Genomic DNA, 72089 nt, shown 5'->3' with positions numbered 1-72089 from the left:
TTGTAAATAGTGAATGAATAAGATAAAGAGGTGTCTTTGACAGACAAAATTAATGTTGTGATGCATGGCCTGGAATACTCAACTGTTCTGAACATCAAAAAGTATTTTCTTCAAACATTGCTCAAATTGAGTTAACTAACAGAAGCAGGACAGCTAAATATTTTGTACACTAGCTAAATAATTTTTTCTACATGAACCTTTTCCTATAGTTTGGTGAAAATGTATTGCCCCTTTTAAAGAAGGTTAAGTGTGTACATAGGTGTGTGCCTAGCCCTCATCCAGCAGATTGCTGCAGCCCAAGCACTGCCAGTTGGGAGGAAGTGTACTTTACAACCTGGGCTGTAAATAATCTCCTTTTGCCATGAGATTTGTGTTGAAAACTGTAGATTATCTTAAAATATCTTAAAGGTATAATGATGTCAAAGTCACCACAAAAAAAAAAAAAAAAAAAAAAAAAAAAAAAAAAAGAAAGAAAGAAATTATCAGTTTGCCAAAGTTCTTACGTATGAGTACGCTAACATTGACAAAGAGATATCAGGCTATGTGAAAGTTAGTTTCAAGCTCAGCTTAACTGAAAAAAAATCTTTCTTTTGATTTTTTTTATAATGGATGCCACCCCTGTGCAATTTGTTTCAACTTTGCTGGAGTATTTGATGTTGGCCACCATCAGCTTCTTTAAACTAATAGATACATAGGATTTGGCATACCAATTCCTGTGACAGACTAGCCTATTTACTTCTGTAACTTGCTGTTCTAAGATTAGTGCAGATGTGTTGATAAGCCTCTCAGTAGATGCTCATTAGGAAGTCTGTCTTTTCTATGTACAGAATCAAGAAAAGGAAGTACATGTAATGGCGCATCTACTTTTAGGCTAAAAGAGTAAAAGACAAAGTTACTTTTCTAATTTTAAAAGTAACTAGGTCTAAACAGAACTAGATGTGTCTCTCATAAATTACATATAGGTTATTTTCATACTCAGTGATTTCTATTTGCACAGAAATTGAAATATTCAATATAGGTCTATGCAGATGAAAAGCACTATTTGTTTTATGCAATATATTGTAACAACTTTTAACAAAAAGCTGGAAATAAAACTGTCTCATACTAGTTTACAGTGAGAAGACACCAGTAGTACAAAACATATTATGCCATTTTATAGACAGAACTATAATGAAAACATTGCCAAAGTAACGAGACTTGCCAGCTACTGATGAGACTCCGGAGAAATTCTTTACCAGATGTTTCTCACATCAAACAGATACTTATCCCTCTCTGATAACCATGATCTTGAAAATTCATTACTTGATTCAATGATCAACACCTCTTCATCCATTGAAAAAAAAAAAATTATTGCAATAGGTTTTTCCTTCTACACAGCAGCTGACAAAATGCATTATGGCCTTAAGTCCCTTATGGTGAAGTTGTATTACAGCATTGCTATGTTCATGGCATAATTAGGATCCTGTCAGCACATCAGTCATACACTGATGAATACACATCTCCTTTCCTTTGCCATTTTAAAACCCACTATCTTCACAGTGACTAGTGACTACTGTACTACAAGCTGATATGCCCACATGTGTACTTTAAAATTTCAACTGCTGTCCTCCAGGATAATTTATGTTTATTTACTGCAAACTTAGTTCATAGAGCTTCCTTTGACAGCTATTATTTATTATTTTTAAATATCCCTAACATATAATGCACTGAATAATATTACATCTGGATAGCCTTTTCCTTTAGCTGGAAGTCTTATCATTAGACATTATTTACACATCTATCAAGTAGAGATATCAAACCCTTTCTAGAGTAGGTAGTCATCACCTAAAGAAAAACTTTAGCAGCTTATACCCTGACTGCAATTAGCAAGAAAATAAGTTTGCGATACTAAACAAGCCTGGAAATTTGGAGGGTCAAATGAGCACTGTTTAAACACAATACCCAGTTCTATTAGTTTCATCTTCTTTAATTTATAGAAATCTTCAAACCTAGGTCACACTAATAATATTTTTATATCTATAAAATATATACTTCATTTCTAAAATAACTCGCTCAACTCACAAAACATACATTGCACAAATGACACCAATGTACAGTGAAGTGCACTCATTTTTACACACAAAATACCTTGAAATAAGCTGTAGCAAACAGACACTGAAAAGAAATTCTTGACAAGGAATTGTGAGAGGTCCCTTAATTTTTAACATTATTAGAAATGTTTAGAATTATGTTTTTGCTTTTTGTCAAGTTTTATACCTCTTCAGTTTTCACTGATTTTCATAAAGAAAATAAAACAGCTCAATTTAGGCTTTCTACTTCTTTTAATTTCCTTTAATATTTGTCCTGTTAGTATGAATAACAACTCAAGTACCTCACATGGCATGACTTATTTTTGCTATACAGCCCATGCTAGATTTTTTTATGAGTGGGATGAAAGTAACAGGCATCTTGGACCAAGAAAAATGCCTTCTTAAACAGAAATAAAATCTTTATAATAAATATTTTTAATTCAATTAAAGTTTTTTGCTACTTTTCATAGGTGAGTCAAGAGTAATAATTCAAAATAAAATTTTTCAGCACAGATGTGGCAAAAAAACCCAAACCCCTTGATTATCAATAAATATTTCTTTATAGTAAGTAATCTAATTTAGTCTAGAACACAAGAGAGACCAAATCACTGAATAACCAAATAATTCCAGCAAAACTTTTTTTAAAATTATATCCTGGGCAACAATGAAATCAAACATGTGAACTTAGCCTAGCAGGTTAAAACCTACACTTCAAAAAATATCACCTTGCCTACCTCTTGCACATAAATCATGGAGTGCCACCTTGCCTGTGCAGCCCTTACTTTCTCAACTGCTAAAAATTGCTGGCATCATTAACTCACTTCATATTATGCTATTTCTCTTTCTGCCGAACCTGTCATCACCTCATTTTCTCCTGCATCCCCTGGTTTGACAGATGCACTTGCAGTAATGCTTTTTTAGTTTTTGACTTATTCAGATTCTGCTATATTGCCAGCTTCCTCCTGAGAGCGCTGCTGGATCAGGAGCCTGCTTCCTTCCCTTGCACGTAGAACTAAAGCAGAGCTGCAAGCACCACAAGAACTGCAGCATTGTGTCCTACAGTTTGGCTGCTTATTTCCAACTTAACACATGCCGTGCAGATTTATCCATGATTTACAGAAACAAGGGACTTTTCCAAGGGAAATGCATACAGCTCACATTACTGTGGTCTAGACATCTCTGTCTCATTGACAGGGAGAGGGAACATGTCTTACTTATACACATTCCACACAGATCATTACACATGAAGTACATTCACAGCTTCTGAAAAATCAAGCAGATTTTCTATGTTGTTTGTATGTGCCTGATTTTTAGAGCTGGTGATTAGGGCTATTCTTCTGCAAACTTTACAAGACCTTGCAAAAAAACTGGCGTGTAACAAATAGTGAGTTTCATTCTTCTTTTAAAAATATTTTTAAACAGGAAACTATAGTGATTGCAGCATGGATAGATTGATATGGTACCCTATCAAAATCATGAAACTGCTGATACAACATTATTTCAGTAAGGACTTTAGGGAGATTTAATGAAAAAAATACACCACTGTTTCTAGAAAATCTTACAATCAAATAGGTTTTGTGACATTGTTAGACTATATGCAATTTTATCTAAAAGCTACTCAAAAATATGAAGTAAATTAATACACCTGAAAAATATAAAAAAGTAGTTACCATTACCAGTATGAAGTTGGGGTGCTTGTAAAGGAATCTGTCAAATTCTAGTCATCTCCTTTCACTTCAATATTTTAGAAGTGGTCCAAAATTACTATACTGATAAAAGGTATACTGATATTGACAGATAAATGTATAAGGTTGACTTTGACTCTGAAGAGTACTGTATTTTACTCTTTTGCTCAATAAGAACCTAACCACACCGTTTCTACTACCTTGCCTCCTCATCCCTGCTAAAGAGGAAACACTGTATCTTATATAGCTGTTACTTCTCTCAAGCTGCTGAGTGTTTCACTGCATCTAAACAGGGTTTCAATGTGGGGCGCCTAAAAAGTATATGCCATCACAATCTGTAAAATAACCCAAAGGTGATGCAGACAAAGAGAAACTGTTTTCATAAATCACTCTTATCTTAATACTTGTCTTTGTTTTTAGTCTGCATTTATTTCTAGTCTAGCTAGTTTTAGTTTTGTTTTTTTTTTTAGTCTGCATTTATTTCTAGTCTAGCTAGGATCCTAGAATTATTTCTGTGCAATATCTGCCAATTCAATAATGGTCTGTTTACTCCCTCTTCCAGATCATTAATGAAGATGTTAAACAAAACCAGTTCTAACACTAATCCCAGGGTGCCTTGGCAGACATTTCTCCTCACAACATAATTCATCATACCCTTTGTTTGGAGATTACTTGGATGATATAGCTGATGTAAAAGAATGCTGCCCACTTGCTTGGATATGTTATCCACAGGGAACATATTACACCAATAACAGAAGAAATTCACTGACTTTCTTTGCTTCTTGCTGCAAGCCAGAAAATGAAGTGTTGACAGGGCTCTAGAGAAGAGCTCTAAACTTTTTGGTTCCTGATACCTGAGAGACAGTTCATCAGCCAGACCACTGGAAATGCTCTTTATAGAAGCACATTTCTACTTTTTGAAAAGAAGACTTATTAATTAATGGAGGTAGAGAGATGCAAGTTCCCAGCTTAAAGAAAAAAAAATACTCAAACACATCAACTTCTAAAAGAAAGCAACTTATTTTATGAAACTGCTCCCAAACCAAACCATATTAAGCTGAAAATCAGCTTCCTTTGAATCTTTGATAGCAAATTTTATTTAGCTGAAGTTGAACTGTATTTAAATTACTTTGAAAAGAGATTTCTACAGACACAGAATTCTCTGAATAATTTTCCACCCCAGGTAATGATCTATGTAACATTGTTACTTACGTGGTATCACCAGCTGCTTTTCAGTGGTTGCATCTCTGGTCAATTTCCTTGCCGGCAAGTCAGCATACAGATGGTTAAAGCATGGTCTTTCCTCCTCTGAAAAAAGAAATAAAAAAATAAGACCTTTAGTGGCCATTGCGAGTTTCAACAGCTTTTGTTCTATTTGTATAAATAATCTCTATAGTTAGTGTTATATAATCTCTATAGTGGAAACCATAGTGGAAGTTTCCCACTATTACAAAAAGACTCCAGGGGCTCTACATTTTAAAACAGCTGTCTGCTTAAACCCAAGATTACTGCAGCTGGTATTCTTACTGTGTAATTTCATGATTCAGGTATTATTTATGTTATTTGTGGATATAAATCCTATAAATGTGTTTGTGTAGTCGAGTAAAAGGCTTTGTTTTATTTTATGAAGTTCTTTCAGTTTTCTTAATCAGATTCTATTTAGTATTAGCCAACACTATTTTTTCCCTAGTTACTCCAGTGTCTGAAACCTTTTACAGTGATGGCACTTTTATTCACTAATTTATAAAGCCTCTTTTTTATTTTTCATTAGATCTGACTTTAAAATGGGCAATAGAACAGCTACAATCCACAACTACTTATCAACAACCCTCTTATCTGTGATGGGTCACATTAAATAAAAATCTCACTATTATCACCATAAATCTGCATGAGGGAACTAAAGCCAAAGGCTTGAAATACAGAGAGAGTTCAAAATACCAGAAAGCAAAAGGAATAAATCATTCATACTATTGCAATGTTGCCAACCCTCACACTGAAAAAGTGCATCCTAAAGAAAGGTTTTGTCCTTTTTGAACTTTCTGGTACTCCTGTCAAACCTCTCCCTCCTCACGTTCTGTCAGGTTATACTCAGCCAAATAACCTTGTTGCCAAAGCAACCTTCTCCCCACTTCATGAAACATCAAAAAGTTTTTTGCACAGAAGCCCACCTCTTACTGCTGTAGCAGTTTAATCAGCAATTGTTTTTGACAGTCCTCTGCCAACAGTTCTTAGATACAATATTTTATTATCAGGAAGGGAAAAGAAATAAAGTCTGAGTTGGCAGCAAGTGCACTATATGATTTGCAATTTGTTTGAGTAACAAGAGAATTTCACACAGAATTCAAAACCACAGCAAGAGCAATCTAGCTGATGAAGAATGTAGATCTTAGACCCACAGGAAACAAGCAGATTGGAGGAGACCTCTGCCCGGCTAGTCCCACTCAAAGCAAGGCAATATTCAAAGTGACATCAGCTTCCACTGGGTTTTACCCCAAGAGTACTTTCTTAATGTGGAGATTTCACATGCACTGTGGACATCCCACTCCTGTTCTTAACCTCTTTTCATTAATTTCTCTTCTTTCTCTATACAGAAAAACATTTCTGTTGCATTGCCTCTTGTCCTTTTGCTGTGAGCCTCTGAGATCCTTAACAACTTTACTTTTTCTTAAACAGGTGAAGACAGAGATCAGAGAAGTGCAGAAAGCCTTGTTGCTCTCTTCTGCAAACCAAACATTGCTCTCTCAGCTTCTCACCATCCAGCTCCTAAACATATTGGTGGAGCTCGGCTGGATTTGCTTTAGTTTGTCAAAGTCTTCCTGTGCTGAGAAATCCAAAGCTACACACTGGAGCCCGGGTGTGGCTTCCCGTGATGTAACCTAGCAGAACCCATGGTTCCCCGTGATGTAACCTAGCAGAACCCATGGTTCCCGATGACACGACAAAGCAGCACCGCGGCTCCCGGGGCTCTGCGGGAGCCGTTGTCCCCACGGGCGCACGGCCGCTTCTGCCGGCCCGCGCTCCCCGTCCTGCCGCGCCGCTTCGCCGCCGCTCAAAGCCCCGGCCAGCACTTGTTGCGGGGGTTAGTCCACACCCCAGGAGCTGGACTTTAAAAAAGAGGCATCCTCTCGCTTCTGTACAAGTCCAGGCTTCTTTGTTTCTGACTTTCCTCACGTCCAGAAAACACACTACCTCTATTCACTCTGAAACCCAGCAAGCCAAATTTACCAATTCTCCTCCTTGAGGCCCACATTTGTTTTCTTTTTTTGTTTCCTTCTAACCCCTTGAGGGAAAAAAAAAAAAAAAAATCTTGGCTGGCCCTTCTCTGCTTTCCTGGCTTGAAAGCCAGGAACGAAATGAAAACCTCAGCTGCAGTAATGATATGCTGCCTCCTTCCAGCTAGGAGGAAAAACCTTTTTCGAATCTCCACAAGGACAGGCAGAAATTCATAAAGAGCTAAAGCTTTTTATTCTACATCAAACTGTCTCTAGCCTTTACCAAACTCAGCAAGATCTATCCTTTCCTTCCAGATTGTTACCCTTGACTAAGGCTCAAGAATAAAGAAGTGATTTTAAGCTCTTTGGGACAGGCAGGAAGCTGGACATCACTTTTGGGTAAAACGAGTCTTTTGGAAGACAAAAATAGAAATAAAGTTCATAAAATGGGACATTCACATTACTTGCATTAGCCAATTCGAGTTCTGTTTTCTATTCTTTCTTGCTGATAGGGTTGCAAGTAATAAATATATGTATGGAAGGCATCCAGTTTTGTTTAATTCACTGGCATTGTCTGAGGAGCAATGAATCATGTCAGAGATTTAAAGGGATTACTGATAGAGAAGAGTGTAACCTTTCTTCCAATACAACAGCTGTTCTGAAAAATTTCCATAATAACAGTTGCTTTTAATTACATAAAGAATTGCAAAGCCTTTTTAGCTTCATATCAATAATGCAGCTTTGATTCAAAAGTTGCTAAAGAGATAATCCTCAGCCTTTTTCGTCAGGGCCAGTTTGTGAATAGCAATGATTTAAATCCCAATGTCATCTTTTTTTTTTTTTCAAAAGAAGGAAAGAATGGTCTTTATTTCCTTGGAACTTGGACTGAAAAATTACAAACAATGCTTGGAAAACATTATTCTCATAAGAGTCCTTCAAGAAATGCTACTGATGCCTAAACAGACACATGTAAAATTAGAGGATCAGAAGTATGGACATATATAAGGAGAAAAATAAATATTCTAAAATATCTATTCAAACATTACAGGTAAGAATAAATCATAAATCTCTATATCTAGAATTGGTGTGTTTTACTAAAGAAGGATTATTTTTGGTAATTTTCAGGGCCCTGCCAAATCAGTAAAAATTGCATTTCTTTATCTTCCACTCTTCCTGCTTCTCTCTGTGATTAAGTACTGGCCTCTGACTGCTTAATGCTTATTCATTCCTCATTTTCTGGGCAGATCACTAGTTTGTGAAGATAATGAGAGACCCCTGCTATTCCTTCTAAGCCTTGAATCTTCAGACTAATTAAAATGGAGTGCAGCAGCATATACACATGCAGCTGATAAAGGCTTATAGCAAGGTACTAAGAATGATACTATTTGTGCCACAAAAAAAAAAAAAAGTAAAAACTCATTGCATCTGCTAGGATAGAGCAAATTTTTGCTATGGTCCTCTTTCATGGTTTAAGAACAGTACTCTCACTGAGACACTCTAAACCACGTGCTACTCCCTCGCCTCTCCCTCCCTTCCCACTTTGCAGAGGGCTGGAGAGGAGAACTGGAGGCACAAAAGGCAAATATGCATGGATTGAGATAATTTACTGGAAACGGCAATGAGATAAGGAAAAAAAACCCCACAAAAATAAAAGCAACAATATTAAAAGCAAAAGCTTACAAAAGAGAAAGGGATTTACATGCAAAAATGCTCACCATGGGGCAACCGACCAAAGCCATGTCACCCTGACCACTTCTAAATGAGTCAAGGGGTTAAGTTAGAAATGTAGTTAGTGAAGATCATATGCTGTGATTAGAGCTTAACAAGGAAATCAGTTGATACCAGGTGGGGATAACTGAAACAAGGTTCAGAATGACAGGTGACATATGAAGTATTGTAGAGTACATGAGCTATAAATACCACTGACTTCTAAGAATGAGAGGGGGTTTAGACTGTGACCTGCAAGTCAAGGAGCCCTGCCAACTTGACACGGATGAAGAGTTTACCATGAAGATGACATCTTACTTCCTCCCCAGAAGCCCACCAAAAGAGAACGATTGTACAGCTGTAAAATGCTACCGGAATTATAATACCAGGCAAGAGCTAATTTTATGTAATAAGCATCGTAGAAACCGTCCTGGAAACCATCTGAATATGTAAAACCTTTTTGGATAAATAGAGAGCAGGAGTTTGTGACTTTCTTGCACATGCTTTTGGAAATAATTCTGCATGTGTCTGGCGCTGTAATAAACATACCACTTTTCAACTTTAATTAGTTGAAGAGTCTTCTGTCCGTATTTCACTAATACTACATATGCTTTTGAATGAATATTATCCTAACATTTTCCAGTATGGCATTAAAGTATAACATTTAACATCTAAGAAAATACGGTAAAGTCTTCATCAGGATCATATTCTCATAACTTCTTTTATTTTTCCCTGAGGTGTTAATCTTTAACATAAACATACAGCATAAGTGAATACACCTCAGAGCAGTACACATACAAATGCAATATAGGCAAGAAGGCTACAAAGAATTTTTCTGCCTCTCTCCAGATACCAATTTTCTCCTTTCATCTGTTTTAGCATGTAGATAGCCTAGAGGCACTGCTGGACACTTTATCTTAAAGAGCTTAAAGACTTTACCATCTGAATAACTACTGCAAGCTCTAAATGTTTTCTTTTCTCCTCCAGACAAGTGAAGTAATTTTTATTTAATTTGGGATGAGCCAAAATCCATCAACAAAACAAGGGAAACTACTGGCCTTGAACAGTGTCTCAAGATGCAGTAAAGTTATAAGCAGTGTTCATAAATTGCCAAGAAGGTTGTCTGTACTTATCCCATGAATATCCAGCTTCAGTAAGATCTGCTGTCCCCACCCTGAGGCAGTTGCACATTGCTGTCATATTGTTTCTTCAAATGAAGTTAAACTATGACTGTAAATTAGATTGCGCCGTTCTGAATGGGTAGAGGCATCTATGCTGACAGATTTGAATATCTAAAAGCAACAAGAGTACGTATCTGGGAAGAGAGTAAGAACCTTTATCGAGTTATAGCTTTCAGGACAAACTTATAAAGTAGCTTTTTTCTTTTCAATCTTTTCCCAAATATTTCTGAATATTTGGGAAAAAAATTGAAATAGGGTCTAAGTCAATTCTACTCCAATACTAATCTATAGAAGAAACATTCAGGAAAGAAATTTTAAATGCATCATTTGTGTACCGCAGTCAGCATCTCTGAACAAATAAATGTATTTTTGGATCTTTCTCCAGTTTTGCTTACTAACACAAAAACCCTTCACTTAACTAAACTTGCGGCTTCATATCATCAGTGAACTTGCTGAGGAGACATTCTAATTCTTCTGCCAAGTCTTTTCCTAGGAAGCTAACTTTGTGCTGTAGCAAATTATCTCCCCCTAGAATGTGCTCACAAATCAAGACTTGATACCATTTTGTCTATACCTCATACATAGGTGGAATTGTTTAACTATCTCTACATATCTTGTTTTTGGAACGCACTGATAGTTTCTTGTAGTAGTTTCAAGATGTAATTTCTCGTAATTGTCACATGGGCAGCATTGGTCAGCAAATGGTGAGGAGTGTAGTCTCACTTGGAGAGGTCTCTGCAAGTGTCTCTCCTGCTGGCTTAAAACAGTCACACAACAAGGACTATATCTAGGTTCAAAGTACTCCACATGATTTGAAGCAGCATATGGACTGTTGATCTGGTGTCAACAAAGGAACTGTCATTTTCACTGTATTACTAGGTACACTGATTGAGAAAAGAAGAGGAATCTTTTAGTAAAACATTTCAATAAAATAATAAAAAGCAGATGGATACTGAATACTTAAGAATATAACTTATTAATAACATCATTAAGACACAGATTCACTCCCAACAAGGCAAAATTAAATTCATAATCTCAAAAGTCCCTGTCACAAATAATGGCAAGATCACGGCCTTAGATCAGAATATCCTTCCAGAGGTAATTCTATTACAAAACATAACATTTGAGGTGGCAATGTTCAGAAGTCATATGTTGAAAATTATATTGGGTAACTGCCAGCTAATGTAAATGACTAAATTAAATCTATCACCTCAGTGATAGTCAAAGCTCTAGTGAAAAACAAAGCATGTTACGCAAAGAAAAAGCATTCTGATAAGAGGATCAGCTCAGAACAGTATCTTTTCTAGTCTACTGCATACTACTTTCTCAGGAAAGCTCCAGGATCAATTATCTCCACTTCCCAGGGGAAGGAGGCACCATTGATTGGATTGCTCCAGCAGCTTATAGAAGCTGCCACATTCTATTTTTTGAAAAAAAAAAAAAATTGCTTTGCTAGGATTTCTAACCAAAGGAGCTGTTTCACTGCTATGAATACAGAGTGCAGAGGCATCTAGGAAACTCCACTGGCATTTCCTGGCTCAGCATACAACTGAGTCATATTCTCTGACATAACTCTCCCCTTACACTGTATAAGGGAAATAGGTGACTGCATGAAGCTTCACAGCAGGGTATCCAATAGAAGGAACTGCTATTGTTCCCTGTGTGGCTAATGGAGAGCGAGACCTAATGAAGCCCCTGCTCTAAATCACTGTCTGGTGAGGTGCCTACCTATTGCCACTGATTACTTAGAGAGTTCACAGTTTCTATTACCTTAGATATATAGTATAGTTGATGGACCTCGATCCTCAATTATTACTGAATTTTAGGTAGTGTGAATAGCTTGCCTGTCTCTTTTTAATCCTAACTCCCACTAGTGGACTTAACCCTTTGGTCTGAGCAACAGAAAAATCAAAATTATAGAGAGATTATTTCTGCTGCCCCACCCCCCAAGCAAAGTCCAAGAAATTAACACAGTATGAAGATCTCTTTGAAAAAAAAAGTATGATCTTTGTTACTTGAAAGCAATCCATATCTAATTCCTGACTGAAAATGGCAAAATCACTCTGCTGAAAACTAGTATGTCCAACTAGCCCAGATTTTCAAAGGTGCTGCATTTTTTATCTCTAGGGAAACCAAGGATTGCTATAGAGATAAAAAGTTATCACTTCTAAGAGCGGTGTCTTGTTTACAGCCAACCAGTCATTGACAGGTGAACCTGTCATACTCTTAATTACTGCCCAGGGAAATTCTGGTAATATTATGACAATATTGAAAAGTAGTTGTTTTAAAAAATATAATTGCACACATAATTAAGCAGTTTAGGTTTTTTGCATCCTCAATCTGTCTAATTCGAAAGCATGTCCTCTCTGGCAATTTCAAGTACAATATATACCTCTATAAGTATTTTTCTTTCTTCTTTAGTATATGAATTGGAACCCTAAGAATATGCTTATCTATGACCAGTTTTCAATAGGTAGAAATGAGGACAGAATTAATAAGTCTCAACTATCCCTTTTACTTCCAAACCATTAATCCATTAATTACTCCATTTTGAACACATATTCCCATGTTCAGTGAGAATGGTATGTATGCTGTAGCATTTGTATGGCTGCAAAAATAAAATAAATGCAAGAAACTCGCAAACTAAAGCTGTTAGTCACAATTTGGTTAATAATTTTATATTGATACTTCACTGCAGTTCCCAAAGAACCTCCTTGATCTCTTCCTTTACAATAATTGCAGCTGTAAAAACAAAGCTACAATAGTATAGGGTTTTTTTTGTAAAGGAAAGTAAGACCTACTAATAAAAGAATCCAAACACTCATAGCATTATTTATTTTCAGATAACTGACAAAAATAATTTGACTATGTGTCTGTATCAACTATGCATGACCCTCAGAATTACTGGCAGACCAGGAATTTATAACCAGAACACATTCTCTGGACAGTGCAACTATTTGGATTAATTGCATTAAGAGACTTAATTTTGAAGGCTTTGGGAATGTTTTTACAAGGTTTAGGAAGGATTTCATTGGGATTACACGATGAGCAATTTTGAGTGTGCTTAACTGTTCATATTAACTCTCTAAGCAACCATGAAATAGATCAGTCATCACTGATTATTAATTCTTATCCAAGATTTTGTCACCATAAAGGGAATATCTTTGTAGTTCAGTGTATACTTCAACCAGCCAGTAGAAAAAAAACCCTATGCTTTAGCAAGGATCTCAGTGCTGATGTTCTTCATACTGCTGGATTTGAACAGAGTGTGCTTGTACTCGGCATATTTCTGTTCTCTTGTGTTGCCTTCAGAAAAATGTAATTTTACTATTTGATCTAAAATTATATTAAAGTTGATCTTTATTTAAATTGATCTATATTTGCCATATGATAATATTACTTGCCAATACCACTTTCAAAGCTCTATTAATTGCAAATTTGACTTAGGTATTGAAACTGAGCACCAATGTCCTAAGATTAAATTATTCATTCAAGGGAGAAAACATGCATAAATTAAAAAGTTTTAGCAGTTGCTCTACTTGCACCAATTAGCCACATGAATTTTATGCCAAACGTTCTGTTACATGTACTGGGACAACAAGGTAGAGAATTAGGACTGCCATATAAATTCTGGAAACCCGAATTAAAAAAGAATTGTATCCTTTTTATATTTCTGGGAAACCTGAAGTTTTAGAAAGAAATGCACTTCTCTGTTTTGTTTTTTTTTTTTTCTAATGAGATCACAACTGCAATAATATACCAAAATGTGAGTGTCCAATGCTGAGTACACTGTTCTGTTGTATGCTATTATCTGATGGTAAATATGAAAATGCACAAATAAACCAAGAAATGATGCCTGAAAACACCATTGGGAAAAAATACCAGAGGCAGCTGTGCACAGAGCTCCAAGAACACAGGTCAAATTTATGAGTATATGTAGATTTACTCATTTTTTTTTAAAAACAGATTTTACCTTTCACTGCAGATAATTGGAGTTACTAGCTATATCAAATGGTACAGTAGAACAGACTGATTTTGTTGATGCAAAGGCAGTCAGGAAGTAAAAAAATAGTTAAATGTTAAACTTATACTTGAGTGAGATTTATTTGCTTGTTTGTTTGTAATTTGCACATTTAATTACCTGTGGGAGAGATTCTTGTGGACATTGGATTTTTCAAAATCAAAATAAGATGTGAACAAGTATTGATGGAATTACCTGCCAAGAAATATTAAATTCTAAGACAAAACTCTAGAATAAATTTAATGAAGTTTTTATTTTTTTATATTTAAAACTTGCCTTGTAGCCTGGTAACTTCATTGTTGAAACTGAATGTCAGCAACTGAGATTTCCTGACTCAAGGAAATACTTTCACAAAAACAGCTAAGACTATTCTATTTGGAATGCTGTAAAACACAAACAGCTGTATATTTCTCACTTGGCTATACTATTAGATCACTAAGAAATTATATCAGCAATAATACTGCCCAACAACTGTTCTTCATTCAGCTGTTGTCATTTAGGTACTTTTACCCGTAAACTATCCTGATTTAAAGTTCAGCACTGGTCATTAGCTACAGAATACAGAACAGCCAGACTGATACATTACAGTGCTATTACCTCTCTTCCCTTTGTTTCAAATATATAATTACATGTTTTTATTATAGCAAAGAAATTCCCAAATGTTTGTCACCACCAAACACTTTATTATGAATCTCACCAACAACAGATTGTGCATACCTGCAAGTCAGCTTTTAACAGAATAAAAGTGCATGCAAAAGGTGAGTTAATGCAGAATCTCTGGTTAAAATTCATGTACATAAGTGAAAAATGGCTAGAGAACCTAATTAATGGTTACTATTGGAACTTCTGATTAATCTGCAGAATTAGATGTGGAATTGAAAACCCAATCTGCTGTAGCACACTGCAGAAACCATAGACTGAAAAATATCCAGCTATGAAATGAAATCCCTTATTATGAAAAACATTATATTTGACTGCCAAGGCACAGGAAATATTGTCTGTGCTTTTAAGGTACTTTAAATATTAATATAGAAACCTGAGTTACATATCAATTTCTAATTGCTTGAAAGAATAGTAAGGCAGAATTCTAGAGCAGCAGAAAAATCACTTTTGCATGACATTTTTTAACATTGTCAATTTCTGACTCATGAGCTTAATTCTCTGACTAAAAATTGCCTTATTGCCTTGATTTTTAAAAAGATCACAGCAAAAACGGCCCTGAAAAAAAAAAAGAAAAAAAAAAAAAGCATTTGCAACAAGGGTATCAGACCCTAACTTCAGCTGAAAATGGAAATTATATTTTATTTCAACAATCATTTATCCACTTCCCTCCATGTTGAAAAAAAAGAAATTATTTTAAGAAAAACACATTTTGGGTGAACCCAGATAGAAGAGTGGATATAGCCTGCGCATGTAAGAAATGACATTGAGAGTTTTTAACCAGGGTGATTATTGCCTCACGAGCTGGGCATTGGGAAATGGTGTCCGGTGTTCTACCTTGCAATGCAAATTCCCCCAATTTTCTTAGAGCTCGTAGAGCTTTTTATGCCTGTTCGTACTTCAAATGTGGCAGGTAAAGGGGCATTTTACTTCTGTAAACCTGGACTGACTGCAGAAACCTATTAAAAACCGACTTTTAAAAAGCTGAAATTAATTTCTGATTGCGGATCAAGTCTTGAAGGAAGATGCACTTGCGCGTGTTTCAGACAACACCAGGGAGCTACCACGAGCCACCGAGGACCACAGGAGCAGCAGAAGTCGCCATTCAGCAGGAAGCAAACAGGAAATAGCGAGGCGGAGCCTGGCGCGGCCGCACCGCCCTCAGGCGAGCGGGACGTTCGAAGCGCGGCCGCGGCGGCCATCGCGGCCATGGTGGAGGGCCCGGGCTGCGCGCTGTGCGCCGAGCGCCTGCGGGCGCGCCTGCGCCGGGGACAGCGCGTGCGGGCCGCGCGGGGCGGCGGCGCGGTGAGGGCGCCGGCACAGGGACAAGGATAGGGACAGGGACAAGGACAGGGAGAGGGCGGGGGAGCGGCGCTGCCGGCCCGGCCGCCGGGACACGGCGGGGCGGCTTCCTCGGGCAGCGGGGCCCAGCGCTTTTGCTCGTGGCTGTCCGCGGTGGTAAATGGCGCCAGGTGTGGGTGAGAGCAGGCGAGCGGGCAGGAGCCAGTGGGGTGCCAGGGGCTGGCGGGCGGAGCTCCGAGCGGGGCCCCTTGCCGCCGCTGCCGTCTCCCCTGGGTGATGGTGGGTGTCATCCGCGAGTACTGTTTTGTACTTCCTTGAAGTTGTGAAATATTCCTGTCGGCGCCGTAATACTCCTGTGGCAGCAGGTCAGATGTGTAAAGACGATGCTGAAGCTGTAGAGACAGGAGATTTGAGGAGTAATGAGGGAAAGCTTTTAGAATCACTCGTGTTCACTTAGGATCAACTTTAAAATACCGTGTTGCTCGAGGAAACGTTAAATGCAAGGGAAATTATTGCTAATCTTCCTTCTTCATAATCTTCCCAGTCTAGGCATGTCCTAGATGCTCTTTAAGGTCCCTTCCAAACCAAACCATGCTATGATTTCAGTCTATGTGTTGACCTGCAGAAAGGGGGCTTTTACTTCTGTAATTATTTTTTAAGCTATTTTAATTAGACCAGTTATGATATTTGGTTTGTATCCTTTCATTGAGAGCATAAAATAGTTCACTAGTATAAAGCTACTGGGACTTGTGAGACCTTGTAGCAGATGGAGAAATCACTTGGCTGATAAGTGTGTAGGAACTGTCCTCTGGTTTTGATTACAGAGCTAGCTAAGGTGTCTTTTTTTCCGTGCCTCATTTTGCTCATCTTTAAAAGACTGTGTGTTGCTTTTGTTGCAAATAAATATATTGGATTCTGCCTGGCAGAAAGTTGGGGAATTTTTACTCACTTCTATTGTGTATAAAGCATTGTAGGAGTATGTGATTAAGGCACAGTAAGATAGTACTTCAGTGAAACAATTTAGGAAAGAGTGTGGTTGAAAATACTGTCTAAGATATGTCTTAAGACTAGTCTTTATAGGTTAATATCTTTCAGGACAGATTATTGAAGTAAGGAGTTATGCTCCTAAGGTTTCAAAAAGAAATCTCACTCCCTCAAATAGATGGGTTATCATCATTTTGTGCAGTAAAAGGCACCTCAGGGCAGCCTCTATTCAGTGGAAAATGACCAACCTAAGGGTCTTGGACTTTTTAGATTTCACAGAGGCTGCTGACCATGGTGAAAGCCTTGGCCACTGCTGAAGATTACACTGTTAGGAGGGTTTGTGCTATGGTGACTGTCAGGGTTTGCCTGATACCAAAGAGGTATGAATTTAACTTCAAATATTTGAAAACGAAAGTTAGTTTTCCATCTCAGTCATTTCTTATGCTGGTTTATTTTAAACAACTCTGAGTGGCTTAAAGACTCCAATACCTCTATTGGAAAGCACAAACTGCTTACATGGGAGCAAAATTTTGCTTTCTTCCTATTTTGATAACAGACAAAGTAAGTGTTACGCAAGAAATGTTTTTATTTTCCTACTTGACAGAATAATAACCATAAAACTCTCTAAATATATATCATTTCAAGGTAATAATACAGTGGGAGATTGCATAGAGAGTAGCTCTGAAATGTCACTAACTAGCAGAAGCCTGGCTGATTTGGCAGAGTTACTTTCATACATATTTGCATTGAAACTGTGTGCTGCAATTGAAGCACTGATATGTGTATCTGCCTTGAAGTCAGGGCTATGAGGACAGTGAATCTGCTGCTCACAGGTTTCAGTAGGCTCTGAAGGGACCTTGGGGTGCTAGTCAGGGGGACCTTCACAGGCTGAGAAAAATGGACTGGTAGAAAGTCAGGTTCAGCATTTGCAGGACTTGCAGAATCCTGCACTTGGAACAGAAGAGTGTCATGGAGCAGCGCAGTCCTGGCTGCTGCTTAGATGGAAGATGGCTCTGCATCAAAGAAGGGCCTTAGGTTCCCATAGAAGCTGAGTCCATGTCACTTCCATGTTCCAAGAAGAGGGACAGCCCCATGCTGGGCTCTGCAGGTTGAGAAGAGTGATGCTTACCTCTGAGCAGCAATTGCAAGGCTGCACCTGTGTTTCCAACTCTCCAGTAATAACAAGATAATAACAAGCTAGCGTAAGTCCTCTGGTATGCAGGGTGAAGCACATGGTGCTCAAGGAGAAGCTGACAGAACTGGGGTTTTATTGCTCTCCTCAGATAGCTGGATAGATATGGAGGAGACAGAGCTAGGCTCCTGTGGGATGTGCACAGTGGGTGAGAAGCAGCAGATGCAAGTGACAAGAGGAGAAGTTCTCATTAGGTATTAGGAAAATTTTTCCACCACAATAGTCAAGCCATGGAACAAGAGCCCAAAGAGGCTGGAGTGTCCATCCCTGGAGCTGCTCTGAATCTGACTGGACAAGGCCCTGGGCTCCCTGGCCTAAGTGTATTCTGCTTTGACCAGGTGTTTGGACCAGATAACCTGTTGACATCCCTTGTAATTTCAATGTATTTTCATGTGCTAAGCAGGAAAATATGACTGCTTCAATCTCACATTTATCTTGTCCTCTAGTAGTGTCCTACCTGCTGCTCACCTGCTTCTGAGATTAGACTTTAAACTAATAGAGAGAGATATCTCTGTGGGCTCGGTGGAGGCTTTTCTGTAACACAATGCACTATGCAAAACACTGAAAGCCTGTTATTAACATTTGAAGAAGGATATAGATCTGCAAATGGCAGAATTGACACTGACATGTTTTTAATATTCAAACTGTACCTGTTCATTTTACACCAGTCTGAAACTCTTATTATAAATTCATGACTCGAAGGAAAAGGCGTAAAATTCCCTGACAAAAAAGATGTATTGTTTCGTTTAGGAAAAAAATTGAGGTAAGTTATGATAGCATTAGCACTGGTGACTGCTTCCTGGGTTAATAGTCCCATTGTTTTTGGTAGAATGCTTAAGGAGAAAATAGTTAATGTTGTCCAAGCTGGAAAATTAGTTTGTACAGCTGCTTGCTGAATGTGTACTGGTGCTAGAATCTAAGCAGTATAAACTCTCTTTAATCTTTGTGTGTATGTACTCATTTTTCAGACTGCTGCAAGTAAAGAGAGAATCTCTGGTCATGATTTCCTTGTTGGACATGTTTACAGGGGTGTGGAGACATTGGGAAAGGAACTTTTTATGTATTTTGATCAGAAAGCTTTGAGGTAAGTGAGAAAAAGGCTTTCTATTAATTCAGACTGAATGTATTTGGGGGGGTCATCTTGATCTTGTTAATGGCACTTTCAGAGATTTGAAACTGTTAGAAACTTCTCATCAGGCTCTTTGCAGTATAGGCATACTGGATATAATCACATGTTCAGATAATTCACTGCTTAACTCCAAGTTTTCTTGTAAAAGGTATCTGAAAAGGACAGCTATTTCTTGACATTCTTTGTTTCAAACAGGAAGTTGCATTTTCTGGATACAAAACAGTTATAATACATGCAGTGCATTCAGATCCCTGCAATATCGTGTAGCACAAAATAATTCTAAAGTCTCACTTTTTTACTTTAAAACAAGAAATCATCAACTCCTTTCTACTGGTTCTCATTGAATAACATTTCCTAGATTTAATTAGCATGCCTTTTCTATTCGTAATTAAAAAGAAGATTTATATTTTTCCCTATTTCAGGACATCAAAGGTAATGAAACACTTTAAATTTTATAAATTTCTTAATGCTTTTGAATGTAAATGTGTAGTGATGATTCAATTTTTTTTCTGCTCATGAACTGAGAAGGCACTAGAATAGCTAATAGTTGTGATTCTTGAAGTTTCTTTCAAACAGTATACTGGAGCTTGGTAAATGAAACCATCAGCTACAAAATTGAATGAAAAATAATTTTCTGGAAGCATTTAATGCATCACCATTTGTTAGCAAGATGCAAGAGTTTGGTTTAAAAATAAATTTGTCTAGGTTTAAAAATAAGTTTGGCTAGTTAAGCCTGTGCAGTACTACTCATGGCCTTGAGAACTGAAAATGGCTTTTGAAGATGAAAGTGATTGAAACAACTGTATCACCTGATCTGACTTGTAAGAAGAGTTTTGGAAAGACACAGGTTTTTAAGTAACTCACAGCATTAATTTTTTCATGTTTTAAAGAGTTAACTTTAAGAATATGCTTAATGGCATGTTGTCTTAGCCCATCTGTAAAGATTTAAAATGCCTGTCCTTCCTGAAATGTAAGAAAGCTGGGCTAACTGGAAATAGAGACCTGATATTTCATTTCTTTGGTCATTTATGTAGTTTAGTCTGTTAAATCTTCTTGTAATTACAAAATAATCTTTTTCTGATAAATGGTGTATAGTAATAGGCATTCCCGCTGTCTTATGGTTTTTGGGACTTGACTGTACCAGGTGAAATTGTAATAAATAAAATGTATGAGATAATAGTCAGACTTGTCCTTTGCTCAAGCATAGCTCCTCGTAGAATATTTTATAAAACTTAGGATTTCTTAAAGCATTACTAATCTGTAAAATGAATGCTTGAAAGGGTCTGTTCTTCTACTTTGCCATCTGTGCATTTTTCAGTTTATTTCTTTTATTAATTTTTAATTGACTTGCAGGTTTTATCGTGGTTGTAGGCAAAGAAAAGCAGAAAACAACATATGGCAAATACTAATTATGTTGTTCATGGTGTTACTGGATTTAGCTGCAATGTGATAACAGTGGTGGGAATATGGGGACTAAATTCTTTCTTTTCATACCCGGTGACTTCTGCCTGATATAACAAAATTTTCTGGTCAAGTGGCCTCATTTGTTTCAGCCTTCCTGAAAGTTTAAGAATCTATGTTGGAAGATCAGCATGTCAAGTGAAAAAAATTCTAAGTGCACCAGAAACGGTGCTTTTTCATGATCAGGTTTGACTTCTGTATAATGAATTATGAAGACTACAAAACCAGCAATGTTTTGGAGGGATTGTAACTTGGAGAGCATTCTTTCTTCTTTGGGAATTGAGAATTCTGTAAGCTAAGTTTGTTGCTGTGTTACTGGTAATGGCTAGAATTAATGTACATACATACTGACTTGCTTAGGTAAGGTTCACAGCTCTAAAAATAGACTGATGTAGTGCTTGGAAATGATAGCAAAGTTAAAATACCTATAAAAACTCTTCTTTCGTTCCGAGGATTCACTTTGGTATGAATGGTTCCATGCGCATTAATCCTGACGGAAGTAAAGACAGAAATGGAGCACAGCCAGTTTTGGAGATACAGCTTATGGAGGAAACTGTTTGTTTTTGGGATGTGACAGTAGAGTATAGGTAAAGCTGAAACTAATGTAACAGTTTATTTGTTTTTATAACTGTATTTTGATGTAAATGGAAAAATAACATACAAATTAAGTGCTTGGGTTCTATCAAGAAAAAACTGTCTAAACATATAATGTTTGTTGGTATGGTAATTTGAGTTTGTTACTTTTGTCTCAGAGCTTACATTCAGTTAAAGTAGTTATATGTCATAGTGTCATTAGGTAGTGTCAAGACTGGGAATGAAAGTTGGATTTAATTTTATCCTTAGATCTGTATGCTGAAACCCATTGCTCTGTTAATTTTTATCCAGTCTCACTTCTTAACAAGTGTAACAAACAACCTGTCGTGATTACTGGTTTCAAGTTTTTATGCTCCCAAGGTTGGGTTTTTATTTTTTTTTTCTTTATGGCAGCAAATTTTTATAATTTTTCTAATTTTCATTAAGCAGATGTTTATGCCCACTAGCACTGTACTTCACACTGCTAAAAAAAACACCAGCAAGCTTGATTTTAGTGATTGAGGCTCTTGAGTGGAAATGGGCATGTAAATTAATGCAACATATATAAGTGTATGTAAAATTACAAAACACAAAATCTCATGTAAATCAAGACTTCTTGTACGGTGTTATTTTCAAATGAGAATGCTTATCCTAATAATACATATCTTAAAATATGAATATATATTTTTCTAAATTTTGTAACTATTGTTAGTAATCTACTACTACATACATCTATTACATAATTATAATTTGCTCAGTTAGTTAGAGCATGGTGCTAATAATGCCAGGGTTGTGGGTTTTGGGCCATTTGGGCCATTCACTTAAAAGCTGGACTTCATGATCCTTGTGGGATTCTTCCAACTCAGAATATTCTGTGATACTTTGAAATACAATATATAAATATATTTTACGTGTATGTATGTATGTGTATATATATATATATATATATATATATATATACACACATAAGTGTCATGTTGTAACTAGTGGACCATGTAACCATACAGTTAGGTATGTTTGAGGGTCCAAACACATGGGCTTTCCATCTTGGAAGTAGTTTTAAAGCAAGGAGCTTTGAAAAATATTTTTCAAGGTACTAGGAACAAAATGAGATTGGACTAAATGCATGTTCCATGCATGTATCATTGACCTGTTTTTTGAAGAGGTGTTTAATGGAATTTCCATGCCACTTCTTGTCACAGGTATTTTCATGGTTTCTGTTATCTGCATATAATGTTTCTAATTTGTTGTGTTGTTTTTAAAGCCACACTGTAATGTTAGAATGTTTTTAAAAATTATTCAGTGTATTTTTATCTTCCAGAAATGCAGCTGAGTGTGAGCAGAAAGTGAAGATGATGGAAAGTTTGGATGTCTGTTCTCCAAAGTTTAGCTTCTCAAGAGCAGAACATGAGATTAAGCAGCAGAACACCCGTATGTTGTGTGATGTGTTACTGGATCAAGCAGTATTACCTGGAGTGGGAAATATCATAAAGAATGAAGCACTGTTTGATAGTGGTCTTCATCCAGCTCTTAAGGTGGGTGAATGTTTCAAGATGGTTTTTAAGGGCACCAAAATATTAAGAATTTAAATACGTATTTATTTAATATTTTTCTATCTTCTTACCTTTGTCATCTGTAATTTCTTAAGTTATTCTTGGACACTAAATTAATGTTTTTTCATTATAACAGGAGGTTTTTGTCATGGTGCTCCTTGGAGCTGATAAACTTTCATATTTTAAGTCTGGCATCCTGTTATGCTGCCATTAAACTGACAGTCCATAAATAAGGGAAAGTGAAAAGTGCTCAGGTTTTTATTGTTCATTTACTACCCAAAATAGTTTATATGGTAGAGTTAATAATTTTTGCAGCTGCTTCTTCCATTTCTTATTCTGCTAGCTGGCATCAGTTGTTTTTTCTACCATTGTCTATCATACTTTTTCTGTTTTAAGATCCTCAAGCATGTGTCCCCACACTTTGGTTGCAAAGAGATTACATAGAGTGTGAATGGAAGCTGGTGAAGATTAGTAACTGAAAAGTTTTTTAAACATCGTATTTAGAAAATTGTTCACAGGATCAATCTGAATTTTAATTTTATCAATGATATGGCAGAGAAAAGGAAAAATGTGATTTTAAATTTTGGGTTCTTAAGAAAAATAAATTCCATTGATACTTCTCTGTAATTGTGATGCCTTTGACTTGTGTATTCTTCCTGAATATTTCTCACAGGAAAGAGCCACAGGTGTATGATCCATGAGGAAATTAGGAGGCACGTGAGACTTGCTAACTCCGTTATCCATGTGATCATGAGCTCTTTGGTCAATATAGGGCAAGACAACTGAATTTTCTAGCACATGTTTTGCATGGTTGATGCAAAGTATGTTGTTTGGTATGCAAGCAGTGAGTTTTTGTAGTATAGAATGTAAACATGTACTGTTTTACTGAGATGATATATATAATACAGAGTCAGGCAATTATCACAACATGGAGAAAAGCAGCTCCGCATCAGTGTTCAAAGTGCGCCTACCTCATAGGTCTTTTTTTGGTCCCTTAGAGTTTTAGAATATTACAATACTTTCTTGTCTTTCTTACAGGTTTGCCAACTGACAGATGAGCATATACGCCGCTTGGTGAAAATGACACGTGATTTTACCCTGCTTTTTTATAAGGTATTGGCACATATTTCTGGAAAACTTCCAAAATGTTACTCTGGCCTGTTAGCTGTGTGTGATCATCTGGTGAAAACAGTATAAAAATGCAACAAAGCAAGTGTTTCCATGAATGGGAATGTTGACTTCTGTGCTCTTTTAATTGTGAATTGTCAGATGATGGAAAGGTAGGGAGAATCAAGACTGTCAAAATATGCACAGTTTGGCCCAAAGACTTTAACAGATGCTGCCTGAGGGCCAGTTCAGTCTTTCTGTGCATGTGCCGTTATGCCAGTCTGAACATGTCGGAATTGTTGGTGTAGGCTAAGCACAGAGGTACATGTAAGGTAACATAAAGATTACTCTTCAAACTAGCGATTGTCCCAGGGAAGTATGAAGGTAGTTGATGTGGCTTCCTTTATAAAACTTGACTATTTGACTAAATAGTTTGCAACTTCTAACAGCTTTTTTTTTTCCTAACTCAAATAATGGTTTTGGTTGATAAACTGAAATAAATTACAATTTCTCCTTACTGCTACTACTTCAGTAGGACTTAATTTCTTCCTGTATAAACTCCATAATTCATGGTGCTCTTTAACTTTACACAATAGAAAAAGAGAAAATTTGACCTAATTCTTCTATGTTTTGTTTCTTTAATCTGGAAAAAAAAAAAAAAAGAACAGCAGTAGTGACATTTTTGTCTTTTTCTCTTGATGTTCATGAAAGGCAAGGAGCTAGCAGAGCTAAAAAGAATTTTTTTGGTAAGTGAGGGTGAGGGCACCTAACATTCCTAAAATCATGAAGGTTAAAACTTTAATTTGTTTAATAGTCTGCTTAAATATCTACTTTCCTTAAACCCACTAAAGAGTACTTTGGTTTGTTGGTAGGGAAATGTTTTAATTTCTCTGAACTTCATAGTGAAGTCTGCCTGTAAAAAGACACCTTCTAGTTCTGCAACAACTCGAATACTCAGAAACTTAAAGGCTTTTGGACTGATAATAAACAAGTTATACTTTCTGTTTAGCCAATTTGAAAACTTCTGTAGTCCACACTTAGCAAGTACTCCCCAGTGAAGTATTTTTAAGAGGGCTAGGCTCTCCTTCCATCTTAGAGACATAATGAAGGTATGTTAATGAGGGAGAATGCTTGAATTTTTTTAATAGACTGTTATAGATTGTTTGCAGTCATCATATGTATCATTACAGATGCAAAGGTGCAGAGTCGTGTTGGTGTAAAAAGCTGTTGCTTTTGTTTTTTTTTTTTTTGCATAACTGAATGGGAAAAAAGCTACTCATAAGAAACTGAAAACCTTGAGAAGGCAGCTGTGAATATTCATGCAAATATATATTAGTAATTCCTTCTGATTGAATTACTAGTTTGCATTGGCACAAGAATTCTCTTTCAGCAAGACTGATGAATAAGAGCACAGTAGAAGCAAATATACTGTACTCAAAGGCACCTGTGTTTTGGGAAAACTCCAAGGGTCTTCATATGTTATGAAGCTACAGCTAGTGAACTCTGCCAGAGCTGTGCTGGTATTACTTGGCCAGCTGTGGTGTCGTTTGAACTGAGCCCAAGGATTTGCAATTGTAGGGCAGAAACTTGGGTGGCTCTGTAGAGTTGGCTGCATCTCTACTGGGCTCTTCTTGTTTGGATTTTTTTTGCCACTTCTAACTGTAATGTGTCTATGCTGACTTCATGGGTGTTTTGGGAATTGTCTCATGAAAAGTGCCTGCCAGCTGTCTGGAGGCTTTTCAGGTCACTGCCCTTGGGCTTGTACTACACTTAATTTAATATGGCTTTCTGCCAGACTCTGGGGAGCTCACCATAGTGCCAAGTGGCTTTTCATGAGCCAGGTTGTCTGGCACGGCCAGGGCCAAGTTGTAGCTGAGCAACTTAACTGGGCACTAGCCAACATTTACAGAATCTTGGGAATATTTCTGCATTGCACAGTTCTTTAGGTTTTGGGAAGGCTTATTAACCCAGATTGTCACATCACATCTGAGCTGTGCTGTGGTTTTGGCTCTTTAGGGGTGAGAGAAGGCGATGTTTGTTTTATGGTTTATGTTTGTTTTGTTTTCTATGCTGAACTGATTGGAGCTCATTAGCTCTTCAAGAAGACTCCTGCAGGTGTCAGGTCAAAGACAACTGGTGCTGAATCAGAGCTAGCTGGTCCAGCTGAATTCAGAGAGTTCCTAGCATGTATTTGCTTGCACCTTGCTAGTATGCTTTTTTCCTGTCTTTTATTTCATTATGTGGAGAATTACAGATATTGTTATAGTTGATTTATAAGTTCTTTACGTAAAATAATGTGAAATATAGGGATAGCTTGTCTCTCTTAAATATCTGCATCTAATCATTGAGTTGACAGTTTATGTAGGTTTTTATTTTCAGACTCATGTAAAATTGATCCTGAGTCTCTAACTTGGATTTTAAACACGTTCTGCTTTAGTGCCGCAAAACGGGATCCCCGCTGTACCATCACTACAGAGTGTACAAGCGCCCAGCCTGCAGGGAATGCAGCGGCAGCATCACCGTGTGTCGTCTGGGAGACCATAGCAGGATGACTTACTTCTGCTCTCGATGTCAAAATGCAGATCCCCAGCTTGTCAATCTGAGGTATGATGGTAGCATGGTGACAGTTTTAAGCATCTCAAAGTGCTGCTACAGTAAAAAGGCACCCCCTTTGAAATGGAATGGATCTGTGTGCATTTTGTAACTAAATTAACTATGCCAGACAAAACCAGAACATGTTGCAAGAAAGAAAAATTGCCTATTGGTATTTTAAAATGGTTAGAAGCTTTGATTCTTTGCTACTATTCTTTTCAAAGGTGTCATCTATTATGAAGCAGCTGTTACTCTAATCCAATATAGGAATTACAAAACAATTCAGAGTACTCAGATGTATTCACTGAAACTAAGTCACTGGAAAAGTTGCCCTTTGTTCTTGATGTTATCAATATAAAGGGCATCGATGTTTCCACACAACTGAGTTGAATATAATTAAGTAGGAATTTGTCTTTCTTTTTGCAGGATAGCCCCATCAGTCCTGGCATATCTAGATAGCTGTGAATCTGTGCAATTTTCTTCTGGATATAGAATTATACTGAGGATAACAAACTAAAGTAAATTCAGAGTGCAACAAATATTTTAGGGGTTTAGTACTTTTTCTTGCTTCTTATTTGATTTTAAAAGCTTTTGCTATAGGTGTGCTACAGAGGCACTTTCGCTTCCACATAAATTGTGCTAGCAGCAGCTTTCCTCCTTTTATTTCAGGAAAGCAGAAAGTGCATTTGATATCACAAAGGGTCAAAAGGTAAAAGTTACAAAAGTATCTTATTCAGACTTAGGCATCTGTTATTCTTGAAAATTTTCATCTGAGGCTTCAGAATTCTGCCTTTATACTCTCTGTCAGTCTAATATAAGATGCTGTTTCACTTTGCAACTTTGCCTCGTTAGTGTGTGTGGGTGTGCGTGTGTGTATATATATATATATTTTTTAGATAAGATTTACAGAATGCACAAATCCCTCTCCTACCTACAAGCTTCTTTCAAGACTCAGATGACTGAAGGGATTTTGCTTAAAGCTTAAAAAATTGCCTTTGAGTACAGATCAAATACTGAAAATTCCAGTGTGGAAGATAAATATTTCACAAACTGATAACCCAAATCTGCTGTATTTTCAGAAAGTAATAATGAGAAATATTTTGCAGAAGTGTAGGAAGACAGCATTCTTCTGTTAAGTCATATAACTAGAAAGCAATGTCAGGAAAAAATCTTTGTATTCTAGAACAAGTAGTGATTTAGCATTTTGTTGTTGTACTTTTAAATAAACAATTAAGGAGTGCTATATTTAAGTGAAAAACATGGTAGTGGTAGCTATAAAATAAAAAGATGGTTTCTTGTCTTGTCCTTATCTTAATGGTCAGTTCTTTGTTTTCTACTGCTCTCTTTTCAATTTTACAGCAACTGTTACTATGTGAAATTATGTATAGCTCAAGTAATTTATTTGCCATTCCAGGCTTTTCACATTTAAAGACTGGAAGGGGGCCATGTAATTAGACTGACTTGCTACAGATCATAAGCTGTAGAATTCAACCCAATGGTTCTTGGGTCAAGTCAAGTAGCCTATGATTTTGCTCAACTGAAAAAAAATTAGAAAATCCCCATTATAAACTTATGCCATCAAATTCAAATGTACCTTGAATTTAAAAAATAGACCTTTCCCCACATATTTCATAAACTGGGAAAGGGTGTGGATGGTATAATGACAGGACAGATGACCCAGGGGAACAACATGGAATTAAATTCGCAAACATGACACACTGAATATATTCTGTCCAGTAATGCATATTTTGATAACTGAGTAGAACAATTGATCTAATAATGTGAAAATACCCTTTTTAACACTTACAGTTCGGCTGTTTTGTTTGCTAGCCATAGTATTTTGGTGAATGCTGCTGTAATGTCTGTTCTGCCTCTTAACAGCACAGAATCTTTGGTATGTGAGCAGTTCTCATTATCCTCCATAGTTTTCCTATGTGGAAAGATGTGGTAGGTAGTGGATATCTCTACCATTATCTCAGAACTCTAGCATCTTACAGAAAGTGATCTTTATGGAAAAAGTGATGAGTCAAAGGAGTGTCGCAACAGTGCCCAACCACAGCATTTGCATTATTAATTGAAGTGCTTAAATTCTTAGGATTAATAAAAGTCTCCAAAAAGTCCACAATTCCACAAAAACTATATTAAAAAAACACTTGACAAATTATCAGCCGTAAGTTGGGTAATATCATAGCACTTAAAAACTTACATACGTAACTTACTAAACAGGTAAATTCAAGTTACATTTAATATGCAGTCAGTGTTTGGATACTATGACAAGAGCAGCCCCTTGTAACAGGAAGCTGTAAAGGAGTAACTATGATTCTAAATCAGTCTATCAACATAGGAGGTTATAATTTACAGGAAAATAAATGCAACTAAATCTTTAGTGGTGTCTGGAGTAGTTTTGTCTCACAAGTCACAACTAGGTTCCTTAATTCTGAAGAGGTTCCTACATTTTTAAAGGCTTTCCAGCAAATGGTGACACACAAGAGACTTTCTAACTTTTAAAGCTTTCAGTGCTTTTGGCTGTTATGATAACAGTGTGGACTTATGTGTAGCATTTAAATGAGAACAAAAAAAATTATTTGCTAGACTGTGTGATTTCTGCAGTTCATCTTCTAAACAGTTCTTCATCCAGTAATGCATTTGTTAGCAAGTGTTATGTACAAGAGATGGGGGTAAAGCCCTGAAACAGTCTCCCTTTCTCACCAAGCTTTTTTCTGCAGTACTTGGAAATGGTAGGGAATCTGAGAGACTGGGGCATTGTCCTGGAGAGTGCACCAGTTAATTATTAACTTCCTGTCAATTTCTTGTGTAAATATTTTTATTACTTCTGCAGCATCTGGAAAGATTTGCCCTTGAGGTAAAGAAAAGAAAAATCAAACTTGAACAGTGACATGCTGTCCAAGCTCTGATAGGAGGCTTAACACTGCATACTGCTTGTTCTCTAGCCCATGCCTCCCTGCGCAGAGTGGTGTAAGGCAATTTGTAGGGGGAACGTCACAAAACACTAACATCATTCTTTTGTTCCACAGCAAACTGCCAGCTAGAAACAGCCTAATTGGCTGGGCATATGGCAGGGGGTCATGTTCTAATGAACATGTAGCTCGGAAATCTGAAGAGGAGTGGACGTGTATGTGCTGCACCCTAATAAACAAGCCTTCTGCTGAAATTTGTGATGCCTGTTTGACTTCAAGACCTGAAGGTAGTGCAGGGTTGTCTGGCATCTGTATTGGGAAAGAGGGGAGGTCTATGATTTCGGTGTAGTTTTTATGTAGAAGTGTCTCATTGTGAATCATATATATGTAACTAGCTAACTTGAAGTCAGATTTTGAGGAAATCTTACACAGACAATATGGAAACTGTCTTGTCATAAACCCTATAAGTGTCATCTTCCAACCTGGTGTGCAGTGGGGATTCTATAGGTAAGTGTCTTCAGTGACCCTTTGTTTTTACTGGAGCAAGGAGTAAGAAAAATCTCCATTCTTTCAACTCTCCTTAAAATCCTTCAAAGTTTGCAGTGTAAGTCTGAATTAGAAATCACCAAAAGTCAGAAAATTACTGGTTGTTCTTTTATGTGAACAAAAGCAATATATTTTAGTACCCTTTTCTAAAAGGATGCCAGGTTTCTCTGGGCTACTTTTTTCCCTTCAAGTTCAGCCTAAAAATGATTCTGAACTTCTTACCTCAATTTGTTGTCTCTTGTTGGAGCTTTTAATGCTGCTATCTACATGAAATATTGCTTCATTGCTTAATCATTTTATGACTGGAGTGATGTGTGGAAAACCCTTATTTGGCACTAGCTATAGTTCATTTTCTCAGGTCAGGAATCAATAAAAGTAGGCCTTTGTGCCTTACGTGACAGTTGTTGGCAACACATAGTCTTGCATAGTTCTTCTGCCAAATCAGCACCAGAAACCTGAAAATTTTAATCTGTTCACAGAACAAGATTTACCAACTAACATTTATCCTGGAATTAATACTGTCAGCTAGCCTTTATAATATATTATGCCATGTGCACAAATGCTTTACTTCCAGTTTTGAAACAAAATCTTGTTCCTTCTCCTGTACTTCTGAGTTTTACTTGTTTAGTTATATGGAATTACTGAAATCAGGTGTGGAATTGAAGCTGTCTTAGACTTGATGGAATACTGTTGGGAAATCTTTTTTTTTCAAATAAGACTTTATTTTTGCATAGGAGTGGTTTTTGAGGGTTTTTTTTCAAGTATAGGTTTGCTTACCTCTCTTTTTTTTAGGAGTCTCCCTTCTCACTTGGTCCAGTGTTTGTTTTTTTATATTGTTTCTAAAATTACCTACCTGTCAGCAGAAAAGTTTGAATTTTTGAGGACAGAATACTTGGTCTGTAAAATTAGCTGCTGGCCCTACAGCCAAAATAATTCAGCCTGTAGACAGATAATTATTTACCATTAAATTGCAATTTCCATTCTCCTTTGCTAAGTACAAGGCCAAGCTACTACTATTCTTTCTTAAAAAGTCTGAATGAAATCAGTATGTTTGACTGTGCACTAGTGGCAAAATGGAAGGAGCCTGGAAACAAGTAATGTTCCAAGTCAAATGTAGAGATTCTTATTTTGTTTCTGAGTGAGAATGCCTTTGGAGAGAGTGTGCCCTTGTGTGTGTCTCATTTACCCATGTTGTGCTTAATTCCCTCTTCTTTGTATGGAATCCAGTGGATATAGTGAAGGACTTTCTCCTGGAACACTATGGTTTCACAGCTACCTAAAGAGATTGCATATAGGATGCAATTAGGTTTTCACCCTTTTCTCAGGAAAGGGATTACCTACAAACTCCTTATGTATTAAATTGGCATTAATAAACTATTGCCATTCTTTTGAAATGATTATTGCTCACTAGGAGGGCCTCTGATTCTGTGAAGATACTGTTTTTATACCACAAAGCAAATGTCTGGATTGCTTTCTTCTGAAAAGCCTCCTACAGTAACTAAGTTTGGATGAACACAAAATTTGGAAAGGATGGGAACTCTGAAAACACTAGAAACCCCAAAATCTGAATATTCATTTTTGTGTCAATAGTAAGGTAATACTTAAAAAACAGGTAATGCATCAATACTCTTGATCTCCCATTATTGGGGTTATTAGAGGTAATTTTGAAAAATTAAAATACTTTAATCCTTGTGTTTGGGCCCAAATGAATTTTTTATGGTTAATTGATAGCTCATTGACCCTACTCAAGCAATAGTGATGCTATCTTAAAACACATTTTACATGACTCTAAGAGTGCAGGAGTTTTTTTGTTGTAAGAAATTTTGTACTCTTATCTAATTTGTGACAGGTTTTCAGATGGTACTGTAAATTTACTCTTTCATTCTCTAATGACAACTTATGAATACAGATCAGAAATGTAATGTAGCATTCTATGCAGATGGATTATAACTAATTTTTTTTTTTCTTTAGTTCCAAAGATGGAGAGTTTTGAAGATTCTGCAGCCTTTAACACAAACCTAATGAAGTACCCTTGTAATGATTTTAGAAAACCAAGCACAGAAATAAAGATCAATAGGAAAACTGCATTTGGAACTACAACTCTTGTCTTAACAGATCTTGGTAACAAAACTGATTTGAGAAATGATATCCAGGTATCTGGTGGGCACTCCCAGTGTGTTGTTTCAAAAACCAGTTGTAAACAGATCCAAAGCAATGCCTGCCAGTCAGGGGGAAGCAAAGACAAGGATTGCTCAACACACATAACTGCCCTGGCTTTGTCCTCCTGTCAGCAATCTGTCTCTTTCAAACACATACAGAAGAAACAGAAAACTGATCATGTACCTATGGTTCGCCCGTATAATACAGCAATCAGGTATGTATTCTAAAACGAAAGCAAGTCTTTATAATCCCATAAACCAACTTTATCCTTAAAGATTAATTGAATACTGTGCTGTTTGGCTCAGACAGTGTTGTTTTTGGATTTCTGCCAGAGGTAACTTATTCTAGGCTAACTGTAATTTAATTCAGATTTCAAAAGCACTGAATTACCTAGGCTGTCACTAGAAAAGTCCTGATTTTGGCATCTAGCCAGTACTGCTGTAAGCTAAACAGCTGTTCATAGTTCAGCTATTCCCATTGAATAGGCCAGTCTAGTTTTAATAGGTCAAGCACATTTCTGCCTAAGGAGTTGTCTGATCTTAATACTGTAGTTGCTATCTGCTTAGAGAAATCTTAAAATCAGTGTGAAATATTACAAAAGAAGCTGTCTGGATGAATGTATTCTAATTGAAGTTATTTGTCAACCACCAGGTTTCAGCATTCTTCCATGAGAGGAAGCTCTGTACAGTTACCTTGATAAGCTTCCCATCACTGCTTTTACTCTTAACTTCCTTCCTCATTCTATACATAACCAGTTCAGTGCTCTACCCGTACTTTTATTTACAGAGCCCTGTTCAGACACATCCATTGCCTAGTTAAGAGAAATGTGAGAATCTATGAGGGTTGTCACAGAAAAGTTGGGCATATAGTAACAACAGTAATGGGAGTGCAAGGTACATGTCACTTACAATGGCAGATTATGCAGGCTGAATGTGAAATATTGATGATATGTTACAAAATTCTTCGTCATGTGTCTGTTCTGAAATACAGAAATTTCTTCTTACATTGTTGAAGCACCAGTTTTGAAATGATCTCGCTGACTAGCCAGCCTAGACAGAATGAATACAAGTCCCCCTCACACTCAGTACAGACTGAGGAACTGGGGCTGTAGGCAGGATAATTGAGAATACAGAGGACTGTAAAGAAAAAATGAGATGGTATCAATCATGACAACAGGTTGTTGTTGCAAGTCATCAACTGAAATGCTTTTTTTATAGTATTTTCTTAAACAACCAAAACCAACAAAAAATCTGTTGGTTATTTTTATCTTCTTGTGTTTTAATGAGGCGTTGGAATAAAACTGCTGGTGTCTGCAGGACTGCAATCTTCCAGACATAGAAGACAACATAAAATTCCTAAGCTGATAACTTGATCAGAATGAATTAATATTTTCTTTTTTCATTAAGGTTCCATTACTGCTTTTCTGCTCTATAAATATATTGAAAAGATACATTTCAGAGCATTAATCTTTTTCATGTCACTATTTTTAAATGAAACCTTGTGTATTGCAGATAGTCAGAAATTGTCTCAATCGTGAGGAAGAAGGAAACTTTATCCCATTCAGAGAATTCTGTTTCATCCCATCATCTGGATTATTTCTTGTCCAAATGTGATTTGGAGCATTACTGTAACTTTTCAGTAAAAAAGCTGGGAGTTTTTTCTGTGAAGCATAAAAATGCCTTCAGATTGGAGTAATTAGTGGTATTGGTCTTTTTCCCACTGAGAGCAGAGTACTCATTTAGACCTTGTCAGAATTTTAGGTGGGCAGTATAACATTGGTAGTAATACTTGTTTTGTTTCCTACATGAATTTGAGTACTTCAGAAGAATTTAAGACCTGGTAGGGAAAACTGGTATAATACCTCAAGGACAGCACACAGTCGTGTCTGTTCACAACTCACAACCATTCAGCTTTAAAGCTGCAATAGGGTGCATTAGAGAAGCAAGTCCTTTGTCTGTCACTGTGTGCAAAAGTACACTGGGTGAGCTATTGTAATGGTAGAAGAAAGTTTTAAATTACGCAGAAGTAATTTTGTAACCTGTCATTACAGCGCACCTCAAACTAATGTGAGAGATGATACCCGTACGTTGAGCGTGGGGCATCCTCGCTGCAGCAAACACAGCCGTCTCTGCAGCCTCAGAGTTGTGAGAAAGGATGGAGAAAACAAGGGAAGGCAGTTTTACTGCTGCCCTCTCTCCAGGGAAACTCGGTGTGAATACTTTCAAGTATGTATAAGACTTCAGGACCTGTTTTTGTTTTTATAATCAGTACTTGTTCCTGCAACCTCCTTGGCCCAGTGACCTGTCAGTCATGGACAGATAGATTCCATTTAAAGTTTGACATAAATACTTTTGCACACTGAATTGAAACTAAGAGTATAATAATAGCTATTGAACTTAACAGTTTTGGTTACTTCTCGTAGTGTTGAGAGGGCACCTGCTTGTGCAAATGCTCTTAACCTACTTCTCAGTGATGTGAAACAGATGCACAAGAGAAATACTGGTTTGAGGGATCCTGTACAAGTTGTTCAGATCAGCTTCTTCCTGAAAGGACTATAACAAACTAGATCTAATTGTCAGCCATATTTCTGGCTAGCCAAAATCCTCACAGCCTCTCAGGATGATGATTCTGTAATCTGCCTGGGCAAACCTTCCCACTGCTGCACTAACATGACCTTCCTAGCTGCAATTAGTGGCGTCTCCTGCTTGTTACGGATGTAGTTGTCTTAAAAGAGTTTGACCTGAAAAGTGACCTGACAGTCATGACTATCAGGTAGTTAATAGATGAACTCAAGACAGTAATGCCTAAATCTGAAAAAATACTATGTGCTAACATAATTTCAATTTACACCAGTCAAAGTGCATGCAGTTGCAGTTGATGTTAAAGAAAAATCTAAAAAGTATTCACAAAAGAGATAAAACTAATCTAAGTACTAGGAAGAATTTCTTCCATGGCATCCCCTACAGATCTTTTGCTATTGTCCATTTTAAAATAAGGAATTCATAGCCATCACATGTGCCTGATATACCTGTTTCTTTGGCAGTGGGCTGACTTGGATTTTCCATTTTGTAACCATGGCAAGCGATGTGTTATGAAGACCGTGTTGAAGATTGGTCCCAATAATGGAAAGAACTTTTTTGTGTGCCCTCTTGGGAAGGAAAAACAGTGTGGCTTCTTCCAATGGGCAGAAAATGGGCCAGGTATGCAGATTCTTCCATGATGCTCATGTTACAGTTACCTGTTCTTCAGGATGTCTTAACTGCCTGTAACATTCGTAGTAATTTCTGTTTTGTTCTTTTTTCCTGTTCACTCATTAACTAGTAAGAGAGCTCCAATGTAAAGAACAGATCCAGAAAGAGTAATTTTACATAGTCCTATAAAAATTAGACAGTGCTTGTATGCAGCCTATATTTTGAAATAAACATTTAGCTTGCATCATAGTGTGACATACTACTGCATTTCTAATAAAAAAATTGCACTGTTTTCTTTTTATATGAATTGTTTTAAATGTTCTTAAATTTTCATGTATTGTTTTAAATTTTCTTAAGTATAAACATGTATTTAACAAAAGCAAATAAAAAGAATATACTTTATTAAATACCACTCTGTGCTTTCTCAGAGCTTAAGATGAAACAGCAATGAAGTGTATAATTGAAGTGTTAAAACAGTTGATTGACATTGCTTAGATTTGGAAAATGACAAAAAACTTGCCTAAAACAAATAATATGACTCTGGTTTTCTAAATTATATATTCTAAGTCCACATCTTAATGTTTTATTCTAAGTCCACATCTTAATGTTTTCTTCTAGTTGCTACTGAACATTTTTTACCCCAATCCATATATAATAGATAATAAAATATTACCTCCAGAATAGCTAAAACTCAGTTTATGTTTGTTGGTTTTACCACGATTTGCTGAAGCAAGGGGTAGCGTAAATGGAATAAGGTAGGCTATCAAATCAGAAACAGAATTCTTCAAATCTTTAGAAAGTGTGCTATAGATACCAGGAAAATGAGACTAATGAAATGGTCATACATCATTCAGCTTCATACATCATTCAATTGCAACCAGTTTTTAATTGAAAATGATGGGAAATAGTGTTGCTTCCCAGCAAAATATGTGGGATGAAGCACATTTAAAAGCACCTTGCAAATGGTTCTTTGGTCTGTGCAAATACTTGTGGTATTTTGTTTTATTTGGGACTACTTGATTTTCTTGAGAACATTGTGTAACTTCATTCCAATTAAATCTTCCGCTCCATGATGCAAGGGAAACTGTTTAATTCTTTTCCTAAGCAGCACAAATTGAGAGGCTTTTTTTCTTCCTCTTTTCAGTAGGGTTTGATACCTTTGAAATCTTTCATGAAACTTTCCTCACATGAAGAAAATCTTTTTTAATCAGATTGTAGAAACTATAATCTTTATGTTGGTCAATGGCCTCTTTCCAAATAATCTATCTCTTTCATGAGGTACAGAACTCCACCTGAGAACAAAACAAGCTACTTCACATGGTGAAGACTTATTTTTCCATTGCCATCTCTTTCTATGATGTTTTTTGTTGCAATGATATATTGCTGCTAGCTTGTGCTTATACATCTAAATCTTTAAAATTGCAGTCTAACCTGTTCCTCACTTGTATTTGTACAATTCATTATGGTGATAAATGTTTGATTATTTTTAAATTGTACATGCTTTTGGATGTCTGGCACAGGGATTAATCTTCAGCAGTTGAAAGCTGAAAAATAAAAAAGAAATTCACAGAAGGCAAGTAATCAGAAATGGTTGTATGTTAAGATTTCTCTAAAGCTGGAAGTTAAATAGAAGTTTCAAACTTAAACACATGAAAAATAACAGTTGGGCTCTTACATATTTTTTTTTAATCTTAATAGCAAGACAAGAAGTGAATATCTGTTTAAATAAAATCCATACAAGTTTTAAAGGATTAAGTGCATTTATTAACTACTGCAATCACTTTACTTTTTCTGTTCTTGTATTTCTTGAATGTGTTGTGTTTGGTGTATTTGTACCAGCCTAATTTTGCTGTATACACTAGTTGTGTAATGTCACAGGGTGAGGAATAGCAGATAGGGGAATCAAAGGGCAAGGACAGCCTGAGCTTATCACAGTGACCTAGCAAATGAAAGAATCTCACATGCTTACACTTAAAGAAAATAGGAAACTAAACAAGAGACAGTGAATTTTAATTCATTAGATGCCTCTGCAAACCTTACTGCTTTTGCCAACACTGCTTTTTAAATTCTTTTTTTTTTTTGGCTTTTTTTTTCCCTTGGAGACAATGTCACTGTAGCTTGTTTAACAAGGTCTGGCTGATAGCTGGTTATAACAAGTTTTGACCAAAAAAAGCTGGCAGTAAAACTTGGAATAGATCCCCACTCAACCTTTCAAAAAGAAACTGCAACCAAGGGTGAAAAACCAGATAAAAGTCCTGATTTTTAGCTTTCATTCTAATAGTTTACAAATGTGTTTTTATTTTTTCACATTGATTCATCTATCACAGTGCAAGTGATGGAACACACTTCTTTCAGATTTGTATCTGGCTTACACATTTTAATGGCTTGTGTAGCACACAATGAACTGTGAAGGCTAAAACGAATAACAAGACCTAAGTTGAAGGAGGGAGCTGTTTTTCACAAAGATTTTCTGTAATTTCTATTCCTAATGAAAGCAAATGTAAATCTTTTAGAAAAGAAATGTACAGCTTTTATAAAAATACAGCCCTTTCTAAAGGCCTTAGGGTTCTGACACAGTTTTGTTACTTTGGCCTTTACCCAAACACAACCAAGAGAAATGGGATTATTACCTAACAGCCTACAGGAGGCTGTTAAGAATGACAGGCTCACATAGACTCCTTTGACTGGATGATTTCTAAAATGAGGTGCTGATGACAGTTCTGTAATAAAAATAAGACTTACAGTAAAGCTGACTTCTAAGTACTCTTGTGTACAACTTTTAGAGAGCTTTTTTAGACATTAACACTGCATGGTGATAGCATGACTCATACTAGAAACCTGTCTTTCACCTTAAGCTGAAAACATACTTTATATACCACTAAACTAACCTCAAAAAGCCCCTGAACTCAGCTGAGATGCTATACAAAACAGGTTTTAGAGGATCAAATCAAGGTCACACAAATTGTGGAGTAAAAATTTTAAACTCGGAAAATACTAATGCCATATGCCATAACCAGTTTCTGCTTTATTAGTAGCACTTTCATTACTGTTACAGTTTAAGTAAGTTTAGGCAGAGTATACCCTTCAGACTGAAATTAATGTTTATTTTCCAATTTGTGCCATTTGGTTTAGAATCAACGGATTTTCTGCCTGGTTTCATGCCTTTAAACCCTTTTTTAAAATAGTTTTTTAACCAGGGACTTGTTAAAGACAGGCATGCCATTTGATGGCAATACCAATTTAGCAAATAAATGAATAGAATACTACTCATTAATTCACTGAGGGACAACTAAATTTACACTGAAAATATGCAGTCAAGTTTTGGGACATGACTATGTCACAACTGAGACTACAGACCTTTACAATTATACAGCTATTCTGCATCCACCTTCCTACATAAAAAGGTGTTAGTTCTCACTTGTTTTTCTGGAATGGAAACTTACGTAAGAGTCGTTTAGCTCGATGATGGAAAGGGATTTTCACAGAAGCAGAGGATACCTTCCTTAATATCTGTATGAATGCTGATCATTAGTGGCTAAGCACCTTTCACATGAAATCAAAAGGTATTGTAAAGTCTCTAACAGACTTCACAGCAACTGCGAACGTTCTAGAAGATTTAAAATTCTTTTCAATGCCTCTACTTGTACCTTTTTGCACTTTCTGCAATTCAGCTTGCTGATGATAGGCAGAGTTCATCATCCAGTGTAACTTAATATTCTGCACATCTGTTTTTATTTCTCTGATGCCTGAAAGGTTGTTTATTATGTCAAATTTTTACTTGAATATTCAAAACATACATTCAAAATTAATTTAGAAGTGTGTGGGAATGCACTATAATTTATATTAGGGGAACAACAAAATAAAACCCAATCTAAGGAGAGAACCTAACAAATTATTTTCCATATGAAAGCTTATTAAAAATGCATTAAGCACATTTACGGGTGAGCAGAATTCAGAGTGTACACAGTATTGTCTAAACACAGTCACTGCTTTAGTTATTTAACTTATTGAATTGCCACTGCTATAGAAAGTGCAGGTTCCTGCAGAGTTTGTATGCTTTATAATTTTTAATTATAAAGTCAACTTCAAACAACATGACTGTCTTTCAGCAATTAGCCATGTGATATGATCATACTATGAAAAGGCGCTAACACTACTAATCTTTTAATACTAAGGTTTTAGGTGAATCTTCTTAACAGAGAGATGGCAGAGTAAAAAGAGACCTCTCGACACTGAGCAGCAGAGCCTGACCTAAAGGTGGGATGAACTGTGTAGTTACGAACACTGAAGGGGAAAGTGAAACAAGAGTTCCTCCGTTTTGGCAGAGGAGAAAGCCCATTTGACTGATTCAACTACTTGTGGAGCTGAAATCTAAGTCAGACACTAAAAGCCTGTGTGGTCTAAATAATCATCTACCCTACACTTCTGTAGAAAACATGTAGATTTAGAATTTTTTTCTGACTATTTTCTTTAAACATCTTTTGTTCTATCACAGTACTTACTCATGGTGACAGTAACCATTTGATGTGCAAAAAATCCTTCATAATTTATTAGAGACAAGGACACTATAGTATGGAAGAGACCACCTAAAATGGGGAAAACTGGGAAACGCATTTTAAGCTTTATTCAAAAAACAATGCAGCACAACACAGGGATCACCAGCTTTGTTACCTGCCCCCAGTTAAGTAGCATTTGCAAGGTGCTTTTGCTCCAGCTAGTTGACTTTTGAAAAGCACAGTATTGGCTTAGGCTGACATTATTTCCAACCTAAGGCAATATCCATTAAGAATAACTAGAGAAAAAAATAATGCACAACCTCTCATAAAAATAATTCAGACTACATTTCTCAACTATAAATAATTTTATACCAGCAAAACCCCAAAGGTTTTAATAAAAAAGTAACAAAATCCAAGCATTTATTAATTTATTAAATATGTTCTAGAACTTCAGGATGACCTAAAGATAAAAAATGAAAATTTTGAAATGTCTTTAGAAAAACACTTAAGTTACAAGAGATCTATAAACAAGCTAAAATTTAAATTTCAATTTTAAATCTAGACTACATTTGAAGAGCAACTTTGCAATATGAAAGTTAAACTCATTACTATAGCAATACTGCTGAACCTATGGAATTGAAAAATACATTTAACCAAAGTTCCACTCAAGGCAAAGATGGTGGGCTGTTGGGAAATTTCTTAAGGATGGTACTTTCACATGAAGTGGTCTTGAATATAATAATGTAACTTGCTTTGATTATGACTGAGAAATAACATTTAAGTCAATATTTAGCCTTGTAGAGGATAAAAGTAAAAAATGCACTCAACACTAGAATGCACAAACAAGCTTAAAATGTATTTGTATGAACAAGAAATTAGAAAAACAAAACACTTGTTTTTTTCTTTATTGTGTGCATAGAATATATAATTTATCCTTGGTTCTCAGGCAGCTCATGTTAGTTGCATTGTATTTGCCACCTCTCAGCTTCTTTCCAAGGTTCAATCATCACCTAGTATTTCAATGCCATATAATTTCACCTAGAAATCCAAGCAATGTCTCATGCTACACTTCACTAGAAAAACAGAATATACTTATTTTTAGTCAGCCTAAATTCATTTAATGGGACACGGCTTTACAATAAAAAAAAAACCCAAAACCAAAAAACCATTCTATAAATATAGGCTTTCAGCAAACACATTTCTTAAAAACATGAACTGACTTCAAGTAGAACAGAACAAATGTATCTAATATTATCATACCCCATTCTTTTATCATAAATTACTCAGGATGACTGCAAGTAATTTAAACCACTGTCAGATGCTAAAAGTAGCAACAATGTTACACAAGAAGTTCACAATAAGGACAGAAGGTTTCAGAAAGTTACCTTTGAAACTTTGATCTCTTTGTGAGACATGGAACCACTGAAAAGGAATTAAAAGTCAAAAAACCCTACCATCACATAAACGCAGCAGAAAATATGTTTTCCTTATGCAGGGGAAATGTACTAAACATGTAATCTTGACATTAGCTGCTAAAGATTCTTGGATTCCCACATAGCCAAACCTGACAAAGGTGATCAAAGCAAGGTTTAACCACACAAAGTATCCCTCAACAGACTGACTTGGCATTTTTGGACACAGCAATGTGGAATGAGACATAAGCATAGAAAAAACTTTTTTTGTCATAACACTATTCAGATATGCAGATGTTACAGCACATACAGAAGATTTAACGGTTTATATTTTGCTGATTATAATTTGTTTTGATAAACCAGATCAGGAATTATTTCGTTATAGACTGAAACAGAAGAAGAAAAGCAATTATGGGACAAAATAGAAGGTGGAATTTAGGCGAGGGGAAGAAAGCCCTGAAACTATAGTGCATACAAGGAGATCCCCTTCTCTCCTTTCCCTCCCCCAAAAAAAAAAACCAAAAAACTGGCATGCTTACTAACCTAAAACTTTATTTAGCAGATCTCAGGTGATGCTAGTTTGAATGTAATACATTAGTCCCTGATAACAATGATTAACAGCTGCAATTGAAACAACGTTTGTTTCCTCCTCATTGCTCTACACAAGCTACACTTGGGTGCTGCCTAGAACACATTACTTTCAAATTCAGTTTAAAACCATATTGATTGCACATGGTAGACAAACTTAATTTAATTTATTGTTTTATCTACACATGAAGCACATGGAAAAATTCAAGCACTTGAACTTTGTTCTCTATCTCTAGAAGCCAGATAAAACCTTTTTTTACATATATCCATTTAGCTGTATCTGTTGTGAAGTCTTAAAATTTTATATGGTATGCAGGACTGACAGCTTTAATGGTAATAAATACTGGAAAAAAACATTCCTGAGATAGCACTATTAATCATGTTACACTTTTCTATTTTGTCAAAAATACTAGTCGTGTTAATTGCAAGGTTTCAGGTGACAATCAGCTAATAGGCTCTGCTGATTGAGAGGAGTCTTTTAATGACAGTTTAGGTGATGATATTCATGCTATATTTAGAGCTTGTTTGGGCTGCTTGATTGAAAAAGTAACAGAATAAAACCCTTGTAATTGAGGTTGGGATTGTTTCCTAGGAGCAAGAATGACTGGGGGACACACAAAATCTGCAGCTCTTGGATTCTACTCCTTTAGTGGCAGAACTGCAGGCTCAGCCACCAGCTGGCAGCAGGCTGCATTTGCTCAGGATGAGTGAGTCAAGAACCAGCCATACTCAGTGTTAAGTGCTAAAACAGCACAACTACATCAACTTTGAAAATGAAAGTACACCCAACTGAAACTATTTCTTTAAAATCAAGGGTATGTGTAATTACCTTGCTTTACTGAAAGCTGCTAAGTTAGAGAATACTGTACATATCCACTGAAAATATTGTTTCCTAGATATTGCAAATAATAAAAGGACTTTGCATTGCAAAAAAACAGCAAGGTCAAAAGAGATGACTTTCAGTTTTTCATTATGTCCATTCACATATAATTTTGTCCCCATGATAAATACATTATTGCAATGGTAATTTATTCAATAATTTCTTTGCCGGCCTGCCAGATGACGTAACTCTCTTCTCTGGTACAAAAACAAGTCCAGCAATTTGTTTGGGTCAGCTAGAACTATAATTTTTCCAGAAGTTTTGGAAGACTTCATAAATGTGTGAGTTTGAGGCAGTCAATGGAAAATATGTACTCAGATTGCAGAAGAAAATAAAACAATTCCCACTCATTCCTTGCAATGAATGAATGAATGAATGTAGCTGTTTCAGTTATAAAATATCCTGAAACATAAATTTCATGTGCTTGGCCATATGATTAAGACAGATGGCAGTCACAATCGCTCACCTAAATCAGTGTGCACTTTTCTCTTCAGGCTTTAACACTGCTTTACCAGATAGCTCACCCTGAAGTGTCATTTCCAAACACATTTCCATAACCCTGTTAAGTAAGGCTGAAGTAAACATTCTTAGATGTAGGAAAGATATACTGATAATTAATTAATTACTGAGAATACAGTGATATCTGATAAATGGTTCTCCTGTGGACAGGATGCTAACATTGCCAGAACATCATTACAAATATTGAAATTTGATAACTGTAAATTCCACACATGGGGACAGCAGACCTGAAACTGGGACTGCATAAAGAACCTAGCCTGGTAGTCTCACATATTTGGTTTGAAAATAAAATTTACCCATTCTGTGAGAAAAGAACACCTAGCTTGTAATTCTGAGGCATGAGATATGTATGCTGTTAGTCGTTCACTATTAAGTCATAACATTACTGGGAACAGACACTTGTTAAAATGAAAATGTCAAAAGTGGGAAGTTAAAGAACCACACTGACAGCAAATTCTTGTAGTCAGAAGTTTTACCAGAAAGCTGCCTTAATGCCTTATTAGTGAACCATTCAGGAATTTGGTCTGTTTTCTCAGCTCTGCTGGTATTCAAGGAATGCTTAACGGATGGTAAGGAATGGGAGGAAAGGGTTAAAACCAGAAGATGTGTAAGGAGGAGGGAATAGTTTTGCTCAAAGTGACCTTGCAGCTGGGATTGCTAAAAATGTCAGTCTGTGAAAAAAAAAGTCCATTTATTATGTCTAGTGTGATTTATCCTCTGCCTGTTTTAAGTGGAATTCCTGTGAACATAACACACACTCACAGAGATGCACAAAGCCTTCTCTAGTAGTAATGCAGGCAGAGACCCTCCTGGTGCCCTCTAGGATGAATTAAGCCCAAAGAGCCTCTGTCCATGTGTATCTCTGCTGCCCTGTGTTGCGAACAAGGTTCACAATTAAATAAATCTACTCTACATTTTAGGTGTGGCTTGGTGGTTGCCTTCATTACTGGTATGTGACCAGCACTGACAGGAACAGACATGGGTCAGGATGTGTACCCTTATGGAATCTTCCATCTTCCTAAAGAAGCAGAACTTCTCATGCTATCTTCCTCATCATCTCATGTTTCTTACTGAAGCTGTTCCACCTAGTATAAATGAATTGCTACTTATTAAAGGAAAATGAGGAGAAAAATATTCTTTGGCCTCAGCATTCTAGGATAATTAGGCAGGTTATTATTTGAACATGGATTTTCATGTTCCACACATAATAGCAGAGTCACTGGAAGAAATGCAACAAGCCGCAGATGCACAAACTCCCTGCCTGCTGAGCAGCACTCAGTGTGGTGGACCTGCAGATCCATCCAACAAGGCTCTGGGGCAGAGCTTGAGGGCCTGTTATCTTACTAGCAGGGGGAGCTACCGGTTTTATGCAACCCCGCTACCAAAATCACAGATTTTGGGATACAGATACATACAGATGTGGGATACTTACAAAGATAGAAAGCAGCAGCTGCTACAAAGTACTGAGGTCTTCATAAAGCTTAAAATGTTGGACTCCAGTGTCTAGGTCTCTTTTGGAATTTCCCAAGAAAAGGCAACTCCTCCCATTTTGGAGCACTCTCAATGAATACTGAGCCTAAAGGCTTCAGTAGTACTGTATTGTCCAGGGATTTTGTTATTTTCTGTGAGAAATACTTTATATGTGTGAGAAATACTTTGGAGGCACTTACATGAAAAAGTCTATTGGATGACCACATTGCCTGAAACTCCAGTATGCATTTGAAGTTCTTCCCAAATGCCAAACCTGGAAAAATTCTAGGTACAAAGCAGAACATAATGGTTAAATTCAACACTGATTGGCATATTATGTAATAGCTGCCTGACCAAAGTGCAAAAATTATAAATTACAGCTGGAATATTTATCTGGCATTAGCACTTATATTTCTCATAGTGAGGCACTACATTATTGTTATAAAAGTACAACTTTATGCAAGATCAAAATTCTATTCCCAAGTCTGAGTCTTGACTTTTCAAATTAAGTTACAGGGTTATGGCTCTATTCTTGAGTGTGCCTGCAGATGTTATCATAGCTCCACTGAGCATATTGGTGATTGTCTCTTCCCTGAAACTCTTTGTGATTCAGTAACCAGACATCCCCGTGACAGAACTCCCCAAGAATCCAATCTCACAGTCTGTCCAAACACAGCGGTGTTAACACAAAGCACATCTCACAGCGACTTTCAATTAAATAGCCAGTCAAGGAGACTGAATTCATAGTGCTCACATTTTCATAAAGCATTGTAGCAGCAGCTGTTCTGAAGCTGTAAAGCCTCCTCAGTCAGCAGAAATTCAAATTCATATTATAACAAAGAGAAGGTGATCCGAAAGTTATATGGGACTCTGTACTTTCCCATCCTGAAAATGGGAAACCTATGGTGGATAATTAAGTATTTACATGAGAGAAGAGAGAATAAGGGAAACATGCCAATAGCCTGTTGATAAAAAAAAAAAAGAATAAAAGAATACTAGATGCCCATCCCAGTTTTTCGTATCTTTTACTGAATTGTACTGGGAGAAAAAGAGTAGGTGGGCCTCTAGCCTGAGGGTTGAATCATGAAACCTGCAGAGAGACAGGCACCTTACCTGAATCTGCAGGAAAATTTAGAAGAATCTTCTTTTGCCAAACTAAGAATGTGCTGTCACCAGCTGGATAGTTTCCCGTGCTACTCAGTGTCCCACTGCGTATTCCTGCATTCTACCTTTTGTTAGTATTAGCAACTGTGTGGCCCTAAAGTAAAACAGAACAGCTTGCTTACATTCTGAAAAAGAAAAAAATTCCTCTTTTTTAGCTAGACAGCAAGCTGATCCATTTTGTGGAGCTGCACAATTACCAGAACCAACTGCATAACTGAACAGAGAACACATACTCCAGGATGTGGGTAGTATCCTGCTCCTTTGAGCAGCAAAATCTTTCTTCAGCTGAAACCCTCCTTGAGAGATGGACAAATATAACCTTGTCTTCACTCCTTCATTATTAATTGTTAACAATTCTTCCTTGTCCAATACAGTTGGTTTTGGTGGATTTTATTAGCACTGCTGTAACTATGATTCCTGGAGCTCAAAACAGGAATGATGATGGTATGATATACATACTTAATGCACGCTCCCCCAGCAAGCCCTGCAGCCTTTCCTTGCAGCTCTTAGATGGGAATTTAGAGTCGATGGAATGGGGTGCAGGCAACTGCTATTCTCAGTGCAAAGTGCAGAGGGAGATCAGAGAGGCTAAACTTTTGGATCTGGAATGGAGCACGCACCAGTCTGCCAGTCCTGGTAAAGAACAGTAACCTCAAGTGAAGAGATACAGCAGGCAGGGAGAAGTAGCACTGCAGAAATCAGTTAAAGGCTGGTAACACCCTTAAGCTCGTGCAGCAAAGTGATGTTACTCCTGAAGACCCATTTTTGGGGCTAGCACTTTCACTAAGCACTAACAAGATCTATCATAACTGTAGCTGAGAAGTGAGATCACAGGACTTTTCATGTTGGCAGATTTGTAAGAATGGGTACAGATGGAATGTCAAAAGTTACAGTTCATTAACACTGCAGCTACTCCAATGTAATTTATTTTCTACCCTATAACATACAAATTAGTCTTCAGTAACAACCAGATTAACAAAATACAGACTGCATATGAATTAAACTTGATTATAATACCTTTTACACTCACCCTTTTAAGCCATAATACTTTGCTATATCTATTACATCTGTAAATCCTCCAGGAAAAAATCCACATATCTAAAGAAATGATTACACAAGGAAAGCAGGAAATCATCAGTTCTACATTGCTACCCAATGCTCATGAAAAACACTGCAGATAAAAATATTAATTTATGGGAAGTTTCAGTTCCTTTGTACTTCTCTGTATCAGCCTGCCAACCCAACAACAAATCTCACAGATGATCCATGATAATTTGTCTTGGAATTTTTCTTGTAATAATGTCTATCCAGGAGCAGTTAGCTAGCAGCATTAAGCTAGCAGCATAACTGTTTTTGTTTTCAAAAAGCCTGTCACACAGTATTTATTAAACAACCACATATGCCATCAAGCATCTACTTATGAACAATAAGCATTCATGATCTTGCTAAGTATAATTCTAAACCTGTGTACTGCTGCAATACTGCACTGCTTCAGTAATTATGCCATCTTTAAAAGGTCACATCATATAGAACTGAATCCTCCCTGCCAAATACTGCATGCCAAAATTATACTACAACACAGTCTACATCATGCATGAAGTACACTTCAAAAAGAAAATTGAGCAACAGTTGAACCTGGATGGATAGAGCCAGAATGTGTCAAGAAAGCTGTTATGACCGGTCTGCTGACAGCAAAGAAAGCAAAATTAATATAAAGATAACATTTATAAACTGACAAACTACAGATCTGAAGAAAATGTAAAGTACCATAAATGGCAGAAGAGGAAAAACACCACTGGGTTTCTTCTCATTTCAGGGGAAAAAGCCTTTCTCCTGTTTGGAAGGGTTAGGTCTATAACAATCTTTCTATACTTGTATTGAAAAAATAACAAGTTTGCGTCTTCCCATCTGCACATAAGAATATTCAAAAAAACCAATGCCACAGGATTTCTTGCTAAATTGAATTTCTTACTTCTCCAGATCTTTAAATGATAAATGTTTAGAAATTAGAAATATAAAATGCAACACAACTTTCCAACTTCATTCAAGTGGCAAAGTCCACTGCTTTGTATGTAATTACACAACACTAGCAATCAAAATCATAACATAGCAACTAACAGAATTAGGGTCAAAATGTATTTCAGAGTTTGGATGGCAAGTGTGCAAAGGGTGAAAATATGAAACTTCCTGTTCATCTAACACATGACAGGTTTTTTTCTATGCAGAGAAACAAAATCACCATTTCTAACCAATAAAACTCCCTGACATTTACAATACAATTGCTTTTATAAAGCTCTACTTGGAAAAAGTATAATCAAAACTTCTTTTAAAGCTTTTTCTCTATCTTATTAGAAAAAAGGAAAAAAACCTAAAACTCACTAGTAGAAGGGATTCCCTGAACTGGCACCCTTTGAAGTTGCTATTGCTTTTATTTCACAGTCCACCTCCTGTCACTGTAAAGGTATGAGCTAATCACACTGAGACAGCACTGCACCAGCAGCTGTATTTATTTACATTGATTCCAACTGTCAGGGGAAAAAAAGAAAATGAAAATACAGATAAGGTAGTTAAACGTACAAACACAAATGTTTGCTTCTGACTCAGCAGCTTAAACAATAACAATATTAGTCACAAAATCCTGAGATTCATTCATTTCTGCTCCATGAATATTTCAGTTCTTGCTGTAAATTTAATGAAATCTACACGGGGGAATGAGCAGACCTTCCAGTGAAAACATTTGTACTTCAGTGCTTAATATATAAAATATCTGCTGTATATTAGAGCTGGAGTAAATTTAACTGTGTAACTGATGTTTCTTCATGCACAGACTATAGATAATAGCACAAAAATCCTGCACACATTCTGTGTTTCAAAACAAGAATGAACAGCACTGTTAATGAGTTAAAACAGTCACGCGATAAACTAAACTCAACAAATGCTGATGGATTCACTTCAGTTTATATAGCATTGCAGATTCCATCTAAAACTCAATCTTGAATTCTCTAAAATTCTGAATTATTCCTGACTGAGGCAGCTACAAATGAAAGAACGTGGTAACCTACAAATGGTGAAATCACAGAGAAGCTTTCTTCAGTAAGTGCATGCAATGCCCTTAATAATTAAAGTGACAGGGTACACACAGATTGCTTTATTAAGGAACAATTTGATGCCATGAAAAACAAAGCACAGTTCACTTTTAGTCAGAATGTTGAGAAAAGATTCTTTTTCTGTCTTTAGATACAGATAAAAAATGGCTAAAAAGAAGATAATGAACTTTAAAAAGCCCCACAGCTTTACAGACAGATGCATTCAATTGAACCACTAAATCACAAATCCTCATATTCTGTGTTGTAAAAGTTGCATAGTAAAAACTGAAATCAAAAACAGTAAAATACTTTTTTGCAACCCCAACAGATTGTCATAGTTTTTGCTTACTTTTGACAGGAGTCTGTATTTGATATCTTTTCTAAAAGAATTTGTGTGTCTGCTAAGCATAACAGAATATCATTAACAACTTTAAAGAAATATTTTAAGACAAAATATCAAGCCCATTATTTTTCTCATTCTGAATTTTGTCCATAACATCAGAATGGTACATTCTTAATATTATGATTTAATATATTGTCAAATTAATGATATATCAAAGTAATTTACACAAACTAACCCTTTCATTTATAACTAATGCATCATCACAAAGCAACCCATACTATCAAACCACATGTATTAGTGCCTATGTCTCATGGAGACAAGTAATTTTCATAGAATAATAGAATCAGTAAGGTTGGAAAAGATCTCCAGGATCACCTAGTTCAACCTTTCATCAAACATCACCAGGCAAACAAAACCATATTACAAAGTACCATGTCCAGTCTTTTATGTAACACCTCCAGAGACAGTGACTCCACCATCTCCCTGGGCAGCCTATTCCTATGCTTGACTACCCTTCCAGTAAAGAAACTCCTCCTGATATCCAACCTGAACTTCCCTTGGCACAGCTTGAGGCCATTTCCCCTTGTCCTGTCACTGGCAGTCTGGATAAAAAGGCTGCCTCCCACCTTGCTACAGCCTCCTTTCAGGCAGTTGTAAAGAGCAATAAGGTCCCCCCTAAGCCTCCTTTTCTCCAGGCCAAACAACCCCACTCCCTCAGCTGCTCCTAGGATTTACCCTCTAGACCCTTCAACAGCTCCACTGCCTTTCTCTGGACTCACTTCAGCCCCTCAATGTCCCTTGTGTTATGAAGGGCCCAGAACTGGACACAGGACTCAAAGTCTGGTTTCACCAGTGCCGAGCACAGAAGGATAATCCCTGCCCTGGTCCCTCTGGCCACACTATTGCTGATACAGGCCAGGATGCTATTGCCTTCTTGGCCACCTGGACACAGCTGACTGATGTTCAGCTGCTGTCAGCCAGCACAGAAAAGCTGACTGTGTAGGAACTTAGCACTGTGACAGTGACTTCAAGAAACACTGTTATAGGGCACTCATTATAACCTTTACTGGTATAGACTAGCTAGTACAGAGTGACATAAGCACTCTAGGAAGCAAGCTACAGATGTTCCCAAACCTCTTTCAGAAATGAATCCTGGAGGATTCAGCTGCAGCAATTTGAGACATTGCCACTCTGCTCCCAGTACTGAACCTTCTATGTTCATAACCCACGATGCAATCACTAGGATTTTATTACTCTATTTTATTACTCGACTGCCTGAGTTATCTGAAGACAGAGCAGCCATAGAAGAAGGATTGTAGGTAGCACAGGTAGAAAACTTATCTTAATCCATTACAGATGTATCCAGTAGGAGCTTCTCTGACAAAAGCTTTCTGTGGCCTGCAGTGAATACAGCTACAACATGCTCTAAGGATCCAGTGACAGAAGTGAGTAAATCACTTGGTTGATGAAGTTCAATAGCAAGCCATTAAACATAGCCATTCTAGTTTGAATGGTTTATTTCCAGCTTTTAAAGATACCACCTTGAAACATAAAGCAACAATTCATCTAAGGCACAGTACACAAGCATCTAAACGACTTCATTAATACATTAATGTGTGCTTTTATTACCCAATGATTTCATTTAAATAGACAGAGAATAATTAAAGTGACAAGACACACTCTTTTTACTCACTCTCTTCTTTTGCCATTTCTGAGCTCAAGTTTAGCAAAGATTCCATCAAATCAGCAAGCCACCAATTTAAGAGAATGATCAAACAGATCTTCGAATACCTGTGGAATAATCCTCATGATGCTGAAGTTCTATTACAAATGAATCCTGGTGTCTCTAGACATAGAAAGTGACAAAACCCAAAGCTAAAGGTAACTGTCACACTTTAGGCATTCAACTGTTCCTTTGCAGAGGTTAATGTGCAGTAGGACAGGGGAATGCACAGCATATTACTGACAAGGAAATCACCATGATTATGGTTCCTAACTTAACTTCCACTACAAAAAAAAGGTGACAGGATGGTTTCCAATTGTCTTCACATCCAGTCAGACAACCAATATTCCTTGAAAGTTTGTACTACCAGGGATGCTTGAATGTACTCTCTATTCAAATGTATTCTCAGCTGTTGTGGAACAAGTTAGAGTGGTCCATAAAGACTTCTTGTCTCTTCATTAAAGCTTTGATATAGTCTCCACTACTCCTCAAGCCCCCCTCCTTGCATGTCAGCATTTTCATGAAATTTTCAAGAGAAAAGAAAACCTGGGATAAATCTTAGAAAGACAATTAAATATTCTCAACATAAGTTTTATGTGTAGAGTCATAGTTCCACTTCCAGCCTGTTATTCCAGATGTCTGACAAATATATTTTTAAATGGCAAGGCAAAGGGCCTGTCCAATGGGTACTATTCATCACTTCTGGCTACTCAGTTCTTAGGAAAACAAGCAGACCAAAATAGCCATTAAATGCTAGAAACAACCATTTATAAGAAATAATAACTGGTGGAACTTAGCACTATCCTCTTCTAAGCTGAGATGCTAACAGGACAAAAGGAATTAAATGCAGTCTACTACTTGCTCAGTTGGTCGACTTAGCAAAGGGTTTGAAACCATGAAGTGAAACTGAGTGAATCCTGGAATTTTATTACATGCAGCACCTAGGGAAAAAAAAGAAAACAAGATTCTAATTTATTACATTTGGGATTAGTCTGTCTGTCATTGTATTTTATCATCTAAAGATCCAGCTACTAATTCTACTACAGTGGTATAATTATTCTTTTACAATCTGTTTAACCCAAGACATCTTGAAAGTATTTAAGTTAAAATACAGTACTGATGGCTGTTGTAGTGCAATTAATGCCCTTACAGTACAATTCAAAACAGTAACACAAGTCAGGAAAATCTCTCTTTTTCAACACTGATTAATTTAATGAGTTCCTTCAACACTAATCTCCTTAACACAGAACTATAGGAAGTAGCAGATCAAAGAATAAGCAAAGCAGTCTAACTAAATAATCCACATTGATTAGCAAATTGTACTTCCTACTGATCTAAGAGTTCACTAATGAGATGCCTGGCACAATGACTACTCTTAGATCACTTTGAAGGCATGCTTAACATTCATATTCTCCTTCCCTTATGCCATATCTAGGGAAAGCAAAGCAGTCTTTTTTTAAAACCTTCAAATTAATCATACCCAGTCCAGGAAAACAAATGAAGGTTGTAAATATTTTTGGGTTTTGCTAAGACTTTCAAAAATTTTGTGAAAGTCTAAGACATCAAAACACTAAATTAAATTATCTCCAGTCTGCACTAGACACAGCTGCCCTGCTAACCAGCACTCCATACTGTGAATGGCCAGTACTGCTGCAGTTTTCAAAGAATAATTAAAGACTTTTTTTTAAATCTATGTTCAGTTTTGTACATCAGTGACCTAGTTAAGGTCAAGCACCTTTGTCTGCAAAACAAAATACATACCGTAACTTCCAGTTGTATTGGCGCAAATGATAGCACCAAAGAACTTTGGAGCATACTTCTGGATTCTGGAAATAACTTTCTGACAGGCTACTGTTGGGTCTGTTCCCATCCTCATATATTCCACAGCTTGATAACTAAAAAAAACCCCAACCCCATACCCAGAAAATTAGCCATATTTAGGTTACATAATTTAAAATAACACAGAAGAAACCCTGGTTTCTTTGAATAATGGAAACACATGATAATTTTTTAGGCCAACTTTATATTGGAAATTATTACTCAAATTGTACACAAAAAGCAATTAAAAACAAGACTAAAAGAGACTACAAGATGACATCTGTAACATGTATTATTCTATGGCAGGCCAAACCAAGACAGAGCTCTGATCATTTGCAGTAGAAAAGGCTAAGCAAAAGATCAGTTAAAGAACTACAAGGAGCAATGCCTTAGATGACTTAGTGGCTTCTACTTCTCATCACATGATTTGGTTTAACATTAGAAGTAATTGGTAATTTTCAGGAAGGCTAATGTCAAGATAATTTTTTGAGGAAAACTCAGTATTAGTATTACATTACTGATAAATTATTGGATTCAGTAAGCATTTAAAAAAATCAGAAAAAAGTTAAGTTTCTGAAAACATCAAAATTGACAGATTTTCTTTATTTTATGAACATGAAGGTACCATGTTTTGATCTGGACTTTGAGCCACTTTCAAGCTCCTTGCAAAGTGGTTAAAAAAAAACCCTTATTCTAAGAGTAATAAAAATTAATTTCCTTTATATTGAAAGAAATTGTCTGAGATGAACCAGTTGCATTTCCAAAATGCATTTCCTGAGGTAAAAAATTACTTATGTTGCCATTTTCTTTCGGAACCTGAAGATGAAATGATAACTCATGACATAACATACAAGCAAACATCATTTTATCGCTTTGATGAAAGATGCATATACCAAGACAAACTCGTTACACTAAGACATCTACAGATGGCATTAATTACAGATGTTATCAAAGTACTACAGAAAAGAAAAACTCTTGCATTTTGAGACTCCCTATTATCTTTGATTGATTCTAACAATCAAATAGGTTCAAGTTATCTAAAGATATCTGATATAAAGCTGTATTTCACTCTTGACTAATCAAATCTCAACAAGAAGTTACCACCTCAGTGAAGACATATGGAAAATATTAACAATTTTGCCCTTTATTTGACACTTCCTTCACTTCCGGAGGTTAATTCTTGTCTTTGTTTTCATGTGGGAATATCTAAATATCAAGGAATTAGTAAAAATCTTTATCTATAAGGAACCAGTAATTAACCACCTAGTCTGGTGATTAACCCACTGCTGCCAACATTAAATGTTTTAAGCATTACAAACACTTCAGGCTGCTTAAGTGCAATCTAAGCTTTTACTGACTAACCTTACAGTGGAGATCAACTCACTACTCCTCTTGGTATCTTGTATGACAAGATAGATAATTCATGAAGTTGTCAACTGTCTTGTATTTGAAAGACTGACTCAGAACAGCTTGAAATTCACTGACAACATCTGTAAATATGCAACAGCTAGCAGGCTTTCTGGGTGCCAGAGTTTCAGAAAAGTTGCCTGAGCATTATGAAGGCCACTTCTATATTATCCTTCAAGCATCAGTGCCCATTATGTTCAGCATGGACTTCCATAATTGATTCCTGCTGAGATCAACCCACGAGGATGCTCAGGAAGAGAGCCATTTCTTACACAGTTTATGCAACCACTGTGACAACACTAAAACACCTCTTTCAGTTTCAAATTAGATGCAATTACAAAGGCTTGCTGCAGTGATACCTCCTGAGTGAGCTGAGACCCACAGCTCATCCTTTCTACAATTTATGATACTTTCCCACACAACAAAATGCTTTGGAGAAGAAAGCTAATCGGTTCTGCTAAAAAGCATACAGCTTGGAAATACACTCATTCCCCACTGCCTGTTTGCTCACAGCTTGGCAGTATTAAGGGATCTGTCATCAAGATATTTAAGTCTCTTCTTTTAAAACAGATCATAAGGGTAACTTGGTTCTGCTACTATTCTGTCCCCTTCCACTCCTTCCTTTACTCCCACTTCAGCAGCCTCTAAGTCAGACCATATTTTTAATCAATTTCTTCACTTGCTGAGTCCACATTTTGCTGCAGAAATCTAGCAAAGTCTGCCCTAAGGACAAACCTGGGTAAGAAGCGCATCATGATGTCACCATCCCCAGTGGCTGCAGCTCCTCCGGCTGTACTATCCGCGTAGGATCCCGCTCCAGCTATCGGAGAATCTCCCACACGGCTGTAGTGAACAATGGAAAATAAAAACCAAACTTTGTCAGCCTTATTGCCTCCAGCTGACTTAGCATTAAACCCACAGGAGAACAGAACAGGTAAAGAGGTCAATTCACTGCAGTCAAAAGTCTTGTCTTAAAACTACCTGTAAAAATGATCTGTGATAACCTGACTGACCTGAGGCTTAATCCACCGCCAATGCATAACTGTCTGTTTTTATACTGACTATAGTTAAGCCAGTGAGCTTTAGCCTGTGGGCAACAGTAAGCAGCTGGGGACATTAATATGTTCAATAACTTGTTGCTAAATCCAGAAGTTGTCTGACTTGGTTGACAGACAATAATCCTAACTGTGTAGAAAAAGTATCTCAAAGACAAAACGCAAGCCTGAGGCTCTGACTTTACGTACATTTCTTAGGAGACTGTGTGTCTCTCCAAAATGCTTATTTGTCCCTGGTGCCTTGCCTTACAAGTTGTGAGACAACTGTGCCAGTTGTTTGTGTCTCTATATGGTGAATTAAGCAAGCTGAAAAACAAGCATTCCGTTAAATGCAACATGTACTCTTGCAACTGAATCAGTTTCTCAATATCAGGATTTATGGCAAGTGCACAAAAAAAAGCAAAGCCATTTTGTGATCTACAGGTTAATGTTTTAAGCCCTAATGACAAGTTTAACATAGGAAACAAGGTGGGCAAAAAAGCTTTTTTGTAAAATCAGAGATACTAACCCCGGAAGTTTGTGGATTGCACCATTAGTAGATGTCCCAGAAGCAACGGTTCCACTCACACCAATTACAACCATACCTAAGATTTTCAACAGGGACAAAACATATTCAGGAACACTACTAGCGTATTTATTTAGTTGGCATTATGCTTATCAAACAGAAACACAATGTCCAGAATATTCAAATTACTGATATCCTGAAATAGAAGAGTTGTACTCCTTAGGAAAACAAGTTCTTTTTAAAATATATTTGAAAATTTTTACAATCTATTACAAGAGCTCAAAAAGGAATGTGAAACAGTTGAGTGCCACACTGTTCAGAGCTATATGTTACTGCTGCCAAGCAGCCAGTGCCTCCTGATACACATCTTTGCTAACCAGTAGAGAACAACACCCGGTGTCACCACATCAAGCACCAATACCATCAGAGCAACACAGTTTAGAAATTATAAATGGTACTTGAAGGAAATTTAAAAAAAAAAGTCAGAAGCATGACCTTTAATTTGGCAGAAGATGACCTATTGCCTACCAAAGTAACTAGAATTACAAGACAAGACAACCAAATGTATGGATGAGCCTATCCCTTGCTAATTTTGTACTGGTAAGAAAGCCACTGCCTCATACTAAAGAAGTTTAGACTGTCACTTGGAATCAGAGTTGGAATCAGTTGCTTCTCCATACAGCAAAACTTTACCTGCATAGAGCAGGAGAGGGCATGAATTGCTGCTAGCATAAATCTCCAGTACAAACTGAGAGCCAAGAGGCAGAATTTGATGAGTTGAATTCTGTTTCTCTGACCTCAATAAGCAGTATCTTCTTCTCACAGAAAAGCTTCCTGACCAGCAGGAGCTAAAAACATAGAGGCACAGACCCAATGGCCTCTGCAAAAATACTGGAAAAGCATCAGTTCCTACCAACGTCCTAAATTCATGCTGAATGAAGACTCTTCTCAAAAATGTGCTACTCACTGAGATATTTCATATGTAAAACAATGGGGTGGGAGAACTTGAAATACTAATACAAAATACCATCATTTACTACAAAACAGCTTAGGACTACTCAATGATAGATCAATTCTTAAATTGTATTCAGCAGATTCCTCTCTCCTGACACTCCACAATTTCTAAGTTTTCCAGCACTTACTAAATTACCCCAGTAAGTAAGCTACCAACTTCAGAATTTGGTAGGTTGCTTGACTTCTGTAGACCATTAATTGATTATCAGTAGGATGAACTAGAAACAAAGAAGAAAGATTAACACTTGAAACAACTTGTTAATTCTTGGTATTGTAAAGACCATCAGACAAAAAAGTTATTGCTAAACTTAGAAAAATCCAAACTAAACCAAAAAGTGCAAGTTTCAAGACTACAAAGTATAAAGATATGAAAGACATGAACCTGTAACTGCTCTAGTCCTTTGTCTGATCTGCTCATTATTCAACTTATAGTCTTAGCAATTAACAATCCTCAACCAGTAAACTCTCAGAAGTTTTTGGGACTACTACTGCTAACTTTTTTAATGTAAGTTTCTGTAGAAATTTACTGATTTAGAAAAAAGCCAGAATAGAAGAAAAATAAAAGAAAACTTTATTTTATAAGCTTAAGGAGTGCAAAAAACACTGGTTTTAGTTGGCAACAGGACTAATGGTATACTCATTTCTTCTACCAATGCAAGGCCTTTTAAATTGGTCTGACAGGGCACCATAATCTAGACAAACAATTATTTTAAACGTAGTCAGTTTCCTAAGCATCCACAGCTGCCCAAGCAATTATGCTGAGCTATCTGTGGGAAAAGCAGCAGGGCAATGAACAAGAGTTAATGGCAAAAAATGAAGCAAGTGTCTGTGCAGACAGTGAACTTGAAAAAAACAAAACCAAATCCTACTTTTAGGCACTCCATCCTAACACATAAGTAACAGAATCTCGAAACCACTATAAACAGGAAATAATTCCTATATTAAATATTCTTCATTAAATAAGTATGATTTAATCATTAGAGGAATGAGGAAAAAAAAAAAGATCAGCATCAGAGTTACCAAAAGTTGTTACCAATAGTATCATGGTTCTGAACACTTCTTTGTGAGCTGGTCTGTTCTTCTTTATAAGTTACTTCTTCACGCCGTTTATATGGTCCACAGGATTTTGAAGAGTCTGGCACCACATTCTGCAATTAGTTTGTGATTGCATGAATAATATAACACATTCAATACACTTAAATAAAAAATACTCCAATCAACACCTATAATCTACCATAAAGGCATTAGATGCACAGCACTTAAACTACAGAGATGAACTGAGATACCAAAAATTGTTTTGCTTAATGAATAAAGACTGATTTCTGATATTACACAGTAAAACTATTTTCCTGGAAAAGTTATGTTGTTCAAATTAAGGACTCTCTTTTGTTCAACTGACTGGTCAAAAAAAACTTCAAACCAGTGTACAAACATGTAGAATTCTGTAACACCTCAAGCGAAAAAAAAAGCCCCATTCAAACAACAAGCCAAGCTCATCACAACAGGCCAGTTTAATGGACAACTGCACTAACCTGATGTATTCATAGGTCTGCACAAAGCCTCTCAACTAAATATTTAAAGACCTTAATTACTACTAAAATATTTTCTTTCCAAAATTTATACATGCATCAAAAAATACATGTGCTGCTTTATTTTGGTATGTCCTGTCCCAATTAAGAACTAATTAACTCCCACACCAAAACACTACTGCAGCAAGGTCAAAAGTAGCAGGATCTAAGAAATAATAACTAGACACATACACTCCTAAGTCTAGCAAGTGCTTAGTAATACCAAGTTTTTTCTGTCTAATAAGCAAAACTTCTTTTTCTTCACATGTAAAGCGTAACTTCAATATAAGCTGAAAGGAAGAGGCACTACTGACTTTCTAAATCCCCCCTTCACTGCTGTCACTGCACTGTACCTTCCAGTAGTTTGGCTGACAGCTTTGATTAAGCCACTCTGAATACAGTGAAAGGGATTTCTGGGTAGTTAAATCTTCATATGGAAACCCCATTCTTACAGCAAACAGGGAGGCTTGAAAAACAAGAACAAAATGAAAAAGAAACATTGATTTATTCACAGTTTTATGGGTTTTATGATAATGTATTCATGTTTTGTTTTTTTAGAAATCAAGAAATTCGACATCCTTTTTCGAGATGAGAAATACATCTTCAGGGAGCAGTATCAGCCATTAGAGTGATTTATAACTGCAGTAGACAACTCTTGCTTCACAGGCAGAGACATAAAAGTTTTCCCATTCAAAGACAAACAAATTCAACTCTGTTAATCAACTGGATACAATTAAGAGTGTGAAGCAAGAACGGCCTAGGCTGTGTGGGTCACAGAAATAAATAAGTCATACAAATATATTAAAGAGCAAGGTTTGTCAAATGTAAATAACGTAGCAGCACAATGTTTGCCATTAAAACTGATACTTGAAAAAAGCAATCCACCAGTTTACATCACCTTACACTTCATCCTAGCAGCTTTAGAAGTGACTGCTTCCTTGTTTTGAAAATTAATATAGCATGTGGCAAGAGAGCAAAAGAAATACCAACACAAGCAATGAAAGAATGCTACACTTCTAAGAATGACTTATCATTAGGCAAAGGGAAAAGAAAAAATATAAACTCTTCTATCATCTTTTAGCTGTAGATACCCTTGATATTACCCAGTAACAGATACTGTTGCTAGGTGCAGATGCTTGAATTTATATTATCAATCCCTGATAATAATGTCACTATAATACACAGCTGAACAAACTTATCCAGTCCAAGAATTAAGAGACACCTTCAATTATTTCTGGACTGCTTTTCTATGTTTTTCTTAAAAACTGACACAAGTATCAGCACTCAGAGGAAAAGAAAACTGACAGCCTCAATTAAATAAATACTTTCCCACTTATAAAACAAACAGGCATAATTTGGGGGTTTTGTTGTTGTTTTGTTTTGAGGGGTTTTTTGGGTTTGTTTTTTTTTCATTTGTTTGTTTGTTTTTTCTGAGATAAAATTGTGCTTGTGCATGTTTGTCAAGAATTCTTTCATAGTTTTTGAAACATTGTTTCTATTCCAGGAAGCAGAGTTCCTAATTTTGCATCTTGAATAAAAAATGCCTGCAGAGATTACATGCATTTATATTAAAAGATTTTACCGTTCTGGCTATCTTTTCTGTAATACAAGTATTTCTACTTAGAAATACAAGTATTTCTATTTTGTTCTCTCACATGCCAGTTTGAAGTTTCATATGGATTTTCTTTTTATTTATCTTCATCTGGCGAAGACAACCAGAGCTTCTCTTATCCAAGTTCCGATTTTCACAAAAAATACATTTCTTCAAAAGAAACAGTCTTTCTCAATTTCTCCACTGCTTTCATTAATTCATTAACATTAAATACCATCTCCAATTTTTACTTAGATGAATCTTTAGCTTTTACATCTTTCTTTTGTCATTACTGTTAGATGTTTTCTTCTGAGCAAGCTATCACTGACAGTAAGTATTCATCATAATAAACTTGTCCACATGCCTCCATTAGGCAAAAAGCTATCTTCTTAGGTTGGAAGATGTATTTTAAATAAGCACTTTAATCCTTCTGTTTCTTCATTTTTCTTATCCTTTCTGTTCATTCTCCTGATTAAAATTTAAAAATACTATGGTAACTAGCAATGGGGGGAAAATTAATATTAGGAGTATTTCTCCCTCCACTATTTAAAACCTGACCAATTTCTTTTTCTGCACTACATGTGAAATTTCCCTTAGAAAAGCCCCTCATCATCATGGTCAATTGCCTTAAATTAAATAGAATCTACAGGTTTCTCTGTTCAGACCTTCAGTCAAATTGTATCCTCACCTCCCAAAATTGTTCCATTTTACTCCATCAAAAAATTGCTCGTGCACTTACTTTTGCACATGCTAATTACTTCAAGAATATTTTATCTTTTCTTATCAATTTCAAAGCACTTGAATCACCATTAATGCTCAGATGTCATTTTCCACCCTTATCTGCGTATTTCTTTCTGAGCAGGTACAGGCTCAGAGCAGGCTTCTTAAAAGCCAAGAAACCTGCTCACCACTCACACACCTCTAGGGAATGAACAGCTCTTTCTGAAACTGGTACTACTCTACCAACAGCAGCCTATATTTAAAAAGCTCAACTATTCCTCCAATTTGTTATTGCTCTTTTGTTGTGCCTGGGAGTACAGCCTTTAATGAGCTTTTTTTACATTTAAGTTCTCACTAATCTTTTAAACTATGAAAGACACTAATCACATTCAATATATACCAAAATATTAGAATTTAACTCCAGTGTCTATTAATTCTGCCATTCCTTAGAAAAAGTTACTGGTTTTAAATGCAACATTTAGATCTAACAGTTTCTATAGTGTCTTTTAATAAATCATCTTTAGTAACATGGTATCAGTGATATTAGCCTTGGGATTACAAGTCAATATTTGCAGTTAAGCTGACGGAAAAAAAACATACAACTATTTTTTCTGTCTAAAAATAAACATATTTCATGGACACAGAATGAAAGAATAAACACCTTTGAACTATTTGAGTAGATTGATTCGGTTGTCAAGAAATTCTTCTACCTATATTACCAAGATGAAAACATGGCAATTTTATTATGAAGTGTTTTAAAATGAGGGTTTGACTTGGAAACAGTTAAAGGAATAATTACCTGACTCTCCCACTAGTAATGTATGCCTAGTGTATTCAATGACCTTTCGTGCTACACCAATCGCATTTTTCACACGCCTGAGATCTGCAACAGCCCCAACTTCCATAGTGTTGCTGGAAACAAGGAATATTTAAAACTTATTATAACTACAAGAATAATTGCACACTTTTTTACTAGACAAAATCTGTTCTCATCTAAATCAAAAAGCTTTTTCCTTTGCCATAATGCTTTAATTGTTCTATGCCACAGACAGATGCCACTACATTAGTAGGACAAGACTTCCTACATATATTGTTTCCTTTCACAGGCATGGAGATGTAGCTCAAGAAACAGTATTTCCATTCACAGTAATATTTTCAGTAGAGTAACTATTTTGTTACATAAGCTCATAACATTAATCACACATTTGCAATTACTTTTTAATCATGACAGCTTTAAATAGCAAATAAATTATTGAAGACAATCACTCCAAAAAAAAAGCGAAATATTTATGGACTGAACGTAAAGGGAAAGCTAACAATGCTACAAACCATCTGTTTCAACTGCTATACCTAGCACTGGATTAATGCACTACAAGTGAAGAGTCATTTCCTACTCTTTCAACAATCAGGTATTTTTCCTTGTTCCACAAGTTAGCTTGTCCCATAGTCAACCTCAAAGCACCAAGATCCTGTAACAATCCTTAAGTGTTCTAAAAATGGCAGGTGTGAGAAACAAGTTAATGGAAGGTGGCTTTCACTGGGTGTTGTATGAATTGATATTATTAATTATATTGTTGATTAAATATCATGATGTTGTCAATACTGATATAGTGATATGTGCTGTGGAGTGGTTGATGTTGTAGCAGTGGCCTAGTTGTGCAGTTGGTTTTGTGAGGTTGGTTCTGTGTGCTGTGGTGTGGGTTTGTGAGTTTACATTGGACAGACTGTTGCTGGCCTAACCTTTGAGACACGACCTTAAAAAGAGCAGAACTCATCCAGGGATGGCCCAGAGGACCACAGTGATGAAACTGTGTGGGTGCCCAGGAGAGTGATATGGGGCGAGACTATATAAAATTAAAATAAATCTGTAGCAAGCTGATGGAACACCAGGGGTATAAAACGAGAAGCCGCTGTTTTGTGGATGAGCCTCTGGTGCTTGGCTACACGCCCAGCGCTGTCCCTTTTGCTTTGTGAAATTTTTTATTCTTCTCAATGAAACTCTTATAATGCATTCCCACTTGGGGTCTGAGGCGTTTATAACAGCAGGGATCATTCTCTTCTCCATACAGTTTCCTTACCCATCCATAATCATTGCATCCAGAGTTGTTTCTCCACTTTCATCCGGGCTTCCTCCGTATCCCACGCTCCCATCGCACTGATCGATCTCACACTGACCACAGCCTCTCTCAACTGCATCCAGCTCTGAACCTCCTGACTCTAATACTCTCCAAGCTGTAATCAAGACAAATAATAAAATGTCACTAGGGAAAAGAGTTTCCACTGCTGCTTGAAGATAGACATGATGCAGGTGCATAACATAAGTGGACAAAAACCAGTAAACTATAAATTACGGATTATGAAGTCAAAATATAAATATAAATATTACCAAAATAATTGGTTATATTTTCTAAACTCACTATTCACTTTTCTAAATATTCTTTTCCTTGTGTATCTGATTAGTATTTCTGACTGAGAAACACAGCTTTTCTTTTGACTGAGGTATTATTTATTAACAATTATCACAAGTTCTCTATATCAAATACCCTTCTCTGTCCAGAACCAATCATTACTTTATCACTGCTTATTTAAAGCCTTCTGGGAGAAGAAAGAGGAAAAAAAAGTCTTCCAACACAAAAAAAGAAAAGGCCAAAAAGAAAGCTGCCCTCAAAAACTTCGTATGAGAATATTGTGTCCCACCTGCAGAACAACAAAGGTATAAATCTACATTAGTAACTACGTAAGCACAAAAGCAAAGTGAAAATTATATTTAAGAAATTAAGTCTCCACATTCTCCCATTCAACCCTCGGTGCTCCATTTTTCAGGATCTAGATCATGGCGCAGCTTTGTAAGACACTGCAGACGTGGCAAACGACATGACTTGAATACCCTGAGCCTGAAGGCATTGCACATATGAGATTTCACAAGGATGGACCTCAGGCAAGATCTTCTTAGGTGCTTGAGCTTGCTGCCGCTGACAATCACAGTCCTGCTTACTCCAATTTGTGCTGGCTCTGGCACTCCATCACCTGACAGACCCAGCACAGGGGAGGCAGCATATGACAAGAAGCCTAATCATCACAGATGTTTCATGACTACTACATGAAGTTGCCTGCACCAGGGAGAAAATAAGACTTAATTCCATGCATCCAACTCCACATATGCTTGCCTCTATTACAAACTTCAGTGTGAGGAGTATTGTCTGATTCCTATTACCTTTATTGCTGCGAGTAGCCTTAGCACAGACTTTCAGAAGGTGCAAAGCCAAGGGCCTTGCAATTTTCATGATTGTATTTCACTTCTGACCATTACAAGGCTTTACTGGTAACTCGTTTCACAAGCAAGCATTCTGTAGTGAGGGGCTACTTACAACTCATCTATAATAAAATAATCTGCAAGTCTTCAAATATTACTATTTACAGCTAATGCATGTTGTCATAGGAAAGCCTGCTTTGACTGTCAATAACACATCACAAAACAACAGAGTTTCAAAGACTACCTAATTCTTAAGAGGAATCTCAAAAAAAAAAACCAAAACCCACAAAACCTTTAAATAACACTGCACAAGAGTAAATTATTCACAAAAGCATGTCTTTGATCTAGCTTTTCCGCAGTTCGTAACTCCCCTCTTCAGTTTTTGTGGGTTTTGGTCGGGGATTTAAGCGATATTTCCCACCGCGGAAAGTGAAACCATTTGCTTGCAGGCTCCCAGCGGCAGAGAGACAGACGGGCAAGCTCCGGCGCTGGGCCCTTCCATAGGAAGGGTAACCCTTTCCAAGCCGGCCGAGGCACCTCCAGCCGCCTCCCCGCCGGCAGCGGGGCTGCCCTGAGCCGTGACGGGGCAGCGCGGCGAGCAGAGCCCGGGCTCCGCAGCCAGCGCCGCTTGGCAGCCGGCTCACAGCCCGCTCCTTCTGGCCACCCTTCAGCCCAGCCACGCCTCAGAGACTCGTTCTTCCTTAACCGGCACCAACACCCAGGTCCGCCCGGCAGCCCCTCAGCCGGAGGCGCTGCCGAAAGGCACCGAGCACAGCACCAACCCACCCGCCCCGCTGCAGCCCGGGGCCCCGCCGGGACACCTGTCTCTGCAGCCGTCCTAAACGCCCAGGTGTTGATGACTACAGGCAGAGAGGCAGCTGAGGCGGCGCCCGCCGGCGTCAGCACACCGAGGAAGAGGAGCGCGACCGTCACTCCCTGCCAGCCCCCGCCGCCTTCGGCCGCCATCGCCGCCCGGCCCGGCCCGCTGCGCTCCGCCGCCTCCAAGCAGGCGGCGCAGGCGCGCAGGGCCCGGCTGTGGCCGCGCTGGCCGCGGGCCGTGCGAACGCGGCCGGGCCCGGCGCTGATCGCAGCCCGCCGTAGGGCTCTGCGGTCGCGGAAACGGTGTCGTGGCAAGGAAGAGCTAAACTCTCAGCAAAGGCCAAGGCCCACGACCACAAATACAGTTTGTGTTTCACAGAATTATAGAATGATTTGGGTGGGAAGGGATCACCTAGTTCCAACCCCCCTGCCATAGGCAAGAACACCATCCAGTAGACCAAACTGTTCAGAGACCCACCCATCCAACCTGATCTTGAACTTCCAGGAACGAGGCATGAACAGGTTATCTGAGTAGCCTGTTCCAGTCCCTCACCACCCTCGCAGTAATGAATTCTTTCCTAATATGTAATCTAAGCCTACTCTGTTTCAATCTGAGCCCATTTGCCTTGTCTTGTCACTACCTGGACTTCTAAATAGTCTTGCCTCATCTTTCCAGTAAATTCCCTTCAGGTGCTGGAAAGCTGAAATGAGGTCACCCTGAAGCCTTTCCAGGCAGAACAACTCCAGTTATCTCAGCTTTTCCTCTTAGGAGAGGTGCTTCATCCTTCTGATCAACCTGGTGTGGCCTTGCTCCAACAGGTCAAACTCTTTCCTGTGTTGGGATCCCAGAGAGCTGGATGCAGTACCTGAGGTGGGATCTCACTGGAGCAGACTAGAGGAGCAGAATCACCTCTCTCAACCCCCTGGCCATGCTGCTTTTGATGCAGCTTTTTTATTGAGTCTGCATACGTGTTACAGACAGCCTGTTGTGGCAGGGCCCTTGCCTGCCAATGAGATTGCCAGTGGTGCTGGAGTGTGGGAGCTGAGCTGTAGTGGTGTGGGGAGGCTGTGCACCAGCAGGGCTGCAGGGTGGCAGCCATCTCCCCCTAAGCTCATGAGATCCACTTGCAGCATCTTCATGTGCTACCTTGCTAACATGGATGTCTTTGTCATAAGTCCCTTATGCCAAAGAGACAATTCTGTGAAAGGCATCTTTTGGGACCTACTACAGCCAAATAGTTTATTTTAAAAATTGTGAAAAACCTTGCTTTACAGAAATCATAAAACTTATAACAAGTAATTTCTTAATTCTGCCCCTGCCATTCAAGCTTTTAATGATAAACAATTAACAGTAGTTCAAAGCCATTTGCCCCATTACCATAGCGCTCTGACAGTTTCCAGGTCCGAAGGCTTACCTGCTCTAAGCAGAATTCACTGGCTTGTGCTCAGGGCTGATTAGGTTCAAGGAGCCACTGATCATCAACCAGCTATTATATCTGAACAAAATGAAAAAAGGTGACTTTTGCTTCTATGTGGATATAAAATCAGCTCTTTTTTTTTTTTTTTTTTTTAATACTCCTGGTTTGTCCTCATTACTCCTTTTCAGTATATAATACGCCAAACTCAATTACACTTTAGCAGCAATGTTGTTGGTCTTGTGTTTGGGCTAAGAGGGGATACTTGGACCTCAGGTGTGACAACCTGAGGTTTGTAGGCATATATAAATTGTGAGTGCACTCAACCTGGTTTAAGAAGCCTGAAGCAATGCTATTTTTATTGTAACAAAATGTTCCACAGCCTTTGGAATTAAACAATTACCACAAAGGAATGTATTCTCCTTTATAACAGAAGTTGCAAAATAGTGAAGTACAGTATTGACTTCAGTGATAGTATGGCTTTGGTTTCAGCCATTTCCCAAAAGCAAAACTGCAAGTAGTCTAGAGCAACCTTTACTTAGGTAAGTACTATTAGCTGATTTATTTCTGCTATTACTGTTCTTATTTAATACTGTCTGTATTTCTGTGTAAAGCAGTTAGGTGAGGGAGATGGGCCAAATCACAGATCCAAATTAATGTTAGCTGAAGGGAAATAGAACAAAATATTTTCAGGAAATAAATTTAGTAGTAAGTAAAAAAAAAAATTCAACACATTCATAAAGTGGATACATTAATGATATTTTTCAAATACAGTTTTCATGAGATAAAATGGACTGTTATGAAAGAAAACTACTTTAATATGGGTGTCATTCAAGTAAGTATTGACTGTGATGGTTTCATCTGCAGGCTGAGCCTGCACAGCTGTGGAGAGAATGTTTTGTATGACTTGAAACAGCAGAACATTATGCTTTGAGGCTTATGCAGAAATTCAGTTGGTTTGATTTCTGTGGCATGCTTTCTAACTCGCACTCAAATGTGAATGACTTCCTGCTAGAAATAAATGCAATCTTGACTCCTTGCTTTACTGTATACAATGCTATTTAATACATTTTTATACTGTGTGTGAACAAACAAAGCAAACACTGCTTTCAGCTACACTGTATAAAACCAACGGCAAGGTCAATAAAATTCTCTACATGCTGAAAGCTAAGGAGAATTTTAGCAGTGTCTGTCCAAAACAAATCTGCAAGTCTGTTAGCTACATCTGCTACAGGCTCTTAATTTATGTTCAGTCTCTCACATAAAGTATATTAAAATTGGTCTTGGGATTTAAAAATTCTTTAAAATTTTCTTAAAAATTACCTGTTGTTTTATATCAGTCCTTGCTACATCAGCAGTAGAAATGCCCCTCTATCTGTTTGTCCCCAGTAGTTAGTGTTATCTTAGAGACCGTAGCTGAGATAAATGGTGATGCTAACAAGCTTTTGTCTCTGCTGCTAAAAAGCAGTGTTTCTACAAGGAGATTTTTTGTTCATATGTATAATATTGAAAGAATATTCTAGAGAAAGGCTTGTATGGACAAGGAATTGGTGAAAGGATCTACAGCAGACAACACTGTGACTGGATGACACTGAGTAATTAATGAAAAACACGGGAAGAAATTCACCTCTTTCACTTGAGAGGGTCTGCTCCTACAGTGGCCAAATTCTGACCTCAATTATATCTGTGTGACCTAATCTAGCACCATCTGTTAAAAATGCATGCCTAGCTCCTTTTTGCTGTCTCAAATTTTCTGTAAGTGTGCCTTGAAATCTAATTAAGTTTTGTAGTTATATAGTTATATAATTTGTTTACATTTTTATCTTCATTTTCTAACATTAACATAAACACATGAACAGCAAATATGAGAATAATTGCCTTAATAAAAGTAATCAGGTTTGATTAACACTTGCTAATTAAAATATATTTTTAAATAACTGTGTGTTGTGGTTTTCTTTTTCGAGTAGATTTGTAGAAGCCCTATACTCTCGTGTTTTAAAAATCTTTTTATTTCTCTCTTTCAATCCTTTTTTTGGCTTCTTATAATACACATGTAAACTCATTCACTGAACAACACTGTAAAGAATGAACAGATTTATTCATAGTGTATGTCTCCATCAACTACCTCTCAAATCTACTAGGAAAGACCCTTATGCCTCTTCTCATACTTGAGAAGAGCTTTGTGTAAACATTTTCAAAGCTACTTAGTTATCTTCACCTGAATCCCCCACAAAAATCATCAGTGTGTGATCTGTCAAAGTGTATAAAATTTGAACCACATGATTATCCAGACCTCTGCTTTCCCTACTGTTTTCATGTCTTTCACAGCCACCTTTTTCCATGTGTTACATGTTCTCTTTCACTTCTGCTCTCAGGTCTTTCGGGTATGAATTGTCATTCCCTTAAAAGTTTGTACAGTGTGTAGCACCAGTGCTTGCTACCTTATCACTCTCTGGTCCTTGGCAATATGTTAATGAGCATTAATATTGATAACGAGAAAAAAATACAGGTGCTAGTTATAAAAACCAAACAGCCATCAATAAGTAAAAAATAATAGCAATGCTTCCATTGCTAAATTTCTTTTTGTTACCGCTTCTTTTTTTTAAACAAATTTTAAGTTACAGTAGTTCTTTTTCTTCCTAGGTAACCTCAAAATAATTATTGTCACATCATGGCACAGAATAATATGTTCCTGTACTATCATTTTGGTCTGTTGTTGCATTCTGTCTCAAAACAAGTTATAGGTAATATATTTCCTTTTTGTAATTGCTATACTTGTCCACTGCTGTAATAAAGTTGTCATATGGAACATGTAATGGACCATGGTACATTTTTGGAACTGCTTTTTTTTTAAATTCTTTGTAACTTTCTGATATCTTTATAAATGTAATCCATGGCAATAATAAACATATTGGACAAATACAGCCACTGGCTGTTTACTTCATCCAAGTCTGAAGGTTGTCTTAACATTGTTAAATGAGCATATTTAAAGTTTTCGGTGTTGGGAGGAAGCTAACTGCAAACCTGTATTATACAAATATTAATATAGAAACATGGCAACTTATGATGTCTATATCTGTTTCAAATGGTTTGAATATGCCTACTGAGATTTTAACCAGGATTCTCACCAGGTTAGGGTTATCTAATGCCAGAGTGTATATCAACACATGCAACACTGATATTTTCATTGTTAGACCATGGAAAAGCAATGAGTAGTTGCTTAGGAGGTAATTTAAAATGTCTGAGCCTTATCTTTGAAAAGAAAACTGTGTGTTGCCTCACATAGTGCTTTCTCCAAAGTGTTTCTTTGTAGTCTTTGTTAGGACTAATATCACTAATAGTGTCATTCTGTCATTTTTTCCATGTATTCCATTGCATTTACCAGCCGCCTTGGTTTATACTGGCTTCCATGTCTCCTACTTAAGGTCAGCCACGTAAAGCTTGCTAAGGTATCACAACCCCATAATGTTCAGTGTAAACTCAAACTTCTGTTCAACTATTGTAAGACTTTGAAGACAGGTTTTAAGAATACATTTGAGAAGTAGTAAAGAGCAAGTTCCTACTCCATGATGTCTGAACTGGATGTATCCACAGCACTGCAGTGTTTCTTAACTGCTGAAGAAATGTGCAAATCAGGTCAAGGTTGTTTTGAGAATCTGTTTCAGCAATGTACCAGCCATTCAGGTACTATCCTTCGGAAGTTTCACTGAAGTCTGATACCAATCACAGGGGTTATTAAGTGGGAAATGAGTATTTTTTTGACTTCAGACTAACAAACTAGAATCTTGAACAAAAATCCTCTTGGTAACATTTTCCTAGCTATATTTTAAGACAAGATGGCTGAGATATAAAAAGCACAGAAATACTAAGTTATGACCTACCACTACATTTTAAAGTTAATTTTTGTGCCCGAAATTGATCTTCTCTAATGATTAAATCATAAGATATATTGTCTAGAGACAAGGGCACAAGCCAGTGGTTAGCAGCAGGTGTGACTCTGAATTTACTTGCCTTCTGAGACTTTAGTCTGGTTATATGAGTATAATAATCTCAACCTTTTCTGGTCACACAAGTGCATCACCACAGTATGCAAGGGAGACTATGTAGGTTGGAATAAGAGCAGAATTTTTCTTCAGATTTTCTGTTTTCATTCTATATAAATGTTTCTCAAATTCTAGAAGCTTTTACTTGAGAGAAAAGAGTTGTTTCATGTATATGCTGTCATCGTTGATTTTCACTTTTGGAATAATGTTATGACTTAGACTCATAACTTATCCTACGTAAATATCAATAAAATATATCTCTTCCTAGTTTTCTTCTCTGCGGGGTTCTGATTTTACAATTACTTTTTAGACTTGAAAGGAGAGGGTACATTGTTTTTGTAGCATAAATATGAATTCAGATTTGAATAAGTAACAGTTAAATTGACCTTTCAGACCCTTACTGCCGTTGGTGGTTCCATCAGCTTCATTGGAAAAGTAACTGGTAAATGACTACTCTCTCATCAACAGCAGCACTTGTTAAGCTACGAGGCACGTAGGGCACTTGCCTGGAGCTTTATGCTGTGCAGGGACATGGCCATATGAGAAAAAAGGGATGCATATCTAACCTACTGACCTGCAACTCCCTTGGTCTCTATTAACACGTGTAACAGTGTGTGAGACACCATTTCTGAATTCATGAATTACAATAGTCTGTGGTCATCGTTACATTGTCTTGACTTTCCTGAAAACATTAACATGCACCTTTACAGAAATAAAAATCTTAAAATATTAAACCCAAGTATCACTAAATTGAAATTGCTAAGTTTAGTCAAGACCATCGTCTTTATTGTCTGTTAATTTTCCCATTTTCTGTACTCTTTATTTGAAGGAAATCTGGATTTGGGCCAAAATTTAACAACCTTGTCAATCACTATAACAGTAACATCATTTAGGTTTTACTTAGAGGGGCTGTAAGACTTAATTGAGAGGTGGATATATTGTACTGAAATTATGGTGTTACCATAGACTTCCATTCAAACAAGATTTAATTTTGATCTGCTCTGGTACCAAACACATCTTTTGTGACTTCATAAAAATTATCAAGCTTTCAAATAGAATTAATGCTGTTTGGATTTGGGGCGTAAAGAGAATTTGCCAGAATTTTCACTACACATTTCTTATTAAGGTGAATTATGTTACCAGCTACCATGTGCTCTTTTGTTCATGCGTATGAGGGACAGCTGTGTAGCTTGAGGGAATATCTCTTGAGCTGACTCTACCTGACTGTATTTCACCTGTAGATTCAAATTCATAATCACAAGCAATACAAATATAGGGATGTCTAATATTCTCCCGGAATTACTCTATGAGCTTGTTTATATGAAAGCTATGTTAAGACTAATATATGTATTTTTGCTTGGATTAACCTTTGTACTGACAATTAATTCACCAGAAAATACCCAGGATTTTCATGCTTATGGTTCTTTGTGTAATGGCACTAATTTATCATGTCTGATTCTCCTGTAAGCAGAATTACCAGAGATGTAGTCTGAAAAGACATAGTTTATATTTGACTTAAATCAGAGATGTGTCTTTGAAATATTATCCACTGAATAGCCAGTAGTGAACTAATTGACATGGTTCTTAAGGACATGGTGGACTTGGCAGTGCTGGGTTAATGGCTGGACTTGGTGATCTTAAGAGTCTTTTCCATCCTAAATATTTCTATGTTTCTATTAGTCTAAATAGAACACCCTGAACTTATACAGAGGACAGGCTGACATAGTGTCCCTAGATCTGCATATTTTGCATTTGAGAAATGTGCAGAACAATCTGAGCCCATGTGTCTTTCATGTCAGTAATATCCATGGATAAGTACATTGAGAGGACTCTATCTCCTGGCATGCACCAGTGCCTGCACAGCTACAGAACATCTCTAGGGAAGACAAATGAAAATTTGAGATTTAGTGTGGCTGTGAGATTCACTAAGGAAGACCAGCACCCAGAGAAGTAAAAG

At 37.0% G+C, this 72089-nt stretch overlaps 2 protein-coding genes across 6 annotated transcripts; one reads left to right on the top strand and one right to left on the bottom strand.

Annotated features, from left to right (window-relative positions):
* The first annotated feature begins 15664 nt into the window (after positions 1-15664).
* Positions 15665-51613, top strand: NEIL3 (nei like DNA glycosylase 3). 5 transcript variants are annotated; one of them, XM_038135390.1, is made up of 11 exons: positions 15878-17201; positions 17301-17382; positions 18982-19097; positions 21056-21190; positions 22498-22711; positions 23768-23842; positions 26274-26440; positions 29464-29633; positions 31864-32266; positions 34103-34277; positions 35096-51613. In XM_038135390.1, the coding sequence occupies exons 1-11, from the start codon at positions 17113-17115 to the stop codon at positions 35270-35272; spliced, it is 1803 nt and encodes a 600-aa protein (XP_037991318.1). In that variant the 5' UTR covers positions 15878-17112; the 3' UTR covers positions 35273-51613. The 5 variants fall into 5 exon arrangements, with proteins under 5 accessions (XP_037991320.1, XP_037991318.1, XP_037991321.1 ...); XM_038135392.1 differs by lacking the exons at positions 15878-17201; positions 17301-17382 and adding an exon at positions 15665-15840; XM_038135393.1 differs by lacking the exon at positions 17301-17382 and having other exon boundaries at positions 15878-16116.
* AGA (aspartylglucosaminidase) lies at positions 50701-64872 on the bottom strand. Its single transcript, XM_038135395.1, has 9 exons — positions 64677-64872; positions 62681-62834; positions 61402-61514; positions 58645-58757; positions 57757-57871; positions 55713-55788; positions 54885-54992; positions 52686-52819; positions 50701-51865 (listed from the first exon to the last, which is right to left on the bottom strand). The coding sequence occupies exons 1-9, from the start codon at positions 64819-64821 to the stop codon at positions 51765-51767; spliced, it is 1059 nt and encodes a 352-aa protein (XP_037991323.1). The 5' UTR covers positions 64822-64872; the 3' UTR covers positions 50701-51764.
* Between the last annotated feature and the right edge of the window lie 7217 nt (positions 64873-72089).

Source organism: Motacilla alba, chromosome 4 (assembly GCF_015832195.1).
Source record: "Motacilla alba alba isolate MOTALB_02 chromosome 4, Motacilla_alba_V1.0_pri, whole genome shotgun sequence".
Taxonomy (NCBI): Eukaryota; Metazoa; Chordata; class Aves; order Passeriformes; family Motacillidae; genus Motacilla; species Motacilla alba.
The sequence above is the reverse complement of the archived record's forward strand: the minus strand, read 5'-3'. Positions and strand labels throughout refer to the sequence as shown.

Bases quoted from the DNA above. Each gene is read 5' to 3' on its own strand.
- AGA (XM_038135395.1), bottom strand. From the start codon at position 64,821: ATGGCGGCCGAAGGCGGCGGGGGCTGGCAGGGAGTGACGGTCGCGCTC. The intron at 55,789-57,756 runs GTAACAACTTTT...TGAAAATCTTAG, and splicing joins TCAGAACCATGATACTATTG to GTATGGTTGTAATTGGTGTG. The intron at 54,993-55,712 runs GTTAGTATCTCT...TGTTCACTACAG, and splicing joins GCAATCCACAAACTTCCGGG to CCGTGTGGGAGATTCTCCGA.
- NEIL3 (XM_038135390.1), top strand. From the start codon at position 17,113: ATGGTGAAAGCCTTGGCCACTGCTGAAGATTACACTGTTAGGAGGGTT. The intron at 22,712-23,767 runs GTGGGTGAATGT...TCTTTCTTACAG, and splicing joins GTCTTCATCCAGCTCTTAAG to GTTTGCCAACTGACAGATGA. The intron at 29,634-31,863 runs GTAGTGCAGGGT...TTTTTTCTTTAG, and splicing joins TTTGACTTCAAGACCTGAAG to TTCCAAAGATGGAGAGTTTT.